This window comes from Frieseomelitta varia, unplaced genomic scaffold (assembly GCF_011392965.1).
Source record: "Frieseomelitta varia isolate USP_RPSP 00005682 unplaced genomic scaffold, Fvar_1.2 scaffold_418, whole genome shotgun sequence".
Classification (NCBI taxonomy): Eukaryota; Metazoa; Arthropoda; class Insecta; order Hymenoptera; family Apidae; genus Frieseomelitta; species Frieseomelitta varia.
Window position 1 is genome coordinate 318,371 of NW_025110166.1, and position 56,102 is coordinate 374,472.

The 56,102-nt window shown below is 23.8% G+C and overlaps 4 protein-coding genes across 8 annotated transcripts; all 4 read right to left on the reverse strand.

Moving 5' to 3' along the window:
- Positions 1–3,898: 3,898 nt before the first annotated feature.
- On the reverse strand, positions 3,899–11,429 carry LOC122531869. 2 transcript variants are annotated; one of them, XR_006307414.1, is made up of 4 exons: positions 11,161–11,429; positions 9,404–9,562; positions 4,886–5,241; positions 3,899–4,830 (listed from the first exon to the last, which is right to left on the reverse strand). XR_006307414.1 is itself a non-coding variant. In XM_043660142.1 (3 exons), exons 1-3 carry the CDS (start codon positions 11,219–11,221, stop codon positions 5,000–5,002), a joined length of 462 nt encoding a protein of 153 aa, XP_043516077.1. In that variant the 5' UTR covers positions 11,222–11,429; the 3' UTR covers positions 4,808–4,999. The 2 variants fall into 2 exon arrangements, 1 of the variants encoding a protein (XP_043516077.1); XM_043660142.1 differs by having other exon boundaries at positions 4,808–5,241.
- A 4,833-nt stretch (positions 11,430–16,262) lies between these two features.
- Positions 16,263–23,388, reverse strand: LOC122531866. Its single transcript, XM_043660137.1, has 3 exons — positions 23,167–23,388; positions 19,530–19,691; positions 16,263–16,532 (listed from the first exon to the last, which is right to left on the reverse strand). Exons 1-3 carry the CDS (start codon positions 23,351–23,353, stop codon positions 16,321–16,323), a joined length of 561 nt encoding a protein of 186 aa, XP_043516072.1. The 5' UTR covers positions 23,354–23,388; the 3' UTR covers positions 16,263–16,320.
- A 507-nt stretch (positions 23,389–23,895) lies between these two features.
- LOC122531867 lies at positions 23,896–33,187 on the reverse strand. 4 transcript variants are annotated; one of them, XM_043660140.1, is made up of 4 exons: positions 32,957–33,185; positions 28,139–28,143; positions 27,221–27,462; positions 23,896–24,831 (listed from the first exon to the last, which is right to left on the reverse strand). In XM_043660140.1, exons 1-4 carry the CDS (start codon positions 33,005–33,007, stop codon positions 24,599–24,601), a joined length of 531 nt encoding a protein of 176 aa, XP_043516075.1. In that variant the 5' UTR covers positions 33,008–33,185; the 3' UTR covers positions 23,896–24,598. The 4 variants fall into 4 exon arrangements, with proteins under 4 accessions (XP_043516075.1, XP_043516076.1, XP_043516073.1 ...); XM_043660138.1 differs by having other exon boundaries at positions 24,338–24,834; positions 32,957–33,177; XM_043660141.1 differs by lacking the exon at positions 28,139–28,143 and having other exon boundaries at positions 27,221–27,457; positions 32,947–33,187.
- Positions 33,188–48,426: 15,239 nt separating this feature from the next.
- Positions 48,427–51,811, reverse strand: LOC122531872. The gene is made up of 3 exons (XM_043660144.1): positions 51,754–51,811; positions 50,099–50,233; positions 48,427–48,653 (listed from the first exon to the last, which is right to left on the reverse strand). The coding sequence occupies exons 1-3, from the start codon at positions 51,809–51,811 to the stop codon at positions 48,427–48,429; spliced, it is 420 nt and encodes a 139-aa protein (XP_043516079.1).
- Between the last annotated feature and the right edge of the window lie 4,291 nt (positions 51,812–56,102).

Consider the following 56,102-nt stretch of genomic DNA (forward strand, 5'->3'; position numbering starts at 1 on the left):
TCTTTAGGAATAAATAATATATTATTAACCCATTAAAAACCAAAATGTTACATTATAATAGTATTTTGTTTATAATTCTCTTCAAACTTATCTTACGAGATTTTATAATATTTTTTATGAAAAGAAATTCCAAGAATTCACTTAATATTTTTTCATTATTATGTTCTTTATCAAAATTCTATGATTTTCTGAAATTTTAAGAAAATTTATACTAGTATGATAAATTATTGTTTGTTTTATAATTCTTTGAGTATTTAATGCTCATATAAATAGTCTTCTAATTAATAATAAAATAATTGATTCACTTATTAAAGATTCAAAGACGATAGCATATAATATATAATATAATAGTTTAATATATTTAATGTATTTAATAAATACGTAAGTATATCAAAAGGTATATATAAAGATGAATATTTTTAAATTTATGTTTATCTAGTAATTTTAAATACTCAAAGAGTTAATAAGTTAATATATATTTTATGTTGTTATTGAATCACAACAACACTATAGAAAGTACGCAATTTTAATATTTCGATTGTAACTGCTTTTGAAGTAAAAGCATATTGATCCGTTAATTCGAATCCTTCTTTCGTATCTATGAGCAAAAGAAAAGCTAGTTAATATTTATCATTTATTTTTCATAATTACAACAAATTATTGTTTAAACACATTTAGTATATACCATTGAATTTGTCTTGAAGTGTGCAAGAAAATGACAACAATATATGTATAATAAGTATATATATTAAATTACATTAATATTAAAATCTTCATAAATAATGATTTATAAAAATTCATATTTGTATATTCTAAATAACAACATAAAAAGTATAAAAAAATTTTTACATTTTCATTACATATATTGCATTTAAACTATACATATTGTACGTATGTATATCTAATAAATATATCTTAATATTGTAATTAAAAGTTCTATTTGTATTCGTTTGCATTCGCTGCTATTTATTTTAATCTTTTTTGCACTTAAAATTATAATTAAGTCACAAATTAATAATTCTAATAATTCTGTGCAAAAATATCTTTGTATATAAATATTTTATCGTGAACATTATTTAATAATGCAAGTAATGATGCACCAAATACTGTTACAGTAATAAGCAACAGCATCTAATAGAACAATAACATTTGAAACAGCAAAAAACGTATAATTTTATAATAAACGTTTTGAATGCAACAAAGAATGACATTTATAATAATGAAGAATTTTGTTCATTTTGAATATTAATACGTTTTAACAAAACAAAATCTTAACGTGCGACATTTTTATAAATAATATGCAGTTGTCCTTTAATTTTATTTTATCGGCAATTTTATCGCTATAACCTTTCTCTCACTGACATACTTGATGCCCACGAATCAATTTAAAGCAACATTTAAATTTTGCTAAAAAACAGGAAAAACTTGTTTCATGATACCTTTTTATATAGTAGGCGAGATAATTAATTTCGAATAAAGAGGCTTCTCTGCAAACTTCCGTCCTTGTCGACATTTTTCTCTCTTTCTTAAAATAATTGTAAGTACATAAATAAGTGTGCGATTTTTTACATAAACGATTATCCTCTTATTTTAATTTGCAACAGGAAAGAAAATATAAATTTCAAAAATTTATATCTCTATTTTTTAAGCATAAGCAGATCACTATTCATATTTCATTACTTCTTCTAGAATATACCTTTGAAGTCAATTTTAATTTTAAGTTAAACTTGTTACCATAAAATCTATATTAAAAATCTATATTAAATATTTTGCGTAAATTAATCTTTAAGTTATAATTAAGTTGTTACTATAATCTATATTATAATATAGCATATTTAATATAGCATATTGCATATTTATAGTAATATTATAATAAAGAAAATTTATAGTATATTGCGTATAAATGTAATTACATAAAGTATTAGAATAAGAATGAAAAATATTTATTAAGTTATATACATGAATTAAAAACAATGAAATCCAAACATTATGTACACGTTATATTCCTATGTTTAGTAAAATAGAATTTTGTACATATGCAAAGTAAATTTTAATTATTATTAATATATCCTTCTCTTTTAAAGAAATTCATAGAGTTTCTTGAAGAAATAGGTTCTCGAACTCATCTTATTTACGGCAGATATACCAGCAACGTTGAAAACGAAAACTTATTCCTTTGCATGTACATCTATATTATATTCACGAATAAAAATATTAAAGAAGCAATAATAAACCTACAAAATCACCTATAAAATATAGAGAGTCGAATTAGAGAGCAGTAAAAAGTGTTCACATATTACATAGAAAAAAAGCAACTCCTAAAATTAAATTAGTCAATCAAAATTTAACAAGAAACTTCTATTAAATATCTCGAGCTATATTCAAACTAAAAGTTGAACTGAAAAAAACATATACAATAAAAAATTAAACACAAGACCAGAAAATCCATATATTAGCTTACAGCAAGAAAATTTAAAACCAATTTGGACATATGGAATATAAATTTAAAGCATGACAGCTCAAATATTTAAAAAATTTCAATAATCGATATAAGATCCACTCTACTAAATGCACTAAGAACATTAGAAATTCCGACAGTTGAAAACAAACTTACAAAATTATCTAATGCACATTAAAATAGAATAATTAAACATATATGTAAATCCTCTTGCTATAAACAATTATACAGACCTTCCTAAAAAAAACTCAAATGAAAATATCCTTTTAATCTAGTCACTTTCAACTATTGTAGACAACACATGCAGTAAATAAAATAACAAAAGAACTATTTTTCTTAATATTGTGAAAAATGGGCTTATGTAATACTTTATAACAAATTAAGAACAGAATGTAGCTTTATTGAAATAAAGTAAAAGAATAGTAATTATGATAACAAAATTTAAAAGAAAAATTTCTTTCAATAACTAATGGTAACATAACGAATAATCAAATGCTATTATTTACTTGTGATATGAAAATTAACTTTTATTTTGAATGTTTGTAAATAAAATAATTATTAATAAAATAAACTCATCAATAAAATACTATTTTTATAATAAATTCTTTTTTCTTCATTTTGAACTTACGTTATTCACCAATTGTAATGTAATACTTAAGTGTAGCAATAAACAGGAATATTTAAATGAAGAAAACAAGGAAACTAAACTTAAATTCAGATTAGGCAACATTAATATATGTTACAAAAAAACGTTATATCTTACCTTCGTAAAAACTTATGTTTGTAATTCTTAAGAAAGTGAATTATTATTAATAACATATGGCTTTAAGAATATATTTAATAATATTCTTATTACTGACTATTACATATAGCACGGTATGACTTTATATTATTTTTTTACGGAAGACGTGCATTCTATGTAAAAAATTAAAACTTACCTTCACAGTTTATAAATGAATTATTAAAGATGTCATTTTAGCAACATATTTCATCGATAACTTGTGTGTATTAAAATCTACGAAGTTGATATTTCAACTTACATAATAATCTTTATATTATATAAATAAATTCTGTATAATTGGTTAGTTTAAAGAATTTCATTTTGTCTTATGCTACTATTTAGAGTAAATATGTCTTAATACAACTTATATATTAATACATTGTAATACATTTAAAGAAAATACGAAAGTTTCGTTATTCAATAACGTTTTTATTTTCATAACATAAATTATTATAACGCATAATTTGTGATCTTTTAAAGAATAAAAGAGGATGAAAATAAAATAAGAAAATAAGATAATAAGATATAAGATATAATTTTTCGTCTTTTTAAATTTATCATGACGAAATATGTGTTTATTTTGTATTTAATATGAAATAAAAATATTTCATATTAAATACAAAATAAACATACAAACCAAAGATTTAGATAAAAAAGTGTTCAGATACAATAAATTTAATCATTTTTATAAATTACATGAGATAAAAAGATTACGTTTTATCCTAACAATAAAAAAGGGGATGAATAACAAAAGCAAATTTATTCAGAATGAGAAGCGCAGTCTAATCTACAAGTCTAATAAAATAATAGAATTTCAGTGACACATAAAAAATGCTAACTTAATCAAACATTCGCCGAACGCGAAATGAAAGAAAAATTTCGTATTATCCTATATATTGGACGGAGATCTGATAAGTTAATTTTTTTCACTTGTTAATTATTTTTCATCTTAAAATAATATCATAGCAAGACAAATTGGCAAAGCAAGAATGAAAAAACAAACAGCGATAAAGCTTAAACCAAATAAAACAAAAGAAAAAAATTTATCTACAGACTTTCGTGGAATACGAATTATATATATATATATATTTCAATTAATGATTAAAGAATTTTACTAATCGTGACGTGAAAGTATAATCGTGGCAGGCTGTAATTGTGAAATAATTCGAATGAATAATTCTTTATTGTACAATCACGTCACACCTGTAAAAATTTATATACACAAATTATACAAGAATATCATAATTTTATTTAGAGTAGTTGTTTTTTTTTTTTTACGAAAATATCGTAATTAAATAGATCATTAGATTAAGTAAAGCTTTCAGCAGAGTGACGCAACTACCGTAATATATGTTAACCGTTCTATTTAGTATGCGACTAATGAGGTACGCCTAACTATAAAACCTTAACAAACTTGGACGATTACGTGGAACCAATATGACACCATTTATTACGCTAATAAGATTTAAAATTGTCTTACTCTTCAAGGACAAGCAATTTTACAAATGATTGATAATTTAACCAAATTGTTATTATAGCACGAAAAAATCATAAGAAGAGCATGAAAATAATCTTTTTAAAATAAAATTTACATATTCAATCAATTTATATTTATTTAAGTTTTATTTAATACAATAAAACTATATTTAGCGAAAATACTAATCACGTTTGAATTCAAGATTATTTAAATGGCGCTCTTTCAAATAATTGTTGAGTTTAAAAATAATAGATTTTATTTTATCGGTTAGAATCTCGCTATGTTAAAGGAAATTGTATTTCGATTGGAGGGAACGGTAGCTGACAATGCCTAGCGCAATGATGAACAGCGATTGCGTAATTGAAGTGCCTGTCGCGGAATTGCAGAGGTCAGTGCTACAAATATGGCAGGATTCGATTACGTTTCGACCTGAAATTACTGAGCCGCTGCAAGGACCATCGACGATGTCTACCTCATCAACGTTAGGAGTAGAACACTGGCGAATCACTACTCGCTCGCCATTTTCTGTAAGAAAAAATATTCATTCGAATTCTAATTTAACTAATTTAATATCTTGAGACACAGGATTTTAAAACAAAAAATGACCTTACGTACACAAAAATTGTTTCTGTTTATAAAATGTGATAAAACAGTTTTACTTTAATTATTTTAATTTGGAAAATTTCACGATTTAAGAATGGTATGTAAGTTTAAGCACTAAAATTGGGACATTTTTTTGTACTACCACACCTCAAAGAAATAACAGTCTAGCTGATTAAACTGAATATTTAATATTTAAATTTTAGGACATTATATTTAAATATATATAAGTCATTAGAAAAACAAAAATACAATTTTGTATTTTATTATTAAATTTGTAAGAATTCTTCTAAATTATTTACACAAATCTATATGTTTAATACAAGATTAAATATTCATTATATCAATAGTTTTTTAATTTGTATACTTATTAATTAAAACATATGAATATTTTATAATGAAATAAATTTGAAAAATTCACATTTTCAAGTAAGCAAAAGAGATTCTTGTTTAATAGATTTTAGTCTATTAGTAGTATAATTATTAATGATTTAAATGTTACTGTGAATATTATGAATATCGCCGAAGAATTGTAGAAATTCAATTAAACTATAAAGCCATGAATTTTATAACTAATTCTTTTTTTAAATAAATATAAATTTATTTGATAAATCATATTAATCTTAACTAAATATTTAATCTAACTAAACATTTTTTACAAATAAAAATATCTTTTTCATTGTTGAATCATCTCGATATATGAATCATTGTTCAAAGAAGCAATTAGTGACATTCTGATGGAACATCAATATCGACAGTAAGTCACATTGCGAATTGTATTGTTTGACTATAGGAACATTTTATTTAAAATGTTGAAAAATTTATTTTTATTTTAATCTTCACAATTGTCAACATTAAATAGTCAATCGAATTAAATAGCTATTATAAAAAAAATTAAATAGTCAATCGAATTAAATAGCTATTATAAAAAAATCATTTTAATTAATAGAAAGATGAATAAAAAAAGTTATCAGATATTTTTCAATTAATATTTAATAGTGCATTTCTTCAAATTTCTTTAAAATAAATAATTAGAAATTACTAATTAATAATTAAAATTATTAAAATAAAATTAATAATTAATTTTAAAATAATTAAATAATTTAATTTTAAAATAAAATTGGTAATTAAAAATTACACAATTTAAAGAGCAAGATGAAAGCAAAGTATGTTTAGATGCATTTTATCATTTCAAAGTAGCGAAGTATTTCACAATGACCTACGAGGTATTTCATTTAAACCAATTATTAATAATTTTGAAAAATATTTTAAATAAAAGTTGAATGATTTCAAAGTACAATTTTTACATATGTGTATATGTGAATACTCAATAAATACAAGTCAATTTTTATTTTTAATAAAAACATACAGATAATCAATATATAATGAGATAATCCGTATTCAAAATGGAATTATATTTAATAAGAATAATAAATAACAAGAATAACAATGATTGTTTAATATTGATTAAAAAAAATTTAATTACTAATTGTCATAATATGTTCCCATAGTCAAATATAAAGTTATTCATTGTCACATACATATATATACATACTAATCTTACATAAACTTTCTTTTATACGCCATATTTTTTTAATATGCAATATTAAGTGTTACTCCTGTGAATATTTATAAAAAAAGTGTTGAGTTATTCATATGAAGAAAAAACTAGTTGGAAGTTGTAATAATTTACAACACGTGTATTTATACCTTTTGAAATGTAACTTTTTACAATACAACAATATTGTTTCATACATGATTTTCTTTGTTGAACAGGATAACGGAAGTAATGAATTTGCTTATCAATGAACATTTCCATCTTTTGAAGTTATTGTAAAGATCTCTAAAAACTTTTAAACTTAAAATAGAATAGAATAGAACTTATTCGTCTCATACATCAAATTATGTACCCCTCGAAACCATTCAACTTTTGTTTGAAATATGTTTCGGTATTATTAACAATTTCGAAAATATTTGCAATGATTGATTGAAAAGAGACATCCCATATACTGATCAATTCTAAATAATATGGAATTACAAAATTATTAGTTTCCGATTGCAAGATGATATTAAAGCAAATTATTGCCAGCTGTACATATAGAAGTAACATTTGCGTACTGCATAACAGAATCTAAGCAGAAACAAACATAGTAGACACATGAATAATTTCCGGTTGGCATATGTATGTACAATAACCAAGTATGCTATGTCTAATGTTTCCCTTTGTGTTTATGTTGGAATGAAGTATTGTTTGAATGATTCAGTGCAACAGCTTATATAACGTGCGTGATTCAACGTATACCAAGAACTTCCGGAAATAATTACGACACTGCACATTCAAATGAAATCAGATTTCTTTATAAAATACTTAAGATTGGAATCTAATACAAGCAAAGGACTTTAATGGTGCGAAAATGATATTTCTATATCTATGATACGAAAAGGATTTTAATGGTGCGAAAATGATATTTTTATATCTATGATACGAAAAGGATTTTAATGGTGCGAAAATGATATTTTTATATCTATGATACGAGATACAACTAGGAAATTCTTTATGTAATTAGCAAAATCGATGTGATCTCAACTTTGAAATATTATAAATGAACAAATTAATTTTTTATGCATTCTACTTTCTCAACTATTATACTTTAATCAAATTTTTTTTTTTTAAGTTTACAAACCTAATTTACATTACTTACAAATATTGCATAATAAAAATCTTATATTTTGTAATCTTGTAAATTTTTATAAAGAATATAAAAGATGTTGTTATTATATGAAGTCTTTAAAACAAATCATATATTTTTTATCTTTCTTTTTTAAATAACTTTTTTAATAACTTTTAATAACTTTTTCAATAAATTTCTCATAAATGTCGTTGTGAAACGTTATGACCAATAAATATGTTCATTTTGCGTTTTACAGAGTTATGCGAATTTTATTAATCTTTCTTTTACCATATCTACATGTAAGAATGTTATCAATCCTAAGATTCCAGTCACGTTAATACGATTAACTTCAATATTCATGATTCTACGTCAACAAGTGATTTTTCTTTGACGCGGGTGCGGTTTTGACCTTGGCAACATACAATTATCGCAATTATGGTATAGGAGCATGTGCCGTGACTCATAGTGCACGGTATATCGTAGTGATCAACTTGAAGACGATGATCACCGGATTATGCTAATGTTTAATTCCACGCAATATTCGTATACGTCATCCCGTGTGAGAATCATTCTTAATTGAGTGATACATGACTGAGCAGGATATCTTAAAATATGATCACATTCGTACAAATATATATGGACAAACAATTCTTTTTATGTTCATATGGCAATCATATTTGTTTACATTCATAATGTGAATCCGTATGAATTTTCAGTGTGAAAAAGATTTCCGCTGACTGTTTGGTTGTTACAAGAAATTATATTACACAATTGTGTGTAAAGTATATTTAGTTGAGAAAATAATATTTATTTATACATGTAAATCAATAGTTATTGTAATGCTACATTGTAATAAAAGTTATGAAATTTTAAATTTCAATTCTACTATATTAAGTTATTAATTTGAATAATTATTTCATTGTTGTGAATTAGTTTTGAAAGAAAATTAATTACTTTGGTCAAACACATTTGTTAATTACAAAATATACGGAGGTGATTTTATATATTACGAAATATATTTATGTAAAATAAGGAAAAATTATCTATGTAGAACATAGAAAAAATCTAAATTAAGCTAAATATATCAATAATTAATTATAAGACAAAATTTTCTATGATCCATCGAATATGTCAATGTGAAGTGTGAAAAATATGAAGTATTTTATTAATATAATTCTAATATTAAATATAAAGTAATTAAATATTTAATAACATAAAATAACGATAAATCTGAATAACACACATATCAAACAAAAATGTACCTAAATTAAATTACTTTTAAAATTGAAAATATAATTGAAAATTATATTATTACATTTATGTTATAAAATTATATAACTGTAGCAAAAAATATATTATTTTAAAACAATATTAGTAAAAATAAACAAGAATATGTCATTTTTCAAATCATTTACCTCTTCTCACGATCTTCCGGCATATATGTTTTGACGGTTCGTAAGATCCAGTTTCGCATATTTTCGAATGGAATAATGTTTGATGCTCCGTGATATTTAGTGGATCACCACACAGTATGTTCGTGTTGGAAGCGCAATCCCAGCATCGTAAAGCTAAACCTATTACATATATATGTATTATTAATTACTAATAAGTATATTAAATATATTAAAATATATTATTAAAAAGATTTTGCTATGTCACATCTTTTACCACATTAAATTTTAAACATGAATCTTTAATGCCCGTACAACATTTAATTAAATAAAACTTGAACTATTTTCGAATTTATAGCTTAATTTTTAATTTAGTAATTTTAATAGTATTTAAATGATTTTTTTTTTTGGTATTTTCCTCTAATTTTATGAAATGTTTTGCTGATTGATCTCCCTTTTATACATGTATTATTGCAGTAAATAATGGAGTACATGAAAATGGAATTGTTATACACAATTTGTATTGTCATCGATATTTATAAATTATACGTATATATAAATAATTTAGTCATTTACTATAAAATAAAATATAAAATAAAACACTGCGCATAACTTCACTTTGTTGTTTCATTCTGTTTAAATAATTAAAATTATTTCTAACAATAATACAAATTTATTGAACCATTGCAATAAATTATTAAAGAATCACATGTACAAATGCAATTAAAGAATAATTCAAATATACAAAACATTAACACATTACAATGGCAGTTAATATAAATTAATTATATATTATTAATAATTAATATATTATATTAATATTTTGTTTTAATTAATTTATATTGATTTTATTGTACAAATATACACCTATTAATTGATACTGATTAATATTATACTTTACATCTATTCCAATTTTATTTTACTTTCGATATCACAGTATGACATATTAAAAACAAATAGCAACGATAGACGACTTAATACATCTGATAAGACGATAACAATGGGTCGTTAACAAAAAAACAAAAACAATAATTAAAGTTGTAAGTAGAACAAGCGAGCTAACAAGAAAGGTAATGCTTGAATTTAATGAGTAAATGACGTAATATTCTACCATAAAGGTTTTACATACATATTTTGACCATTAACTGAATAAATCATTATCTTTGTTATTCAATATTAATTTACAAACTTCACTTGATAACGCAGTAATTTTCTCGAAAATTTTTAATTTTTTCACAAAAAAGATTTTTTTATAGAAATTAGTGCATTTATTCTTCCTTTCTTATTTTTCAAAATTATAATTTGTACAAGTCTTTTCTAGTTCCTCTTCCCCCAAATATAGGTATTAGTTTCATATTTTACTTATTAATTTCAAATTACTTTTTAATTTTAAACTACAACAATAAATTACTAGATAATCATATATATAATTAAAGAATAATGCAATACACGAAACATTAACTTATTTATATAATAAAATATTGAAAATATATTATTCTAAGATAATTTTAGAAAGCATAGCAATAAATTATTAGACAATTATACAATATACAAATTAAAAAAAAGTGCAAATATACAAAATATTACTTACGTCAAAATATTTATGTATGTATTACTTTAGATGTTATTAATATTGTGATAACATAAATTTATCAATGTCTAGTGACAACATAAATTTATTAAACCATTGCAATAGAATATTGTAACTGAAGAATAGTATAAAACATTTATATATCAAATTATCGAAGACGTATTATTCCACATGTTATTAAGCAACTTACCCGATTGTGCCAAGACAACCAGACCGAAGATGACCAACATCCATGTTACTCGGAAGAACATGTTGATCAGTTACTTTCAAGATCTAAATAGTTTCCGATTCAATTTAATTGACACCGAGTAATATACGAGCGCTTAATACGTTAAAGGCAATACCATGCGAGTCCAGAAATAGACAGAGAGAAACTGGTAGCGTCACGGAACGTGTTCACTTCGTTACTGAAGAGGCAACACCCCCTTTTTGCCGAGAGTCGACAACATGCACGCGGTCTCCTTCTCCCTTCATCCCTCCCTTCTTCGAGTTTTTCCTCGCTTCTCAGGGCACACGGTTAGTATGGTCCGGTCCAATAACATAATAATCCTGTAACCCCTCCGTGGATCGTGCAACCGCGACAAAGTAGGAGTCAAGAACAAACAACTAAAGAAGTCTTTTAACAGAACACAACAGGCGAAACAGTAATTATAGTATAAGAGCAGGAGGGAGAAGGAAAGAGAAAACAACATTACTCGGGGCCCTCATTGGACTCATTAGGACAATTACGGACCTGTTAAACGCTCTCTAGGGTCTTTCGAGGTTTACCATGGAAACTGGAATACACAATTGCTTAGAATTTGCTGATTGTCAGATTGAGATAAAGAAAATCTGAACAAATTATATTAAATAAACTGAATATTTTCTATTATTAAATGTTTGAGAGCAATAATGCCTTAATGCTATTAATTGACGAATCCAATAAGTATAAAAAATGAGATCTTTATTCTTAATTCACAGTACACAGTAAAATACAAAGATAATAATTTTAATTACATACAAAAATTCTATTGCAACACTACTTTTCATAAAAATCTTAATATTTTATAACACAATATTATGTATTCTTTTTTACACTATGCTTTTCATTTCTTTAAAATAATTAAAATAAATTCTAATTAGTAATAAAGTTTAATTAAGTTCTATTTAGTTGATCTTTAAATAGTATCCTGATGTCAGAAATAACTATATTATATTACAAAAATTTAATTTTATGTTACATTTTATGTTCTTTCTGATAGAAATTAGTTATAAAATCAAATCAAATTAAAAATTTCAAAATTATACGTAATGTAAAATCCTAAATTATTATAGCTTCCAATATCCAATAAGGGTTAAATTTTAATCAGTGATTAAATTATATTAATTAGAATAAATGAAATTCTTAATATATTGAAATTAAAAACAAATTAAATTTAAAGACTTCAATCTTGTTGCGAAAACTTTATGTGAATATTTATTCTAGTTAAATTGAAAATTAGCAAATTTTATCGAACCAACAAAAAAAAATACATACTCGAATTGGTTCCAGATGTTAAACGGTAGGATTGCAAAGTGAACTTGCCGACTCGTTAAGAAAGACTTGTCAGGGGTCAGGAGACCATTTAACCCTGCGTGACATTACCGAATTGACTCAAGCATTTGACCCTTCTCTTCACCCAGATGCGTCTATACGTAAATATGTGTGTATCCACGCATACATGATTTCGTAGGTATTACATGGTTAGAACTTACTATCATCGATACAAAGGTTACATCGACTGGACTGTCTCCCTATTCATTCATAAGACCATTTAATTTCTGACTTGAAAGCCAACAGCCTTTTCCGGTCAATCAACATCTTCTCTTTCATTAACAAAATGCATACAATATAAAAGCCAAAGAAAAAGTGATTTCTTATGCATATTTGTTATTTGGGAAACTTACTCATAGAGTAGGAAAAATGAAATAGACATAAGTTTCTGTAACATCTTTTTACAAATATAAAAATGTTTCAAAATCTTCATAAAGTTATATAAAAATTCTTTATACAAAACATTATAAATACATAAAATATATGATAAAAGAAGTTTATCGTTAATGCTATAGTAATTTTGTTACTTGACTATATCATTAGTAAGATGATGCAAATATTATAAACTATTGCGATTGGGATTATTATTTCAAAATAACGTAAAACACGTAGATAAATAAAAGTTTTGTGACAAGTACTATGTAAGTTTTAAAACTGAAAAAATTAAATAATATTTTGTACACCAAAGAATATATTAAGAATATATATTAATATATTGATAATTATATACATACAATTTAAAAATTTTATTATCGATAAATATTGAATATTTTCTTTTCTTCGGTAGATTCACAAATACAGAAAGATTCACAGATACAATACGATTTTGAATATTTACCATAGTAATTTATGAATTTTCGCATTTACGAATCGTATGTATTTTGTAAAAGTTTTTCAAACTTCATTATTATATACTATAATGTGAAGCAAATATTAATATCAAACTACAAATATGTTTAAGTATAAATAGTATGTTTAAGTATAAATAGTAAGAAATATAAATCGTTTATCGCAAATATATTTAGCAAAACATCAATGCACATTATGAATAGAGTCTTAAACATATGTATAATACTAAACATGATTCCATTGAATATACTGGCTTATTAATATAATGGATGTTTTTTCAAGAGATACTGTAATAGCATATAATTTCTGCATACAATGTATTTAATCAAGATATATCACATAATACTATCCATTTATATTATATTATATTATATTATATTAGATATTCATATATCTTATATATTTTCTTATATATCTATTGATATATATTCATATATTATATATTATATATATCTCATATATTATATAGTATACTATCTGTGTAAATTATATTAATCTGATATTATATCATTTTCACTATGTTATTCTAAATTTATAAGAATTCAGGTTTAAAACTGAAAAATTCTTGGAATAAAATTGTTACAGATGTATTTTAAATAATTTTCACGTTAAAAAATTATTTAGGTGATATAGAATTTCATGATATTTCTTTTTGTATTAGAAAATTAAACAAATAATCTGATTGCTCGTGCTGACCAATATTTAATTATAAATGTTTGTGATATTGAACATATGTAATTTATGATAATTGTACTGTTTTTCAATTTAAGTATTAAAGAACGATAAGATGAAATTTAATAACTGATCAAATTGGCTCGTCAGATTTAAACTTCAAGTGTGCATTTCATGTGCACCTATCTAATAGCATGTGTCATAAATTGTATCATTAATTGTAAGTATAGAACAAATAACTTCAACACCGCAACTTCAATGCCGCTTTTATTAAAAAAAAAAAATGCAATGTAAAGATGCACTTCAATCATCTCTACATAATTATTTTTTAAACATTAAATATTGGCGAAGAATTATTATTTGCATTTATTCTTAAATATAAGGAATATCCATAAGTAATGTCGGTTTTTCAAATTTAATTAACATAACCTATATTTTAGTTAAATATATTGACATTTAGTGCTTATTGTTAAATTTTGAAAAAAATTTGAGTGAACTCTGTAAAAATGAAAGAGCAAAGTGGATAAATTCCATATTAAACATTTGAAAGCTTTGTGAGTTTTGAAAGAATAATGCCACAAATGCCATTATAAACGCTGTTTATTCTAGTATCTTGGATACCAAAACATGTCAGCATTGGTTTAAAAAATTTAAGAACAATGATTTCAATCTTTTTGACAGTACAAAATCTGGAAGACGTTGAGTTTGATAAAGATTTATTGGCTGAAATTGAAGCTGGTCCCAAACAAACCATTCAGAATTAGTCACGAAGCTTAAAATTTCATGGTCCACAATACAACAGTTTAAAACAACTGAACAAAGTGCAAAGAGAAGGAATGTGGGTGCCTCATCAACTTCCAGTTAAAAACAAAATCATTTAACATGTAACCATCTGTAGTGCACTTCTGTCCAAGTTAGACAAAGATCCTTTTCTTAGACAAATTGTTACTGGAAATGAAAAGTGGATTCTATAGAGTAATCCACATAAGAAAGAACAATGGTTGATACCAAGGCAACCATCTTTGCCCACTCCAAAACCAGATCTTCTGTTTAAAAAAGTGTTACTGTCAGTATGGTAGGATTTCACAAGAATCATTCACTGAGGTTTTGAATCCTAATGAAACCATAACTATTGAATATAATTGTGCTCAGTTTGATGGACTAAATATGGCTATTTTTTAGAAACATCCAAGCCTGATTAATCAGGAAAGATGTTATTCTCTAGCATGACAATGGAAGCTCTCATAGTGCCAGAATCACCCCTCTCCCCTTCCCCAAAAAAATCAAGCAGTTAAGCTGAGAAGTACTCCCTTACCCACTGTATTGCTGATATCTGATGCTGCACCATCAGATTACCATCTTTTCAGATCTATGGAACATTTGCTTTGTGGAAAAAAAATTTCCTGCAGCTATCAAAACTGCACTCAAAGAATATTTTACTTCAAAATCATCTTCATTTTACAAAAACAGAATAGAAAGTTTGTCAAAGAGATGGGCGAAGATTAATTCATCAATAACAGTGGATATATTATAGATTAAAACTGTATTAACTCTTAAATAAAATAAAATTTTGTACAGTATCAAAAAACGACATTATTTATGAGTATGCCTTATATTAATTATAGATACACTAAAAGGAGAAAATTAAATACATGAAATTTTTTTCTCCTTCAAATATAACTACATAATTTGAAGAAGACAAATTTAACTATACATTCTACTTCAAAATTCTGAAACATTTTATGTGTCTGTAGAATTGATTATTTTATATGTTGTAAGGATCAAATAAAATTAAAAAATTTTCAATAACGAAATAATTGTAATTTTCTGACTAATATCTTTTCTGTTTCAAGAAGACTGTTATAAAATATAGTTTTTTTGTACAAATTTATCTTCTCGAATCTGTTTTCTTATATATTTATATTTATTCTGCTCTAAAAAAGTAAAAGTTATAACAAATAGATTGTAAAATGTTATAGTGTCTGAATTTGAAACATGAATCGTTCCATAGTTTTATTTATATGTAAATATTTGTATATAAAACATAGGAAAGTTTGGGAAACAATATCTCTTTTAAATATTAATTAAATATTAATGTATAAAGTTAATTTGAAACAGAAAAGAAATGATTTAAAAATTAAAAGTTCAACAAATAACCTATATTTATAACAGTTAACAGTTTTATTCAATTCCTAACAGTAATTTAATATTTCGTGATTGAAATGCTTAGGAATTAAATAAGACATAAAATAAATATTACTGTAAATACAATATTACACCAATCAAAGCAAATATAAATACTAAATTACGTAAAAAGAATATATGAATAGAATTTTGATTGTTACAAGCGTAATTTTTGCAGAAAGAACATGCAACGCTAGATCCCGGAAAATGTTTCTCTGGTTGGCAGTATCCATCGATTTCTCTTGACAATACGCAACCTCGCACTGTCACCAACACGTCCCCATCTACATCATTAAGAAAATAGTTTGTATAGTCACTAGTTTCAAAGTAGCGTTACACATAATTACAGAAACGTGAAACTAAATTAGATGAAAACTAATGTGATAATTTGAAAAGCAACGTTTTTTCATTTATATTATTAATGTTTAATGTTTGATTATTGTTTAATGATCGGTAATTATTTGGAATTAGGTGCACCATGCCGATCTTGAAATATGTCATCAAGGTTATTATTCTGAATAATTTTTCCTTACACGTGTTAGCATTTGATCTTAAGTTTTCAAGATATAATGCAAAAATATTTTTACCACTGTTATTAATACTATTAGTATAAAAGTACTAATATACTTTCAATACTAATGCTTATATTCTAATAATTAATTTAATTAAGTAACGATTTACTATTATGATTACTATTAAGTATACATGTTCTCTACATGCAATTTAATGACACGCACGATTTAATAACAAGGATACTAATCAATTTTATGGCCATATATGAATTCTAGTCTATAATCTATGGATTTATCTTTTTTTATTTATATTAAAGTTGATTAGTATCAATGAATTATATTTAAAGTATATTTAGGTTTAATTAAATTTAACTGAATTTTTTGTAAACCTTTTAACTTTCCAATTTGGTTTCTGAATGTTGTTTCAATATTAAAAAACAATTTTCTATTAGAAAGCATGTTCATTGTACATGTAACAATTAGATATCTATCATGATGGTATTATAATATAACAATCAATTTTAAATTAAAACATTTTATATTGCAGTTAATAAATAATTCATCGAAAAGTGGATATATTCTTGAAAAATGTAGAAGATTTGTACTATTTGCAAAATATACCTATATTAAATATGATTGCGTGATATTCTTATTCGATTTCTTCATAAATCTATTCACAATCTTCATAATTATGATTAAAAACACGATATACGGAACGAATCAAATAAAGTATTTTTTCTGGAACCATTAAAGATATGGATGTTAATTCTTTTTCTAAATAAATTATGTGAAAGATTAGATCTTACGAAAAAGAGAAAAGACTCTTGTTTATAAATTTTTTTTCTTTCTAATAAAATGTTATTTTTATCTATAGATAATAACTTTATTGCTTTTGATATTTCTTTATTCTGCATAATTACAAAATTCACTTTTTTAGTTGAATATCACTTTATTAATATTCAAAATAATATTCTTGAATTTTTAAACACTTATTAAGTACATCACATATATAGTACATCACTTATATTACATTTAACAATATTTCCTATGTATTTATTTTTATTCTTCCCTTTGATATAAAAATAATTTTTATTATGCTTTAATAATTTATTAAATCACAAAAATAAAATCAAATCATTATTTTAAAATAATTTAAATAATTAATTAAATAATAAATATTTATAGAATACATATAATAATTTTGTAGTTCCTCTTGAATAAAAAATATTTCAAATAAATATTGTTACAACTAATAAAAATTATCTGTATCTTATATCATCTTATATATGTAATAAATTAATGTGTTTGAAATCCTTTGACTACAAAAAAATTCGTTGCAAATAATAAATCATCCAGTTCAAAGGAAAAGAAAAGAATTAGTTATAATCATAAATTATATATCTGTATTGATTTTTGAGAAGATATATTGTTGTATCTTCTTATATATTCTTATATAGAGCAAAATTTATATAATAAATATATATGCAGTTTTTTTTATTTTTTTATGTAGGTATATATATGTACATTCTATTTCGAGTTCACAGTACGACCACTTCTTTATTGATGGCGCCACCTGTAAATATTTGTTACATTCGTTGACGCAGTTACCGGTGCGAAAACGTAATAATAAGATAGAATGTTCCAGTTTTTCCGTAAAAAGATACTAGTATTTTCTGTGAGTATAAGAATAAAAAAGATTCTATATAAATATAAACTCACTAATGCTTTATTAAAAAATAACAATGTGACAGACTTTTTCTTTAGAATAGAAAAAGATATTAGTGACTTTATGTTAAATCTATTTGTATTCAACATGATGAAAAACATTTTCAACAATTTTCAAAATAGTAAAATTTATCACCCGTGAATATTTTGTTTTATTGTGTATTCTCTGAAAAAATAAAAACATATATTTCGAGATTTGGTAAATCAAATCTTATTTAAATATACAGTATACTAGGTAAGACTTTAGAATTGGCTTTCTCAGAAACGAAGTATTAGACAAAAAAATTTTATTCTCTTTTTTCGACTTATTTTTTTGTAATATCGTATATTCGTAAAATCGTTCTATATGAAATTGTACGATCAATTATGAACCACTTTTATACTTCTCATTTGGTTTTAAACTTTTTAAATTTTTAGATTTTTGATAATTTTAAGTAATTTTAAGATTAATATCTTTTAATAATAAATAAAAGTATTCAATAATAAACGTCTTTTAATTATTTTAGTATGTAGATTCATTACTCGAAGTATTGAGACGCATTTAACATTTCGTATTTTTGTTACGAATTTGCATAGAATATTACGTAAAGATTTAAGTCTACATTTGTATAACATCCTTTCTCTTTCTCTTAACATTCGTAAACATAATATTTGTATAACATTTTTTCTTTTATAGATTTTCTTATAGACATTTTTACTAATAAAATACTGGTATTGTTTATAAAAAAATATCGTTTTATAAAAAAAAGAGAAAAGAAGAAAATGAAGATATCCTTTATTTATGTAAATAAATATTTCATATGTGTCTGCAAATGTTATATATGTAATGTTTAGACTAAAGTATTCGCTGTTTAATATGTGGCAGCGTGCGCGAATGTAATAAACGTTAATATAAGCACATTAATACAAGGTATGTATGTATTGTATAGATATGTATATATGTAGATATATATACGTATGTGCAAGTATGGGATGCGTGTACGTAATGAAGGTTGGCGCACGCAAGAGTAATTTACCACTGAATATAAGCACTTTTATACGCACAGTCGATGATGCTTTTAAGACAATGTTGCGACTCGTTTTGAGGACAGAGAACTAAGTCAGAATAAGGTGCTGGAATGTAAGGATCGTTGCATTCTCTTGTATGACCGCTTCTTAGATTGGTATTGCATTGGTAACACCATAGGTTCTCTCCTTTCACGTATTCTGTAAAATAGTTAAATGTTAAAATTAAAGTAAACGTGAAAAGAATTGAAAACTTAGAGGTTAAAAAAATATAGTGTAAATTATTAATTATCACAAATCATTACATGTTAAAAGAATCATAAATTATCACTATTTGCACATCCATGCACAAAGTATTAATAAATATTATAGTCATATCTTACATACGTATTATTACATACGTACAATTATTTTTTATAAGTTGCAGTTTTAAGAAAATTTACATATACGTACCTACTTTATTTTTTATCATCTTTGAAACGTCACTTTTGAAAATAATCACTTATATTTTGGAGAAAAGGAAAAAGAGACATGTTATTTTTAATTAATAAAATTGCTGCATGAAGACTAACAAAATTTTTTTTATGATCATGTCAAAAAACAAATTAATAAGTTAATTATTGATTAAAATTATAACACAATATATAACATGACATAATTAACTAATGCTAATAACAACTTTAAAAGTTTATATCTTGGAAAGGATATATGCAAAAAATAAATATACATGCAATAGATAGTATTTTATTTTTTTGTTATTTAGACGAAAATGTCTTAATGTCAGCTATAATAATATAAGTTTCAATTTAAAAATTCAATGTTGACTTTGCAGTTTTTCTCAAGGTTATCGCAAGTTCAAATAAATTCTATACAATTTTTATTCCAAATATTTTTCATACGTTTCGTCCTCAGAGAAGATATTTGCCCTGGGAGATATAGAACACTCGATATATATTATTAATATATATTAGTATTACCTATATATTATTATTGGGAAATATTTATTCTATGTATTTCGATTTTTCATTAATCAGTAATTTCAGTTTATTTCATGATAATTTGCAAAATCACTCAAATACACAGAAGAAAAAATTCACTTTTCTATCTATTGTAGTATCTATCTATAGTTATTTATCATAGTATACATTACAGTAATTTTTACACACAATTGTAAATGACATTTACTTCAATTGAATACTATTTTCTTTTATACAAATGTATATATTGTTCCTTTCATAAAATAATTTTGTCTATGTTTTAAAGTTTTTTAAATTTTTGGAAAAAATTTGTAAATTTCTACAAAGTACCTTTTTCTCATCATAACATTTATTTTTTTCTACTCGAGCTTATACTATTATAAGTAGTGAGAGATTAATTACTACAGTATTGCTTTGTTAATTACTCGAGATAATACCTTGTTAATTGACCAGAATTCTATTTTGCTGACTGTTATTATCTCTAATAATTCCAGGAATTGCTTCTATAGCATGATGCTTCGGTATGTGCTTATATATGTATGTATATGGTGTGAACGATATATACGATTGATGACCTTTAACTATCCTATTATTTTTTGATAATTAAGAATATCAAAGAAAACAATTTTTCTCAAGATCATATTTATCGAAATGTCAAAGTCATTAATCTTTCAATAACTTGTTTTAATAAATAATAAATAAATTTTTTAACTAATTAATTTAATTATTATTATTAATATACATTATTAAACCATATTTCTAAATTAATTTTTTATAATTTTAATAATAATTATTGTTAAATAATTATAATAATAATATTCAATATGTTTTCTACATGTAATTACATATTATTATTATGGATAATAATAATATCATGAAAACAATTTTAGAGACGTTTAAATTTTTGCAATTTTCGAGAATAAAGTATTTTTTATTTTCTCGATATATATGTAAGTGCACATACAACGTATAATATTTACATACTGTGTTAAAATACATACAATGTTAAAATATTTTGTTAAAATAGAGTTTTTATGCTTTAAATGAGATTAATTTTTACAGAGTTATAACAGTTTAAAATATTTTGTCAAAATAAAGTTTTTAAATAAGATTAAATGAGATTAATTTTTAAATTAATTTTATATGAAATTAATTTTTACAAAATTACAACAGTTTAAAATATCGACAATCTTTCATCATTATGCATCAGTTATGCTTTTTACTACTAAAGTGATCAGATTATTTTATGTAGTAATATATTTACTTTGTATTTAACATATCTCTTACTGTTAATTTCAAATTTCGCTTGCTACTAGTGTTAATTCTCAATAGTTTTTATATGAACATTGAATAATATTGTTTTACTTTATCTTTCTAATATTTCATGCTAAGATTAAATTTTTGGTATAAATTCTCCTATATTTCAATTAATTATTATATTAGTTATTTAGTTCAGTTATAATATCAATTCCCTTTCTCCAACTATTTCCTCTCTCGTTACTCCGTCACTTTTAGTATATATTTTCTCTTATAAGATGAAACAATTATCTTGAATTTTATGTTGAGTGATCAGTTTCATTATTATTTTTTTGACTGAAATTTTTCTCATAAGTAGTCTATTCAAACGTATACATTCCAATCGACTATATATAATTTACGAAGATATTTGAAAATCATAATATGATATATTGTTATCATACTAAATTTAGTTAATAGAGAATAATTAGAAATAGATATAATTAAAAATATATAGTTATCTTGAGAAAAATCATAGCCATTCTAATAAATATCTTATTAAATACAGCATTAATTTTTTTTTGTAAATTTTTAAACTATAATAAGAACTTTAAAATTATAAATAAATTATAAATTTTTCCTCTCATGCCATTAAAAAGAACGATATAGAAATATTCCGTAGTCAAATAATTAATAATTCCTAACTGTAGAATAAATTTATACATTTTTCTAGAAATTATGGATCATACTAATAGATAAAGTAATAAGTAACAATGATTTATAAAATTCACGAAAATTAACGAAAATAAATGTAGGCCTAGATAAGTATTAAAAGGTATAGGTATATATATATGAAAGATTTATTATAATATAATATAATATATCAAATATGTTAATATATTTGACTATAAGTGTTTGTTAAACAGGATTCATTTTCATATTTTCAAAAACATACAGATTTACGTATATATTTACACTGACAAAATTACATATAGATTTACGTATATATTTACACTGACAAAATTACACTGATTAATCCTATGGATTATTTTTCTAACTTAAATTAAATACTTAACTTTTACTTTGTTCTAAATCTCCGTAAATTTCACTTAAATATATCTAACTGTTAACTGGTACACATTATTATATAAGCACATAAAGAAATTACAGAAAAGTTTTTATCAGATAATTTTAGAAAATTCTTATCTTTTAGAACAAAAGTAAATAATATTTACAATTGTTCATTAAATTATAATGAACTTTCAATTTTTTGTTCGCTCGTTATGTTGAAAGGATTTTTTCAATTTTTTTTCAATTAGTATTTATAATAATGCTTGACTACAAAATTTGTTGTTATATTATATTAATATTATTCTAGTATTTGTTAATTGTATAATACTAAATTTAATTGATTGTCATCTGAATTTAACACTTGTCTAAAAATAATATTAAAAATTACTTACCCAAATTTATGAGAATGATTATTATCGGCAAGCTTACTTGTCCAGCCATGTTGGTTCTACCTTGAGAGTTATGTAGGATGCAAATCTTTTTACCTGTTATCTTATCTATGATAATAAAATTCGCTGATTGTAGCAAACATATGCAGATGTTGAACGAAGTATGAAATATACAATTTTCTTTGTGCATATACTAATTTATAAATATTGAAATTATTAAGCAACAATATTTTGCTTGTTGTTGGATCAAATAATTGAATAGTCATCATAAAATTAATATCATTAAAAAATTTTAGAAATTAATTATATTGTTAGACATTTTTTAGTTATATATTTTCCAATTCTTTTTTTTTTAGAATTGAAGTGCACAAACAAGTATAATATATCAATAATAAAACATACTTACTTTACATATTTTTATGTACCCTAAAATTCAGTTAAATAAGAAGTTAATTAGTGCATTGAAGTTTTTGGTTGCTGTACTTTAAATTAAAGGTTATTTTAAAAATGTTGTAATAAACGGTGTATGAATATTATATTTGGCTTCTTTTATGTTTCTTCTCAGTGTTATCATTTTGCTCTACATTTTTCAATGTATAGAGATCAAAATTTTTATTTCTGGTGTATCTTTAATTTTTCTACAAATTGAATTTTTAATGACAAGACAGTATTTCTCTCTCTCTCTCTCTCTCTCTCTCTATATATATATATATATATATATATATATATATATATATATATTTATTTATTGCTCATGACAATTTTCAATAATATCATTTTCAATTATATTCGATCTTATGAAGCTAATAGCGTTCTATGATATAAACATTGGCCAAAATTTCATGTTTTATAAGCTTCTTCTAAGTTTATATAATATAAGTATATAACATATATTTATATGTTGCGCGCTCAATGAATTGAATCGCAAATGCAATTTGATAAATACAATAAACATTCGAATATTTATGACACACATACCATCATCAATACAATCACTATAATGTTTTTTTAGTTGTTAAATATAACAAGTATAGACATGAACTTCTCGAATTCGATGTTATAAAATCTGCTGAACAATTTATTCTAGCCAATTCATGCTTCAACTATACGAAATAGGAAATTACCTGTTTCGTACGAAAAGTATAAATAAAAATTGTATAAAAAGATTAAGAAATACACGGAAAAATAATTTATTCGTTATTCCCAGAGATTGATCTAACAACACTGAATTTCAAATTTGTTTTCTCTTTCTTAGTTCATGCCGCAGGTATCCATTATATGATTCATACTCACGGCATAACGTGGAATATTTATGAACAATGTATATACATACGCATGTGTGTTTTCAAGTTTTAGAATACGCTATCGATTAACGAATAACATGTCTCTGAGGATGATTGCAATCAACACTCCGCAACTTCATATATTATAAAGGTTACGCGTTGTTATAAGAATAGCCCAGAACTAGAACTCCTAGAACGGACAACAGCGTGAGGAAAATTTTTGGCGAAATTGCAATCGAACTGTTGCAAGCGTCCTCCGTGCACAATTCACAGAATTCCAGTTTGTAATTATTGGCAGCTAACATCCCTTCCATCGTTTTGCATGGATCAATGTTCTCTGTCTTTGCTACTTGGCAATTTCTTACTGTGACACTTTGATTATTAGCTATTAAAATAAATAAATAAAAATTCCTTTTCTTACATTTGCTTATAGATAAACGATAATCAAAGCCTGGTGTAGATAAGATTTGCGACAAATTCGTATGTTGTTCAATGGACAAAAATAAAAAAAAAATCAACTTCTATGTTGGCATTTAAGAGCTTTATAGGAATGCTTCTAAATATGTATTAGAAATGTAAATTATGTTGTTAAAACCAACAAACAAGTATTAGCTATGTTTAAATACTTTGCGAGTTAAAAGTTTCTGTTGAAGTTTACTTTCCAATAATTAACCTAGCCTGTTTCATAAAAGTAAAAATTTTTTAGTCATATAAACTGTGTTATTGAAGCTAAATACTTGTCATTTTAATATTTTCTTGTTTTTTTTTTTTTTTTCATTTTCTTTTGAGGTCAAGTTTGAACGCTTTTGATCAATTTAATTAAGCTTTTAAAAAATACTTCTTAAAATTGTTCCATGATTTGGTGAAAACATGCGTATATATATTATGAAAAAGATGATGCAAAAATTAGCCCCCACTTGTTTCTTAATTTTTAATAATTTCTTTTCCAGCGACGACCTATTACGAACAAATCCATTTTCAACATATATATGATTTTCAAAGAAGAAAAAAAGGGAAGTTTTTTTAAATTTCATAGTTTCATTAACTACATACAAGAAAAACTCAAAATACAATAATTTTTTAAAATATGTATAAACAAATAATTGAAACCCAAAATATAATTTCTATTCATAATTTCTATTGACTGAATAGCACATTGTCTGCAAAACAGCAAAAAAAGACTATAATAACACATTTTTAGTAATACGATAATAAATATAATAACAGTTGTTGTAATAATTGTTAAAATTATAATATTTAATTCGCTACGATTTAATTATACTGATTATTTATAAAAAAAAGTTTCAATCTATCAAATAAACACTGATTTATCAAAATATGGTTGGATAAATTATAAAAATCTGAAATATGATTTTTGTTCTGAAATCCCATTAGCTGTGCGATGCACTGGTGCGGTGCAATAATGCTACTGCAATATTGAAGCAATTTACACGAAAATTCTAGTATCAGCCAGGCAGGCAGTATATCCACTAAAATAGACGCAGATATTGTTTGACCGCGAATAAACAGTCGCAATACCAAGCAATTTTATATAGATCAATTCAGACAACCCGTTTGCGGTATTTTGAACGTAATGTTTTTTTGGATAAATGAATGCAAAACTTGATGGCAAATTAACGCAAAACGTTAGTATGAATTGCAAAAAAAAAAAAAAATGGACACGTAAACTGGTGAATTTGTCGCAAATCCCTCGTCTACTTTAGGCCTAATATTGATTATTGAATAATATCGCACACCAGCGACGAAAGTGCCACAATTCGAAAAATATGATTTTCAAATCAGCACTATGAGAATGTTGTAGAGACATTTCTTGATCAATTATGAAAACCCTATTCTTCATAATTAAAGCAATAGAAAGCAATTATTTCGGTTTTTTTTATTTATGTATTCCATAAACATTCTATAAATGTGTTCTGTTATGAATTTCATCTTGATTAACACTATAAACAATGATCTTTAGTGTATAGTGATCAGAAACTATTTTTCACTTTTTTTCGGAAAATTTATCTTTTTGAGTTGCAAGTTACTTTCGTCGCAAGTGTGTGATATGATAGAAATAAAATAAAAATAGTATATTCGAGATGTCTTAAATAAGTAAATTCATTTAGACATTTACTCAATTATCGATGATAGAAAAAAATTTTTTAAACAAAGTTTCATCACATAACTTTTCTGTAGGTGGACATGTAGAGGTTGAAAGTCAATTTTAATGTTTCAAATGGAATCATATGTTTTTAAATTCACTAATTGATGCAGTTCAAAAAGTATTACTTATATACGTCGAATTATTTGTTTAAGAAATAGTTTACTTCAATTTTTATATAAAATATATAAAAGATAAAAATATTATATAAAATATAAAAGATAAAAATTTGAACATTATTGATCGTATTTCCTTGTTTTTTATATGATATGCCTTCTGAAATCGTTCAATCTTTTTATTACCAATAGTTTGACAGATTTTCAAATGAATCAATTTAAATGAAATTTCTTTGTATAATAAAAATATAATAAAAATAAAAATAATAAGTAATAGAATGTAATAAAAATAAAAAATAATAAGAAATAGAATAATAGTAGAAGAAAATAATAGAATAAGTATCTATATATAAAAAATTTAAATAATAATTTTAACATTTAAATGTAAAAATAATGGCGAAAATATAAAGCAACAAATGTTCGTTTATCATTCTCCCTCTCGTATTCGTGCATTCACCTGGTAAACTAAGTATTCTATAGTTTAAATAATTTACCCCGCATAATCATTTTAGCACAGGCCATCATTGGAACAACAGATAGATGATGTTGTGAATCGTCAACGTCGAAAATTGGAGCTATCGACCTTAACATAGTGTGTTGTTGAATATTATGTTTCCAATCCAGCATCGAATTTAAAGTACATTCCACAAGTTGAATATTGTGTGCTTGAGGGTCTATTTCACAGCCAGGATTCTTTGTCGAAACACACATGTAGCATCTTAAATTCTTATCTGTAAAAAAACAACTACTTATAATAAAAATTTTATTGTTGTAGAAATAATTTTAAATAAAATTACAGTTCAATTCCGTTTATATTAACTTATGGATGAACTTTATATAAACAATAATTTATATAATTGGAATTCATATAACAAGAGTCCTCTACTAGTGAAGAATTTAGATCCAAATAAAAAAAACAGATTCAATCAGCAAGAGTTCATAACAAGCATGGGCATTATTTGAAAAATGATTACTTAAATAATGTATTATCTTATTTGACTCGATCTTATCTTTGGTACTATATTTGAATAAATAAATGATTTTTCTTTAAATTATTTAACCATTTAATTATAAAAAAAATTTTTTTCATTTTATTTTGTACTTTATATCTGTTACTTCAAATAATTCTAATTTTAGTTATAGTTTAGTTTATAAATTTCACCTTGAGATTATTTGTTATTTTATTTCAATAAATTAATCTAAACAAAAGATTATTTGCAAATGATTTATTTGATATAGACTCAAGATAAAGTTACTTCTCTTAAATTTTGTAAATTAAAAATATCTACAAATTTTTTATCTGTTGAATAAATAAGATATTAAAACATTTTAACTTTTTTTTTCTATAAATTGCACTCTGCAAATTCACTTTTCATTTTCATTTCATTTCACTTTTTTTCATTATTCTCTCACGATCCTTCGTTTTAGCGATTGTGCTAGTTATTGAATATTTTTATATGTCTCTTCTCAATAATATTTGGCATATTTCATACATGTTTGAATTAATATTTGCAAAATAAAATAACGGTTGTTTATTTCATCTTTTTTTGTTCTAATAAGAAACTTTATTACTTAAGAATCAAAATAATTCGTTGCTTTTTTATTATTAAATTGATATATTTTGCACTTGCAATGACATAACTTGAAAAAGTAGTCACAAAAATCTACAAATATCACAAATGTTTGTAGAAGAGTAAGAATATTAAACATTTCATAGGAACTAATTTATTTGTTAGTTAAACATTATTTTGATTCTGTAAGGACGATATATTTATTTATTAAACAAAACATGAATAGATATTATTATTTAATTTATATTATATAATACAAAACATAAATATATAAATATAATCGATTAGTATAAATCTAGTATAACAATACACAAGTATATAAAAGTGTACAAAATGTTCTTATTATTATTTTAATTACAATCAAAAAATAAATTTTATTTGCTTTACTCCATACATGGTAATTATATGGAGATTCTTATTTTTATTTTAAACGAAAATAAAAAACATTTCAATACTTTACATAGCCAAAATTAGTCAATATTTTGGAAATAGTCTAATTTTAACTAATAAATTAATTAAGGTTAATTAAAAAAATATCCAAGACTCTTCTTTTTCTTTAAATATTTGAAATTTAACTAATGTCAACTTTTACAACTGATTGCATGTGTATATCTTCCAGGAAAAGAATAACGAAATAGATTTTAAATATAATTAGATATGAGTTTGTTTATCAAAACAAAAAGAAACGGTAATTCAAAATAATGTACTTTTCATCACAATAAGCTACATGTACAGAATATAATAACATATAAATGAATAAAATTTTCATAATTGCTCCAGAAGAAGCGTATCATAGTAATGATTCAAAAACCGCATTTCTAAGTTGTCTCACTTTTTATGCAAGTGTGAGATATATTCACGATTAAGAAGCTCAAGTAAAAATGTTTTTAAAACATATGTGACATTATTATTAAACAATTTTTTGTTTACTAAATTTAATAACGATAATAAGAGTGATAACGATAAGAGTGAAAAGTACTTATTTTATAGCTATTTAAGTAATTATTAAATTAAATTACTGTCATCGTAGTGGCTACAAAAAATATTTGCACACCATTCTATTTATTATAACACTTATGTACCTATTCATCAATTAGTTTAAGTATGTTAAATTCCGTATTTTTGTATATTTCATATGATTGAAAAAATTTGAAATTGCGAAAGTGAAAAACCTGTCAAAGGAAACACTTCATCGTAACCGAAAAGTAAATATCACGTACAAATAAATGTAAATCAAGAAAAGATTGGAATAATTATTCTTGAAAATAAATCGTATATGAATAAAATCTTCTATTATTTTCCAGTGTATATGTATAATGCATGTATTTCCTTAGAAAAATATTCCATTCTTTTAGATTATAGTGCATTTCAATTCAACGATTGTTTGTTCTCCAGAAGAAGTAAATAATCTATTTTCGCCTGGTAGACGCCTTTATGACGCCGTAACTGACGCAACGTTTTCTACTGTCGCACATAACTCTAATAAACCAATGGACGGAGCTTGCGTACCGTGAGAATGTTTATAAACGAGCGTACATTTCCAATGTCTCGTTTTCAAATACACGCATGTTCTGTGTAGTTATTATTTGGGTCGCACTATCATGGCGCCAAGAGTCGCGACATTACATTACTCACCCCTACGGAGTGAGCGAATTGTTCTACGGGGTGTCTTAGCTGAAGGAGTTGACCTAGCTTTTCTTTTTTATTTTTAATATTATGGACAATATTTTTAACGCAATAGATAGACTGTAGATTTTTATGCAAATTCGCATTTTTCTGCATCCAATTATAGAAATTGAGTTTAAAGACTTATTTTAATTTCAAATGTTTAGAGACTTATTTTAATTTCAAAATGTTTTATAATATTTTGTATATTTACATTCTGTGCATTATTGAATTTTTAAATTTTACATAAATACATAAAAATCAGCAGTCTAATCATGGATCTTTCTATTTTTTTTTTTTTTTTTCAAAAGCATCAACACTTTTCATTAAAAAACATGTATTTTTTTGTAGGCTCCAGCAGGCGAAAAAATTACCTTTTGAATATGCCTAAATCATAATTTTCAGATGATTGGTTACTAAAGATGCGATGAAATTGTAAGACAAAAATCATTAGATGTGTACTAATTGTGATATCAACACGATGGTTGCTCAGCTTATTATTCACGGAAAACTTGTCAAAAAATGCTGAATCTATAATTTGGCCAGTACGTTCACTGAATAATATTTTCTAAAAGAATGAAATACACACTTCCTACATAAAACGATGTCGATAAGCTTGAGAAACATTTAGAAAAAATACAAAACTTTTTTTTTCATAAAATTCGTCTTTAAAAACTGTTTATATTGTATTCAGAACATTTTCCATGACATTAAAAACAAAAGAGATAGTTAAGTGATCATTTTTCAGCACTCTGTATAATTTGAAGTTCGACAAACCGTAATTAATTTACTATCTTTCTGGTCTTGAATTATTTGGAGTCGACTTCAATACTCGCAATGCAAGAATAATAATTTTCTATCCATATAATTATCTGTTAAATGTACATTAAATGTTATTGCTAAAATAATTAATAGTTCTATTAACAAATAAAATTAAAGATAGAAAAATGTAAACATAATTACTATATACACGATAACGTGTGAATTATTATTTTACAATAATAATGAATTAATTATTATTTTGAATAATAGAATTTCTGTGCAATAAAAATAAAACGATTAAAAGGTTTAATAATTTATTATAAATACTTGAATGTATCAATATCGAATAATTAAATTCCTTTTTCATACCTATTTCGAAAGTAGAAATACATTTATTATTTCATTGTAATCAAGAAAATGTATATTATAAAATTTGCATAGTTTTATGTGAATTATTATAGTATAATGAAAATAATTTTATTCTATGCACATCGTCAAGGACATTGATGATTTACTTAAATGACAATGATATTTATTTAAAATAAAATTGTATAATTATTAATTTTAGCTTTATCGCTATTGCTGACACTTGATTTTAATCTCAATTTTAGTTTCTTTAGTTTCTTTTTTTTCGAAAATGTTAATGAGATAATAAAATTAATTTCTTTTTTTTAAATAAAATGTATTTTATTTATTTGTAAATGATAGTTATTTTATCGATTCCATAAATTGAAATTATACTATCATAAGCTGAATTAGTAAAGTTAGTATAGAATTACCTACATAATGTTAATAGATCATTGAATTTATTTTCGAAAGAGCTCTCATTCACTAGTAAACAAATAATTATAATTTTTAAAAGATATTTAGAAAATGTTTTCTAAAAAAAAGGTTCCGTTAATCTTATGATTAATCTTGTAATTAAACTTTTGCAATAACGTAAAATTATATTTCTATATGATCTCATAAAATTATATAATTTCATCGGAAACATTTTGCCGAATTTTTATATTACTGTGGAAATACTACAGGTATTATCTGCTAAAATTAGATGGCTAGTTTTTTTTCTGCATTCACGCGTTTTTTATTGCTAATTTGAATGTCTGACAATAAAAACTTTGATTTTTCTAAAATATTATAACTAATAATTATTAGCTGCAATTTCTAATATGTTTATATGTAATATAAATATGTTACTAATAATAAATATTAGTATAAATGTACTAATAATAAATATCGTATATGATGTGTATACACAGGTTATATATCTCAGATTTTTCTCGTCAAACAATTTTAGAATAAAAGAAAATATCATATAATGATAGAAAGCAATAAATATCATGTAATAATAAAAGCAAAAGATATCATTTAAATATAGATTTATAAATATTTTTACTATAAATATTTTACTAAGAAGTTACGAAACTTTCAGTTACTTAACTTTTAAGAAGTTATTTAAAAATACAGAATAACAGTTTTTTTCTTTAATAAAATGATTACATGATAGATCGAACAAGATTCAGTATCTATCTCTCAATATCGACAAATATTTATCAAATAAAAAATAACTAAGTCTTACAAATTAATATATAGGAATTGTAATGTATTTAAAGAAATTTAAAAAGATCAACAAAAGTTCCTAATGTAATGAATTTAAATTTTCATAAATGTCAATTCTGTTTTTGTAAAATCAAACAATACTATGAAACGTAATTAATATAATACATATATGTATATTTTTATGCTTTTTCAAACGAAAAAGAAAATGTATTTTACATTCCTATTATAAATTTTCAATAAAATACAATTTATATTTATAATTTTTTGTTACTCATAGAATATGCAAATATTTGACGAAGAAAACTCATACTCTGTGTATACATATAATAAAATAACACACACATATATATATCATTTTGTTTACCCGTCTTTTAAGTTATATTTAAACTGTATATTATAAAGTACCATTTAAGTATTACTATAAAAGTATAAAGAAGAGTATTAAATATATATGAAAGTAATCAGAATATGAAAGTAATCTAAAATACGTAATATATAAATACACAATTTACAGAGTACATTAAATAATTTATATAATCAGCGTATGTAATCGACAATCTTTCATTTCACTAACGTTTCACCATTCTATTCCAAAGAAAAATCGTATTATTAAATCTTTTTCGCATTGTTTTGTGGAAAAAATAAATTGTTGGAATAATCACCTGCACAGACCGCCAACACGAACGCGAGGGTAGCAATTAGCACTAAGATCCTTCGATACATCCCGGAAATAGTTAGTGAATGGCAAGCTTTCTCCTGAAGAAGTTTACTCTCGGGAAGCAGAATGCAAACTGCGATTCGTGACGGAGGGTGAAGCACTGGCACAAGGAAGGGTTGTCGTCGAGTCGACAGCCTGATCACGAGTATGAGATTGCGAGGTTCGCCACTCACCACGCCACTCACCGCGCTCCTCTCCTCTTTTCACCACGCCTCACTGTTTTTCTCCTCTTCGCCACAGATCGTATAATAGCGCAAGTCGCGTGGTGATTTAGCTTTCCTTTCTCTTCCTGTAAATCTCTCTTCTAGATCGTTCGACATAGATCAGCGTTCACATGAATCAAAAGGTGATTCAAAATTCAAGGTGATTATTTTCATTTATGAAATATTTCTTTCGAGCCATACTGCTGCAGCTTTTTCTATCCTGTAACACATAAAACCTTATATGCTAGTGTATAAAATTTGTCATGCAGACAGAGTTTTAAATTAAGATAGAAATAACATTAATAATTTTAATATGGAACACATGGAACACATGGAAAGACAGAGTTTTAAATTAAGATAGAAATAACATTAATAATTTTAATTTTAAATTTGTCATGCAGACAGAGTTTTAAATTAAGATAGAAATAACATTAATAATTTTAATATAGGAAAAACGGAGAGAAATAATTGAAAATAAAAAGAAATATAACTTGCATAATAAATAGTATAGCAATATAAATCAAATATCTAAATATTTTTGCAGTGTCAAAAATAAAATTTCCTCTTTACAGTTCAATATTTAAAAAACTATATGAGATAAATATTGAAATAAATAAAATATTTACATTATCTAGGGATTACAGATTAATATATGATTTTATTTAAGTAAAATATATTCTTAAATATAGTGCAAAAAATATATTTAAAATATAGCGCAAAATAACTGAAATTATGTTATAATGTAATGTTTGAATCAATATTTACACATTTTAACAGCTTATTGAAAGATAAATGTAAGAACACTCACTTCCTGGTTTACTTTTTTGCTGGAATTTTTATTGCGTCAGTGCACTATCTATTTGCAATTCCTTGTACAGTAAAATTTACTTTTTAAGTAAAAAACGTATCGATTGATGGTACATTCATTGGTAATTATTTGCGAAGAAACACACCTTACGACCTTCAAATATATCATCAAAGTCAATATCCTGAATACCTACATCTAATCTAATCTAGTTTTTTTAACTTTAGTTCCACAAACAATTTGATTTGATTTTATGTTAGGCTTTGGTTAGGTAATAAATAAAAAAAAATTTATTTATTAGAATTTATGTAATAATAAATATTTATTATCTTTTAATTTTATATTGTTATTTATATATGTATATTATTATATTTTTATATTTATTAGTATTAAAATTTCGCTCATAACATTTATGCATGCAATTATAAGGCTGTTATAATCGTATTATCAACGAAACAAAAATTTTACTATTTACCTAACAAAGCCATAACAAAGCCACTTATAATGTGTTCTTACTATAAGATTATATAACATATTCTTATTATAAAGTTCCACATTACTTCTACTGTTTCTTTCCTTTTAATATTAACAAATAATCTAAATCTCACAGATAATCTAAATCTCAAATATATCATTCCAAATCAGAATTTAACACCTAAAATAATACATACGCTGTCCTTTAACATATTTTAAATATAATCTTACGTTTGATTGATTCAATTTTGAAAATTAGTTTGGAATGTTTATTATTTATTGCAGAAACTTAGAAAAGTTGTTAATAACACGAGTATTAAAAATTTGTCTCCAAAAAGTTAAATCGCCTTTGTTTGGAAAAAGACGAACGATATCAGAACGGATGTACGACGTTAAACGATTTTTGGCAAAGTCGCAAAATTCTTCTCTAGCTGTGACCTCCGACCGCGCAGATTATTAAGGCTGTCACCCACTTAATGGCACAGCACATGAGGCATCAGACCAACACTGAGAAACGTTAAAATTATTATAGGTAGTTTGAATATAAATACGTCCACTTATACGCAACAGCATGGTATCCAGATCATCTAGATTCGGTGACATTCTTGGCATAAATGTTTCCACGATCAAACAACCACCTATCGGTTATTATACTGCTAGTATAGTGGCAATAAGATGATTATATATTGATAACGTATTATAATGTTATTTTTCGCGTAATAGATAATGAAGAATTAATAAAATTTATTTTTATGTGGTGAAAATTTCATAAACTTTCTGCTCACCTTAAAGTAGATAGATAATTTATTTCAATGTAAAATATAAAATTCATTGCCAATTTTCTTAATTATTCACTTTTGTGTATACCTAATGTTCTCTTCTTTTTCTTCTTTTCATCTTTCCTGTTATTTTTCTATTTTAATACTGAATTCTAATATTTTTTATGGACTATATTACAGTCATTCATGAAAATATTTAAATATTTACTATAGAAAATTCGTATGAATATACTTATATGCACAAATTAGTTCAACTTTTAGATTAAAAGTTAATAATGTAGAATGCTGTAAATTAGCAATGTAAGTTTGAGGATCAACATTGAAACATATCATCATTGAAAAATGAAAATTTACATAAAAGAGATTCTACTGTGTTACATTTTAACATTTTATATCTCGACGATACTTAAAAATACTTTTTATAAACGCTTATATCATTTTAATGTAGCAGCAATTCATAGTCTATAAAGACATATGAATTGAAACGTTCTTTGTATATTGTACGTCTTATTTTTTCCAGTTTACTATTTGAAATATATATAATAAGTAGAACCTTTCTTATGTATATCATTTTATGCAAATGTCTTAAAGTTTGAATATTATATTATCGCAACATTCTTTAAAAAAAAAATATCGAAAAATTAGTAGTTTCTTTCTTTACCTTTTATAAAATTAAAGTTAAAATATTTCCTAAATTAATAATTTTTCAACAATACATGAGTAATACTTTTCTATAGAGAATGTTGAGCTGCGTCGACTAATAAATTAAGAAATATATAATTCTATTTAAGAATGTGAAGATGATCTCTGAAACTCTCTGAAATTCCTTCATCTATGACAAATTAATTACTGTCTTGTTAAGGTCCACTTTATACTAAATAACTTTCGTTAAAATAATTTTTTCATATTTTCAAAAATAATGAAAATTCTGAAATTAAATTCTGATACACTCTATATAATATCTTCTGTATAACATATAAATATATTCAAGAAAATTTTCTATAAGTGTTATAGCTTCTTATATAGTATCTTCTTATATAATATCTTTTTAAAAAAGTTATTTAAAAAAAGATCTGAATTGATGTTAGATATGCGGCAAGTGGCAAGGTTGCATAAGCAATTGAACGTTATCAGTCTGTTATTGAGCTGTAAAACAATCTTCATTGACCGTTTCTAATTTCTAATTCATGCTTCAACGTTTAATTTATGAAATCCATGGCTGATCACATTTTATAAATATTAAATAACATTTTATAACAACAAATACAATGAAAACTATTTTCACAGCTGATAAATAATATTGTTAGCAATACGATATAATAATAATAATATAATATTTTTTCAAGAGTTCATTTATTGTAATAATAAAAATTTGATAATAAAAATCTTTATGTGTTATTATTGCGCGTTACAATGCAAGTATTAGCTAAAATTATTTCTGATTTAAAATGAAAAAAATGAAATTACAATGAGAAATATTTGATTATTATTAATTTATCATTTGCGATGATTAATACAGATGTGTTAAAATATATGATAAAAAATATTGAATTATTATCATCAATCGGATACTTTCTTATTAATCCACAGATAAAAAAGGAAAACTTTAAAGCAAAAGTTGAAAGTACATTTGTATGATTTGTTAATGCTTTCTTACTTTTTATTTTTATATGAAATTAATTTAGCCATTCTAAACATTGTGCGGCAAAGCGAATGTTCCTCTTACATAATTAATACTGTTATTCTATTTTAAATATTTTTTAATTTAATTTAATCAGCCATAGTTTATCGTATTCACTATTAAAATTTATATGACATTTTCATTTATATAAAATACCTACATTTGTAGTACTTATCTATTTACTTATTTTACAATTTACATAATATATAATTTATATAATAATTATAGTCGAAGAACAACAAAACGAAAAATATTCAAAATATATACATAGTTTCGAAGTCTCTCGAAAAATGAAATCGATTCAAATGAAAATTTGAATTACTTTGAATATAATTCGATACTTTAATAACAACTAAATTGTTGAATTTTAAAAGTTAAATTAATTAATATTGGATTTTAAAAGTCAATATTAGTATTGTATGTTTTAATTCTTGACAGTTTTAAGGTTTCTGATAAATAATGAGTATTTAGTATTTTACCCCCATTTTCCAATTAATTATAATATGTAGTTTAAAAATGTATATAAATGTAAACTCAAACTTACCAAATTTTCTTTAATATGTTATGTCAATATTATGTTTGAAGCATTAAAAATGTTTGTAAAATATTGAATACTCATTCATTATGACCTCCAAGATATACAATCAAAACTTTCGAAAAATACCAAATCATACCTAAAACGAATTTTTTGCCGTATGCATATATTTGAAACAATTCTGAATACTTCATAGTCTATCATATACACAGTCTATCATATACATAGTGGTTCAAATGACATCCATTTAAGTTAATTTTATTTTATTTTATTTCTGCAAGTCTAAGCACTTCAAGATCATTACCCATTTTATTTATTATCTATTATATTATGAATTTGTTAAATCGTTCATCTTTTTTATATATTAGTTAATAACTCTCGAAATTTTCTATAAAAAAGTATTAATCTATGTATGTCTAAAAATTATTATTTTACGAGATATTTTAAGTTTATAGAACTTGTTGCATGAAAAGCAAGAATAATTCCTATCTTCCCATGTCTTGTATACAATAAATTTTTCATAATTGAAGTTAAAATATTTCCCAAATTAAATACTTTGTATACTTTTTTTTTTATAGAGAATGTCGATCTATGTCAATTAATGGATTTAAAAATATATGTTTCCATTTAAAAAATTGGAGATGATCTTAAAATCTTCAAAAATCTACCAAGTACGAAAAAGTCATTACTACCACATTATAGCCCTTTTTGTACTAAACGGCTTTTATTGACAAAATTATTTTATATCTCCGAAAAGAACAGATATATTTAAGTGCTAATTCTTATTAGATCAATACATATATACAGTAATATATATAAACAAAATGTGATCATTTATGTCGCCATTTAAAACCATAAAACTTATTTCATTATTATTATTTATTTAGTTTAAATTTATGAAAAAGCAACATCAGTTGTGTTTAATTTGAAATTTAACGTCAAAAAAATTGTTTTATAATCTTAAAATTCCATTAATAAAACTCCATTATGCTTGTTTTCCTATTAGCTTGGATATTGGAGGCTTCATTGTTACAGTGATCGAACTTCGCCAATAATTTAAATCTGTTGCTTGAATTGTTTTCTACTACTCATATTTGCTTTCATTACAAGAAAACTATTTGTACATTTATGGATTATGCATTATGCATGTTTTAGAGTTTTATAGTTCAACGAAAGTTCATCTTAGATTTATGCTTCCTATTGACCTCTTTCGTTCAAATGCCTTCAGCTTTTGAAATTTCCAAGATCACTTTGTTTTCTTTCGTTATGAGATAAGTTGAGAAGTTGCAGTTTATAAAATTGTGCTTGAATTTTTACTAGACAGCATCATTAATCGTGATTCAGTCATTTTAATCGGTTTTTGCAGTCAGATACGCCAATAGACTCGGTTCTTTCGTAAAATCAGTAACGGTATCGTAAAGAAAACAAGATAAAGAAGGAGAAAGATGAAAACGAGAGACGTCCGGCATCGCGGCGCCTATCCAGGACACGAACGACGCCGTCTAGCTCAGTTTTGAATTTAGCAATTACTATGAGATCTAGCACAGAGCTACTTCTTTATTTTTCTCATCACATTTTGCGAAATACTTCGAAAATATCCAAAATTATGAAAATTTAAGAGTATCAGGTTTCTAAATTTTTTGAGTATTACAAGAGTATCGTACAGATAATCCGAAATGCCTGAAATAATTAAATTACTTCAAAGAGGATATTACAATGTATCTAATGAATATATTACAAAGATGAATACGTTATTAATTTGTTACATTTCATTTAATATTAAACTTTTAAATTTTTATTAATTTTAATAAACACTCAGAAGATTAAGATATTTTTAAAATATACCAAATGTGATTATCACATTTTGTAACTTTGAAAATAATTCCAAATTCTAACATATGAGATTATCACATTTTACAAAATATTCCAAATTATGAAAATGTGAGATTATGATGTTCTGTAAGATACTTTGAAAACATTTCGAATTGCAAAAATGTGAAATTAACACATTCTTTAAGATGTTTCAAAAGTATTCCAAATTGTAAAACTGTAAAGAGATATTTTTTATCAATTGTAAGAAATTTTAATAATTGTTTATTGATAGTTTATTGACTCACAATTTTTTAATCTGTTATGAACATCAACTTTCAACCGACGATATTAATTCTTAAAGCAAAATTTTTCGTTAAAAAAAGAAAGAGTAAACAGAAGACAAAATATTAATTATGGTCGTTGAAACATATCAAAGAATAAAAACAATTCTTTTATTTGAAAATATTCTTTAAAATGTGCAACATATTTTCTAATTGTATAATCCTTCTTCTGTTGAGAAATATATTTTGAAATATTATTGGCGAATTATAATTTTTTTAATATATAAATGTATGTATATATAAATATATACTATATATACTATCATTTTCATACTAATTTTTAATATAATTTTGTTGTATGTATAAATTTTGAATAAAGAAACACTAATATATAGAAAAAATGTCTTGTAAAATTATTATATTACATTAATTATCACGTTATATTATTATTACATTACAGTAGAACTTCATTTATCCGATCTCTTCGGTTATCCAAATGATTTTGTCCCATATACATATATATATATATATATATATATATATATATATACAAGTAATCTACAAGTAAAACATAAATAACCAATGTGATTCACAGTGATTTTGTTTTTATATAAACATGAAATAATAATTAAATAAGTAAGTTTCAAGGAAAATGAAATAGATTCATGAAATATTTGTCTCATGTATCGGATCTATCTTTTGATACTCTGGAAGCATTTTAATATCTTTTTCCATCAATTTACTAATTAAATATTGAATTTATAAAAATTTTTGCAAGATTTGCTTCTTTGCATTCAAAAATCATTTTAATATCATAAATTATTTTTATTTACATTTGCTATATCTAAATTATTATCTGCAAGATTTGCTTCTTTGCATTCAAAAATCATTTTAATATCATAAATTATTTTTATTTACATTTGCTATATCTATATTAAAATTATTTTTATTTACATTTGCTATATCTAAATGTTAGTCATATCAATATGTACATATAGTATCACCTGTAATATCAATATATGAGATCATCCCATAACAGTATGATACGTATGTATGTACAGTGAGTTACTTCGAAATCGTACACCCAAAAATGATCGATGTTTAAACTGTTACAAATTCGCGAAAAAACGCTGTACAAAAACCAACTAAAGCTTATTTTAATTTATTTTTTATAAAAGAACCTTTTTATAAAAAATACAAGAAAACTAATAACGAGAAATATTCTTGTTGAAGCTATTAACTTTTTATCTAAAATAAATTTGTTATTTGATTAACTATTATTCATATACGATTCAGATAGTAAATCTATTCATATTCTAAAGAAAAAAAAACTTTTGAAGCTTATAGCTGGATCATTTTATATATAAATAATAAGTAATAAAAATAGGAATAGAGAAATTTAATTTAAGTATCTCGAAAGTACATATCAAAGTAGATTATATTAAAATCGTCCCTAATTTATTCAAATTTATTGGGACAAATTAAGCACAGTTTATGCACATGTATATATGTATACGTATGAATCCATTCTGATGATGAAAAAAGCATTATGACAAACTAATAAATTCGAGCTCAAAGTCGTATCAGCATTATGATACCCGATACTATAGTAACAAGTTACTCTCGAAGCTGAGAAATGTTCTGTAATGCAGATAATGGCTTTGGCATACGTTCAACGCGTGTTGAATATCGTTTTCGTAGACAATCAACAGAATTTTGAAACAGTGGACATGATTTCCGATTACGAATTAATAGTTAAACGATTTTAAAAAAAGATAAAAATGCTAATTATGATAAAGAATTAAAAATATTACAAACTCATTAAAGAAAATAAATTATCAGACGTTTATAGGTATGTGTTATTCATATATTATACATTGTATGTATCATATATTGCATATATTATACAATGTACGAAAAATTTTTATGTTCAACTCTGTCAAAAAAATTGAACCATAGAACTGAAAAGATGTGTTTTAATTGAAAAGAGGAATAGAATCTATTTATTTATGAATAATATGTTTAACAAATTTATCAGTCTAATGCCAATTTATATACATATATATGATTATTCATATATTGCTTTGAAATCCTTCACAATTTACTAATTATGATTATTAATTATCATTAATAAATTAATAATGATTGATGAAGATAAGTTAAAACTGATAAATAATTAATTATATATATTATAATAGTAAATGGTTATATTTTATTATTTTATTTATATAAATATTATATATATATATACATATGTATATACATAAGTATTATATATATATAACGGTTTTTAGCTTGTCCTTAATTATTATTATTATTAATAAGATAGAAAGAATTTCAAAATAATCTATTTTAATATACTGATATATAAATTAAATTAAATATCATACTAGGATACGAATTACTTACCAAATAATGTAATAAATTAAATGCACTATTATATACTCAAAATTTAATTTAATTTTATTATATTATTTAATATATATTAATATTATATTTTATTATATTATATATTATATATTCACTACCATATAATCACTACCATAAAAGAGTATGCATATAATTGTCTTCTATATACAGTATTTACTACGTATTTATATTTTAATGGCAAAAGAAAAGTTATAATTAACAACTAAAATTTTAAGATGAAATCTGCATTACGTTACATATCATGTGTTATGTTATTATTAATTATTAAATAAATACTACTAATTGTAAGTACATACATAACTAAGGAAAATCAACCAGAAAAGAGAAAAACATTATTTATCTTGTTTAATTTTATTTGTAAAATGATTTCATATTCTAAGAATATTCTTATCAATTCTTCATATTCTGTGTATGACATCACTCGTTGAAAATACTTCCATGAATCCTTTTAGTATATTGTGTTAATAAAAGCAGAATTCTGTGCTTCTTAGATATAAAAATTTGTTTTATGAAATTACGCGATAGCTTCTTACATTATGGAAATGTTCAATTAATGATATATTATTAATCATTAATTATATAATTATTCAAATTCATTCTTGTTAAATAAATGTAGATAAAATAAGTTAAATAAATAAAATATAACAAACATTTATTATTATTAAGGTAGTTGTAATTAATAATTTATTAATAAAATATTCGATTAAGTGAAACATATTAACTCAGCTTATGTCAAAAACTATCAAAATACAAAATTGACTCGGAGATTAAATTAAATGGGCTAATTGTAGCATTTAGAGTTATGTTTAAATACCATTAAACATCCGGTATATTAACACGTATCCTATTTAAACAATACTTGAACTTTAATTAGAGAGAAATCGGTTGTGTATAGATGGATGCATATAAAATTTTTGTAATCCAGAAGGAGGAATCGGTGCGCAATAATGAAAGCATAGCTGGTGAAAAGTACTGGGGGAGCGTCAGAATGCTCGGCGCCACATTGCTGCGACCCAAATAGTAATAATATTGTCGGCGAAGGAGGGTCGGAGACGCTGTTGTAAGTGATGGAGGACATGGAAGAATGACCGTACACCACCTACATTTGTTTGAATCTTGGACGTAGTCAGCCTTCTGCGTAATATTATTATTCGCTGCTTGAGCCGAAGATTTTACAAAGCCTTCACATCGACATTTTCATATGGCACTCATTTAATTTCCTATATACATACATATTTCCTTTGTCCTTCCGCGATGATAAATGTATTCGCATTTAAACAATTTAAAGATATGTACTTTTTTTTATGTATGTGAACACTTTCTTTATTCTTATATCTATTTGAGAAAAAGATATGAAATCTTTGATAAACTTGAATAAATTTTGTATATTTATACAAGAGAGAATATTCATGAAAGGCAAGAATAGTATGAATCTTGTTTGTCCTAGTCTTTCATATGATATTTATATAATTAAGATTAAAATATTTTCTAAACTAATAATTTTTCGACTTTAATTAATTCGGTTCAGGAGCTACGTTGATTAATGGATCAAAAAATATATTATTTCATTTAAAAAAACCGATATTCAAACTGAAGATAACCTTCATATTCCGATAAAAGAAGCAAAATAACAATGAAATAATTACAATATTACATGTCTTTCTGAAAATCAAGAAACTGTTGTTTGAGATATTTTTTCATGCAGCGAATTACTTACGATCAAAACGTTGTTACGAGAGTCGACCTATATATTTTACTAATAATTTATTAAATATAACATATCTTCTTCTCGTTTATACAGAATATACCGAAAATCATGAACCAAGTGATAATTCTACATGTAAAAATAGATCGAAGAAAAAGATAACATTTGTTTATTTGACTGATTTTGAACTCGATAAGAGAAAATACTTGACACAAGAATATTTTTTTACATTTTTTACATTTGAAAATAAGTCAAAAATGTTAAATAAAACTTGTTCATAAGGTGCTTTATTTCCCAGAAAATTTAACTTGAAAATTAGAAAAATATGCATGTTCAAAACCAATTTACAACTATAAATATTCAAATTGTACTCTCTTACGGAACCTTAAATGGAAAAATTTTATTCTGCATTTTTCACTTATTTTTGCATGCAGAGTAATTTTCTCGATTACTCACTCTTCTCCGATCTGGAATTAATTTATTTCGAAAAGTATAACTGTTTTGTAATGTAATTTGTAAGCTCGAGAATTTCTCTGCTTCTACAGTTCCGAGATAACTCGAGTTAATGAGGCAAGAAGTCAACCAAAATTCAAGTATACTTGACAAATTTTCAAATTCGTTTTCTCAAAAATGATATTTTTAATGAAAAAATTTCATTTCCTTTTTCTAACTTATTTTTGTAGAGTCATCTCTACTAGAAACTGAAACATCCAATTTTAATTTGTAAATGTGAATTACTCATTACACAAAAGAATAGTTCTAGTAAGAAATAAATGGTATCAAGGATTTGGTGTAAGTGGATTTTTTGTAAACGAATGCGTAAAGATCAAGGTCATCTCCATAATTTTAAATGGAATGATATATGTATATTTTACTAATCAATACAGTACATTATTTCGTATAAAATTTTATTAACTACAAGTTACTTATGTCAAAAAATCATTAGGTTAGAAGATATTTTAACCTTAAGTCTTTCATACATTTCATGCACATATTAAATAAAAATGAAGTTAAAATATCGACTAAACTAATAATCTTTCGACATACATAAGTTAATACTTTTTTTATGTAAAATGTCATGTTGCGTCAACTAATGGATCAAAAAATATATCATTATTTAAAAATTATATCATTGTTTAAAAATGTAGAGGTACTCTTCATATGATCTCTATGCATTCGTCTACAAAAAAGCTACTTACACCAGATTGTGATCTCCTTAAAACCATTTATTTTTTATTTGAACTATTCCTTTGTGTAATGAGTCTTTATTTCAACTAACTACCTATAACAAGTAGTATTAGTAGTAGTATTACTACCTATAACAGTAGTGATTTATAAATTTATAAATTAAAATTGAATACCTTGTATTCATAGAAGAATTGATCAGAAAATGTCGTTCAACAATGAGAATATAAATTATATATAGTGGATTCCATAAAAGTGAAAAGTGTCGAGATTATATCTTTAAACGGTAATTTATGTCCATATGATAGAAAGGAGAAAACAATTTTAGTTCACGCACGCACATATCGAGACTGTTTGCGTGGGATAGTGTTCATCGCGGGAAATATCCTGTTTTTCAGAAAAATGTCATATCGGGAAAGACATTAAGGGAGAAAGGAAGAAACTTTCCTCATGCTGATAAATCAGCCAACGACACTCGCGAAACGTTCCTTCGCGAAAAGTTTCACCAACCAAATGTAATAATAAGGATGACGTAGGCGGATGGTTGGAATGTAGTTTGTGATCGAACGATTGTTTCTAACAATTGGTTCTCGTCGTAAATTCGATGGGATAAACCGACTTATTCGTTCATACTACGATTGTATGTATTGATTTCATAATTAGGAATTTTAATTATTGTAAAAAATTTGCTTAGTTTAATTAACAATTTTATTATCGTTGATATAACTAACTTAATACAAAATTAGTAAAAATTAAAATCTTGTATTATATGGACTACGAATATTTTTATATTTTATAGTTTTTATAAATGGAAAATTTCACTTTATAAACGAAAAAATCTTAATAATCTTTTAATTTTATACTTTAAAAGCACAAGTAAAGAAGTGGTAAATTTGGAAGACACAAGAAATTATAATAAATATTATAAATATTCCGCTTTAGATATGTAATATATTTTACATACGTATATTTGTATCTTAGAAATTTTTGGAATCTTAAATTTTTCAAAAGGTATAAACATCTATTATTTTCTTATCCATTCTATTCTTACTGATTCTAAGTAATTGCTCAGGTTAGTTTATTTAGAATCTCATTATAAATTTCATTAGTAATTTCAGATTTGTTTGTATTATTATTAATAAAAAATTTTGAAATTTTGAGCATCATACTGTTTTTATGTATTTATAAAAAATTTAAAAACACAAACTTGCACAGAATATAGATAAAAGAATTAGAAGAATATAAGATATCCAAAATGTAAGTATGTTCTATAACATTTGGTACATGAAATAATCTTCTGTCAGGATTCTATCTTTTTAATTATATTTATATGAAGATCCACAATTTAGTGATTACACTAAAACACACAAACGTAATTAAGCACGATTTTTTCTTGCATTATAGTGTTAATATAAACTGAAATTCTGTATATCATCGTTTGAAAGTTTGTAATTCTTCTGAACCAAAGAACTTTGTACTGATACAATATAAATTTAATTAAGGTATTAAGGTATTGAAATAAACAAAATAGCTACATCACATATAACTATTAAGTAAATAAAAAGTAATGGGACATTATAAAAATAAAAAACAGATATAAAATTAAGTACAATGAGAATATCTCTAGTAAATTTATTAAACACAAGAATTAGTAAATTACATTATCTTTTCCCTACCTCATTATCTGTTCTCTTTTTCAATTATTTTTAATACAAATGCTTTATATGTAATGATTTATACAACATAGTTCATTTAAATGAGGTCACCTAAATATGTTTTCGAATTGTGAGGATACAAAAAATATTTCTTCCCTGTGAATAGTATCGAAAAATCTATTACTGGTAAGAATTTTTTTTTTTTTTAAGTCTTTTTTTCAAGAACTTTTTAAGGTCATTAATATTTTTCTCACATACAACTATTTTTTTTTTTTTTTTTTGTTGCATCGTGTAGCTGGTAAAAAAGTACCATTTATCATTTCAAAGTCATGTTTTTTACATATCTGTACTTTTTTATCGACTACAGGATGCAATAAAAAAAATATAGTTGTATGAGGAAACAACATCAATGACCTTAAAAAGTCCTTGAAAGAAATTCAGAAGAAAATTATACCAGTTATAAATTTTCCGATACTATTCACGACAGGTAAAAAATATTGTTTGTATCATCACAATTCAAAAAGATATTTAGGTGGCCTCACTTAAATGGACCACTCTGTATAATTGACATGATTTTAAAAAAACGAAATAATCAACACATTAACTTACTTTTATTCTGTTCTCTACTTTTCAGTTAATAGCTTCATTCAATTGGCTAACAGCCAAGAATAAAGGGGTTTTATTGCTTTAGTATTCAGTAAAAAAATTGATGATACAATCTACTGAAATAATTAATATAGTAATTTTTATGTATTTTTCAATAAAAATAACTGAAAACAATGGACAATAGAAATCTTTATAACGAAAACATCAAATAATATGATATAGTCTATAGCAGTTGAGAAACTCTTCGGAAAAAGACTGTTTCTTTAGATATGTTTTTCTTCCGAATGTCGCATTTTTATCATTTAAATTGACAATGTTGTATTGCGTTTAGATACGAAAAAATTTTTAAAAAAAGACATATCCAGAAACGCTCTTTCTTCAAAGAACTTCTCAATTCATCGAACACATTTAATTTACGACTGAAAAAATGCATTGAAAAGTATTGGACTATTAACTTCAAAATCGAAAACTTTCAAATTTGGGACTTGATCATATAAAATTATAATGTATTCTTTATACATTTCGGAAGAATACATAAAATTCCATTTGTATAAAATATTTGTATAAAATAAAACTGGAGCAAATATTCTTTGCAGAATTTTTATTGAATGCACCTAAAATTATGTTGAAAAAAATCACGATCCAGAAGATTAAAAGTTTATTGTCATTTCTACATAAAGATAATGCAGTACAATTACAAAAAAAATTATTGAAAATTAAATTCTAATACACGGAAAATGATTTTGCTAACATTTCATCATTAATATATTATTATTTGTCATCAATTTTAATTATAAATGTAATTTAATAATTATTTTACATTAAAAAAATAAATTTCATTATAGTGGTATTATATTTTAGTTCTAATGTTATAATTCTATATGATCTATTAACTTTATTTGTATAAGTTTCAAAAATTTACAATAACATTAAAAATTTTTCATTTATATTATAAATAATATACTATAATTTCATTTATATTATAAATAATATATTATAATTTCATTTATATTATAAAGCCACCTTTTATTTTGTCATGTTTCTTTTTTTAAATTTAAACAGCATTATTTTCATACACTTGTTATAGCTTTTCATACATATTTTTTGAATAATATATATATATATATACATTATTTTTACTACAATTGTTATCTAGACTTTTATCGTAAGATGTTAGTAATAAAATATTATTTTTCCAGACTCTATTTGTGAGTGGTTAATCTTTATCATGATGCTTGAGATAAAACTTCTCTTTTCCGACAATACGTTTATGTCAGGTAGGATTTCTTACAAGAAAAACAATGAACTGACACAAAATATACAGAATGGTGAATGTCTCCGATGAGAATGTAGTAGATCTATTACAGCCTGTACTCTTGCATTCGCATACAAGTTGGTAACTGTCACGTGGATAACGACCTCTATAACATTCTTTGTCGGCGTTCCCAAATTTTGCACATTCGCGTATTATTATATAATCTCGAGAATTCATGAAATAATCTAAAAATTGTGTAATTAGTTTGCATAACAATTTATTTTGCATATATTACAGAAATGTCTCAGAAAATGAAAAAGTAATTATTTAATACAATGTGAACATTTATAATATGATTAACTTCATGAAGAGATTACAGATTTTTGCAAATTTTATGCATTTCTGTACTTAACACAACTTAAAAAATGAAATTTACACAGAAACGTATTTTATCTATTAAATATTATAGTAGAACTTTTACTTTGGATATTTTATATAATTCTTTTTATTGTTTATGTTTGCACCTTCAAATTTCACTATATATATTTTTATAAACGTAACTAGAGAAATAAAACCTAAATAGAAATTTGTTTCATCTATTAAATAAATAATAAATATTCTACTTTAGATATTGTATAGTTTCTCATATTCTATCTATTGTGTGCATATTCTATCTATTGTGTGCATCGACATCAAATCCTCATACGTTTATTTATAAGTACATAGTAAAATAAAAAAGTAATTAAAAAAATAATTATTATAAAAAAGTATACAAAGAATTAATTTAATATAATTAACTTTATAGGTAAGAATACATAATGAAGAGCATAATTGTACATTGATAATGAAAAATTGTTGATAATTTAGGAATTTTTCGTAAAAAATTTAGGATTTTTCTAATTTAGGAAACTCCGTAAAGAAAAATCATATAATGATCCACTCATTTTAGCTTACATTTTGACAGTCAAGACTTCGTCTTTTTCAAAGATGATTTTACATCAACTGTAGCGAGAAGTGTGGGAGAATAACGATACTTTTTTTTGTAAAAACTCAAATATATATAAAAAACGATAACAAATTGTTTACCTGATTGAACTCATTATCATTTTAAAAATTGTCAATCATTATAAAAGTCTTTTACAACGATCACTTAAATTTAGTTTTTTTTTTAGCTATTTTATTGAATTTCGAATATTAAGATTAAACAATAAAAATCTAAGAAATCCTAACATTTCATCATTTAATCCTAATTAATTCAAAGTTCAATAAAATGGTGGAAAAAAATTATACAGCGAGTTTTAAGGGATAGAGAGAAGATCTCAATCAAGACTCAAGATGGCTCTAGCTAACAAAATTTTTGTCAAAACAATGTTTTTATACAGGTTTGAATTTTTACTAGTTTTAAGAAAAAAGTGCATCTTGCATCTCCGAAAAAACTTCCATTACAGACTATCAAACTAGAAATTTCACGCTTTAACTTTAATCCTTTGAATACTATCGGTGCATATGCGTTCAGGAAAATAAGCTCATCAAGGGTTAAAATAAGACTAAGCGACCATTATATAATCTTTTTTTATGAGGTTAAATCAGTTTAAATTATCGACAATTGTCATTGGTACAATTATGCTTTTCATTGTAATTAAACTTCTAAACTAATACGAAATAAAAGAGATGTGTGTTATTAACTTACATATATACACAGCTTTACGACAAAATGGTTGTGATGCAAGACATGGCTTCAAATATTTGATATCTACCGAATTAATAGTGCAATCTTTATCCCTTTTACTATTACATTGATAACATTTGATAGCTTTTGATTCTTCTTATGCGTATCATCCGGCGCAAATTTATGTAATAAGATTAATATAAATATTATGTCATTTATAAAGAACTCATTTTAAACATCTAAATTTCTTATGCAATTCTTTATTCTTGTTTATTATTTATATTTATATTTATAATTGAAAAAATAGAATATTGCAAAATTTAAAATAAATTTTGGTTTATTTTTACGGAACGATTGAAGCAATATATTCTAAAACGGCACAAATTCATTTTTTGACACTATGTAAGTTTAATATTACTTGAGAGAATGCAAAAATTTTATTCTTAATCGACAGTGTACAAAATATTTTAATTTTATAAAATTAACAGCACAAATTTAACAATAATAACATCTAAAGAATGTAAATTTTATCAAAATTTTCGAAACTTTTAATAAATCACATGTTTATTTATGATTAATGGATGAAATGTTTCTTGTGTTTTAGAAATAATAGTGTTATCAATGATTTGAACGTTAATCATATAATTATATAAAACAAAAACTAATTTTACCACTAATTAAGATTAGATAAATAGATTTATAATAATTTGCAAAGTATCAAATTATAGTAAAATATGTGATATAGTAAATGAATTTGTTAAATATCATTTTAAGGATAAAATTATCAGACTGCAGATGTTTATACAAAATTCATATTTTTATGAACGTAATTAAAGAAATATATGCTAAATAGGAATGATTTCATTGTTTAATTATATACATTTCGCAAATTTTCATATTTTTAAACTTTCCATAAATATCCCTAATCTAATTATCATTATACAATATATATAATAATATATATTGATTTCAAAATTAAAATAAATTTATGATTTTAAAACCAACACATTACTATAAGTACATATTAGGAAATTTGTTGCCCTCATACAAAACATGATAATTTACCCATTAAATATTAAGAAGTTAATTAATTACTTTATACAAGATAAAGATGTAGAATAATTAAGAACAAATTTTCAAATTTGTTTGACTTGAAGAATTATGGAAAAAAATAATGAATTAGTTATAATTGATACTAATAATTCTTTAATTTTAATCTTCATTGAGAAAACTTTAATGAATTTGACAGAAAATTTAAAGGAGTCTGGTTTAAAAAAAGTGTTTGATGAAAACAAAAAATTTGACTACATTTAAAATTGGTGAGTTTTATTATAATGTAGAATATATAAATTCTTTTTATTTCTAAATTTTAGACGAAATAATAATTTTAGAATTTTTAATAAATTCCTAACTTTCAGATTTTAGAAAATTTTTCAATACATATATTTGTATATGTAAATAATATACACAATATTCAATTACTACAGAATTAAAGAAAATAAACCAAAAAAATTTTTAAATTATTAATTTTACTTGTGCAGTTTTGAAATTCATTGCTTCAATTATATTAACAGCCAGTACATATATGTTTGCATTCTATTATATTCATATTTGATAACCGTATATTCTGCTTTATCTACAATTGATAAATATGATTTTTCTTTTAAAAAACTTACCTCTCTGAAATACAAATAAAAGCAACAGTACCTGCAATGCATTTATTTTCACATGCATTCTCAATTTCTTGTTTCTATTTACTTAAATAATGAATAGCTTATTTAAGCTTTTCACTAAATGCCAGATTTTCTTAAATTAAAGCCACGTTATTTATAATACCGTGATTTATAATATCGTTTTCAATTATTATAACTACAGCTTAAAAAATAAGGACAAAAAATATTTATTATAAATTAAGAATATTAGTACTTGAGAGGTTATATAATCATACCTTGACAAATGGATTTTTCACTAAAGTGAAAAATTTGTTTCCTATGCTGAATATTTTATATAACTTTGTATAACTTATTATGTAGTAAATATTATGCAAGCGAAACAGAAGCGATCAAATGAATTTAACAATTTTTCACTAACTTTGACATAAAAATTTAGTAATTACTTTTAAGAACATGATAAAATCTGTGCATAGTTTTTTCTGGTGACATATGACGTATTTCTGTATTTGTGTTTTTAAATTAATTTAATGTTGTTACTAAACAGTGTTACCATTTCAGCCACAAAACATAAAAATTACATAGTAATGAGGAAAATTATGAAATAACATCGAGACAAAAAATTATTTGAATATTTGAAATAATTTGATTCATCCAAGAAGAAATTAATCAAAAATTATTGAAAGCAAATTATTAAAAAAAAGAGCAGAAATTTTATTTACGTTGAAAATTAAATTCAAATTATTATAATTTTGAATTCTGATTCAAAAAAGTGTGGTAATAATTTATTAAAATAGTAAATAATAAAATTTCATACGTGATATTGATATTAAAGAGCACATTTTCGATTTTTTTGAACGAAATAAAAGATGGTATGAATTTAGTTTAAATAGATCAATTTAATGATTCATTCTCTTCACAAAAGAGTTAAAATTGAAAAGAATTTAAATATTCATAAATTGTTTCCAAACTATTGTAAAAATTTAGCTCAAAAATTATTTTAATTATTTCATTTTTTACGACATATCTTTATGGCATTTTTTAAATTATTGTATATAATAAAATATCCTTGAAATATTGGATAAAAATTGAGAAAAATATTTGTTATTAATAACATTAATTACAATTTTATTTATTAATATTGCTAAAAAGTAATCCCATTGTTATATCTTTAAAAAATTCCAGAATACTTATCACTTAGAATGTAATCATCGAAGTGGTGTCAGGGACTTACTATGTTGCTAAACAAGTTAAATACTAACTGCGATGAGTAACGTACAGTAAAAATCAGATTGCATATGCAATTTTAATAAATCCACAGCATATCAATTTAATATTTTGACAAATTTTTTTTCGAAAATAATCACCAGTTAAAATAATTAAATTACTTAAAAAAAAAATTCTAGTTCAATAGCTATATAAATATATATTTTTTGAATATTTATTATAAAAAAACAATCTACTGTCCTTATAATATCCTTAATAAAAATATATTGTTAACATACTGTTATTAAATATATTTAATTACTTAAACTAAACTAACTAAACACTAAATACTTAATAAAATATATTTAATAAAATATTTTTAATAAAAAATATACATATTCTAAATTAATACAAACAATTAAATAATAACCTAATAATTAAATAATAACCTAATACAAAAAATTAAATAATAATATATACGAAAAAATATCATTCTAATTATACCAGAAAGTACCAGCAAAAATATTTTATACAATTAGACAAAATATACAATTATACAATAAAATAAAATATTTCTTATTTTTTAATCAATATTTCCCTAGGACACAAGATCTCAAATTTAGAATTATTAATTATTATATATTAAATAAATGATTCAATTATACGTTAAAAATTAATGTAAAGAAAAAATGATACAAAAATATAGAAAAACATTATTTTATTTCCGAAAATAATTATTCTTATTTTGTAAAATGATTTTTTAAACACAACATACTATTATAATTTACATTTACCATTATTCTATTTTATAAAATAATTTAAAAAGTGGTATTTTCGTAAAAAAAAAAAAAGAAAAGTGTAAGAAGTGTAAAAAAAGAAAATGATGTTCTTTTTATCAATATTTCTGCATTGTTTTTTGCTATTATGAAAGAAACGATGGAACTTTTTTAGTTATTTAATATCATTGTTTATCCTAATCAATAGAAAGTAGTGGATTTATTTTTCTATCCAACAGTGATAAATAACGATAAAATTTAAATATTTGGTTCTCATTACTTAAATAAAAACCTTAAATATTTGGTTTTCATTATTCATTTTCGTTGGTGAGCTTAAAAAGGTAGATCATGAAAAAGATGATTCACAAGCTTAATAGTAATGTGGAAAGGTATCCTTCACGTTTCTTTCCGTATTGTTCGCGTGCAACTTATTACGGTAGCTTCCATGACATTTCATGACGTTCAGTATGTCACAGGAAAAGGGATATTATCCACTTAGCGTGTTCCAAACCACCACTTTACGCTCCATTTGAACATAAAGCTCTACGTACCGCCTACGGCCTTCCCTATTTAACATCCAGTCCTGCCTTATCCGTCAAAACAATCATAGTTTTTATCATCGACGATTAGAGATTTAGATATAAAACGTTATAGAAAATTGATAATTTAGTTACCCTTATTTTCCAATTCCCAAGAGGAAATAGAGGATGAAACGATATTTATGTCACATGTATCATAGGTTGATGCATGTGAAATGTCGATTTCCCAGATGAAACTTTTTAGTCACACATGGTTTCTTCGCTTCGGTATCATCTATTCAATCAAAATAATTTCTATTCATTTTTGTAACTTTTAACTTAATTTTCTTATTAATCGCAATGATCAATAATGAGAATTTGTGATGTCTTTATTATGTATAAATAGACTGCAGATTTTTATGCAAATTTATATTTTTGTTAATATAGTTAGCGTAGTAGAACCATAGGTAAAAAATTGTTTCATCTGTTAAATATTAATATTATTAATTTATATAATTAATTTATTATTTTCTATTAACATTAATGAATCTTATAGAAAGATCTCATATTATTTTATATATTTTCTCATACGTATAAGTATTATATGCAATTTCAAACTTCAAAATTTACTGTAAGTATATCAAAATCTGCAGTACATATATATAAATTTTCTTGATATTAAATTACATCGTTTGAAGCGAATTTCATACTTCTGAAATGTAATTGAGGAAGAGATAAAATTTGATAGCTTTAACTCGTTTAATGTCAAATTCAATTTTAAATTGGACACTTCATACATATCTACCTAATATATAACATTACATCTAGATTGTTATAAATTATTTTGATACTTAAATCATATTTACATTGAATAATTAATGTGAGTTTTATCAAAATAAGATAAATAATAATCGTTTGATTCATCGGGTAAATAGTCAATTCTAATTCTAATTTTTTTTTAACTGTAAAATTATACACTTTTTTAAACTGGTAAAATTTTAAGAATATTAATGGGTTATTTCAAAATCACCGATTGTGAATACTTTAAAAATCAAGGAATTAATTCATAATGCATACTCATTTTTATAACACAAATGACAAAATTGTAAAATTGTATTGAAAATCACTAAATCTACAGAAAATACTGACATTTGTATTGAAACATTAAATATTCATCAAAACATTAAAGCACTCATTAAAACATTATATAATTGAAAAAAGTTTTAGTAATTTTATTTTTTATTCTTTTACATTTTTATGGAGAATCCTGTCTTGTCCGACAATATTGTATAATTTCTTCTTTAAATCAACATTATCGAGCAAGATATGATTCTCTATTAAAATGTAAATCAAGAATGAGAAGTAAAATTTTGTTAGACTTTCATATCAAATAATTTTCCAACTTAAATTCTTTTTAATTATTCATTACCATTAATAGGAATATCGCTTTTAAACACAGAAATAATCTATAATTTTTAATAAAAAATCATGTCTCATTAGATAATTCCATCAATTAAAATTCTTTTTGATTATTCGTTATCATTGATAGTATATGATTTTAAACGTAGAAAAATTATTGATTACAGATGTTCCTATCAAATAAAAGATATAATCATTCTTTTTCACGAAAAATTATATCCTATTTTTATAATTCTACATTTTGCGGAATAATTTTGTATATCTCTCAATTAAATTCCCTTTTAACTTTACAGTATTAATTCATTACCATTGATAAGAATATTGTTTTTAACACATGCTGATCTTTTTCGTTCATTTATCTTTTGCTTCTGGATTTAATATATTTAATATAAGTTATAAATGAGTTATAATTAACTTATAATATAAGTTAATAAAT

Excerpts from the sequence above, each read along its gene's own strand:
- LOC122531869 (XM_043660142.1), bottom strand. The coding sequence starts at position 11,221 with ATGTTCTTCCGAGTAACATGGATGTTGGTCATCTTCGGTCTGGTTGTC. Across the intron at positions 9,563-11,160 it reads GGTTGTCTTGGCACAATCGG|GTTTAGCTTTACGATGCTGG; the intron begins GTAAGTTGCTTA and ends TATATGTAATAG. Across the intron at positions 5,242-9,403 it reads CCGGAAGATCGTGAGAAGAG|AAAATGGCGAGCGAGTAGTG; the intron begins GTAAATGATTTG and ends TTTTTCTTACAG.
- LOC122531866 (XM_043660137.1), bottom strand. The coding sequence starts at position 23,353 with ATGCACAAAGAAAATTGTATATTTCATACTTCGTTCAACATCTGCATA. Across the intron at positions 19,692-23,166 it reads AATCATTCTCATAAATTTGG|AATACGTGAAAGGAGAGAAC; the intron begins GTAAGTAATTTT and ends ACTATTTTACAG. Across the intron at positions 16,533-19,529 it reads TCTTAAAAGCATCATCGACT|ATGGGGACGTGTTGGTGACA; the intron begins GTGCGTATAAAA and ends TTAATGATGTAG.
- LOC122531867 (XM_043660139.1), bottom strand. The coding sequence starts at position 33,007 with ATGTATCGAAGGATCTTAGTGCTAATTGCTACCCTCGCGTTCGTGTTG. Across the intron at positions 27,458-32,946 it reads CGTGTTGGCGGTCTGTGCAG|ATAAGAATTTAAGATGCTAC; the intron begins GTGATTATTCCA and ends GTTTTTTTACAG. Across the intron at positions 24,835-27,220 it reads TGCTAAAATGATTATGCGGG|TAGCTAATAATCAAAGTGTC; the intron begins GTAAATTATTTA and ends TATTTATTTTAA.
- LOC122531872 (XM_043660144.1), bottom strand. The coding sequence starts at position 51,811 with ATGCATGTGAAAATAAATGCATTGCAGGTACTGTTGCTTTTATTTGTA. Across the intron at positions 50,234-51,753 it reads TTTATTTGTATTTCAGAGAG|AAGAATCAAAAGCTATCAAA; the intron begins GTAAGTTTTTTA and ends GATACGCATAAG. Across the intron at positions 48,654-50,098 it reads TCGTAAAGCTGTGTATATAT|ATTATTTCATGAATTCTCGA; the intron begins GTAAGTTAATAA and ends CACAATTTTTAG.